This window comes from Neofelis nebulosa, chromosome 17, assembly GCF_028018385.1.
Source record: "Neofelis nebulosa isolate mNeoNeb1 chromosome 17, mNeoNeb1.pri, whole genome shotgun sequence".
In the NCBI taxonomy this organism is placed as follows: Eukaryota; Metazoa; Chordata; class Mammalia; order Carnivora; family Felidae; genus Neofelis; species Neofelis nebulosa.
The window spans coordinates 62,406,194-62,478,282 of record NC_080798.1 but is presented as its reverse complement, the minus strand read 5'-3'; the positions used below and the strand labels follow the sequence as shown (position 1 = coordinate 62,478,282).

The following is a 72,089-nucleotide window of genomic DNA, read 5'->3' as shown; positions in this document are numbered from 1 at the left end:
CTGAGTGGAGTTCACAAGGGAGGGTACCAGTCAGGATTAGTGTTTGGGTTCCAAGACCGACAACTCTATGGGACGTTCTTCAGGGAGGCCTAAGAAATACTCTCTTGTAGGCACACTCACGCTTTGGAAATCACATGGTGATGTTTCAGGTTCCATGCCAAGTGTTTCTGCACCTATTTTCGAACCCGTGTGCGTGTTGTAGTCAGACTTTGGAATTGGGTCCCATGGGGAGAGAGCCATAGCTATGGTTAGGGTTCGGACCAGGGACATCGACAGGGCTGAGACGACACCAGTATCATGAATTCCATGGAGGACTGAGGTGACGGCACATGCACAGCTGTGGGCCTGCTGTAGAGTTAGTGTGATAGATAGGGTTAGGAGCAGGTTGAGGGCTAGGGTTAAGATTACAGTTAGGGTTAGGGTATGTCCCAGGAGACTCCAGGCACTGATCCCACATCAGAGCAACTGTCTCCCCGAAGGGCCGAGTGGAGTACACAAGGGAGGATGCAGGTCAGGATTAGTCTTTGTGTTCCAAGTCCAGACAAAGGTATGGGCCACCCTTCAGGGAGGCCTCAGGAATTCTCTTGGGCAGCTGCAGCCAGGCCTTTGAAAGGACATGGTGATGTCCCAGGTTTTTTGCCGAGTGATTCTGTACCGCTTCATGCACCCAGACTCGTGGTGCTTTCAGACTTTGGTATTGGGTCCCCATGGGGAGAGACCTTAGCTAAATTTAGGGTTCGATTGAGTGACATCACCAGTGCCGAAGCGAATCCAGTCTTGTGTTCTCCATGGAGGGTTGAAGTGAGGGCCCATGTGAAGGTGCAGGTCATGAGTAGGCTTTGAATTGGGATAGGGTTAGGGTTGGTTGAGAGTTCTGGCTAGTGTTAGGGTTAGGGTTAGTTTCCAGGGGGATCCAAGCGCTGACCCCACAGCAGTGCAGTTGTCTCCCTGAAGGGCTGAGTGAGGGTACAGTGGACCGTGCTCGTCAGGATTAATTTTTGGGTTCAAAGGCCAGACAACTGTATGGGCCACTGGTCGGGTAGGCTTCAGGAATTCTCAGGGGCAGCTACAGTTGGGCTTGGAAAAAACATAGTGATGTTCCAGGTTCTATGCCAGGTGATCCTGCACCGCTTCAGGACCCCAAGTGTTGGGGTTGTCAGACTTTGGTATTGGGTACCCATGGGGAAAGAGCCTTAGCTAGGGTTAGGGTTCGATCCAGGGACATCGCCAGTGTTGATGAGACCAGTCTCGTGACCTACCTCGAGGGCTGAAGTGGGGGCCCATGTGAGAGTGCGCTTCAAGTGTAGGGTTAGAGTTCGAGATAGGGTTTGGGTTCACCTGAGGGTTCTGGTTAGGGTTTCTGTTAGGTTTAGGTCTCAGGAGCCTCTAGACACTGACCCCAAGGCAGTGCAGATGTTTCCCCGAAGGGCTGAGTTGAAGACACAAGGGAGGGTGCCGGTCAACATTAGGCTTTGGGTTCCAAGGCCAGAAAAATGTACTGGCCACCCCACTGGTAGGCCTCAGGAATCCTCTCATGCAGCTGCAGTCGCAGTTTGCAAATGACATGGTGAATTTCCATGTTCCATGCCGAGTATTTCTGCACTGATTGTTTATCTCATGTGCGTGCTGTTGTCAGACTTGAAATTTATTCCACATGGGGAGAGAGCCTTAGCTAGGGTTAGGGGTCGGTCCTGGGAAGTCACCAGAGCTGAAGCTACTCCAGTTTCATGATCTTCCTAGAGGGCTGAGTGAGGGCCCATGCGAAGTTTCAGGTGAAGTACAGGGTTAGAGTTAGAGATAGGGTTAAGTGTAGGTTGAGGGATATGGTTTGGGTTTGGGTTTCAGTTAGGGTTAGTTCCCAGGAGGCTCCAAGCACTGATTCCACAACAGTACTGTTGTCTACCTGAGGGGCCGAGTGGTGTCCCCAGGGAGGGTTCAGTCAGGATAAGTCTTTGGGTTCCAATTCCAGACAAATGTATGGGAGACACTTCGGATAGGCCTCAGGAATCCTCTCGTGCAGCTGCAGTCGTGCTTTGGAAATGACGTGGTGATGTTCTAAATTCCGTGTAGAGTATTTCTACACTGATCTCGAAACCGTGTGTTTGCTGTTGTCAGTTTTGGAATTGGTTCCCACGGGGTTAGCGCCTTAACCAGGGTTAGGGTTAGGTCCAGGGAAGTCGGCAGGGCTGAAGCGACTCCAGGTTCGTGATCTCCCTCGTGGGCTGAATTGAGGGCCCAGCAATGATGCGGGTCAAGTGTAGGGTTAGAGTTCAAGATAAGATTAGGTTTCGGTTGAGGGTTCTGTTTAAGATTACGTTTAGGGTTAGGGTTAGAATTAGGTCCCAGGAGGCTCCAGGCAATGAAACCACAGCAGTGCAGTTGTCTGCCCACTGGGCTGAGTGTACAAGGGAGGGTGCTAGTCAGGATTATTCTTTTGGTTCCAAGGCCTGACAACTCTATGGGTCACTGGTGTAGTAGGCGTCAGGAATCCTGTCAGGCAGCTATAGCCAGGCCTTCGAAAGCACATGGGGACCTTCCAGGTTCTGTCCTGAGTGATCCCGCACCACTTCTGGAGCCCAGGCATGTGGTGTTGTCAGACTTTGGTATTGGGTCCACATGGGGAGAGAGCCTTAGCTATGGTTAAGGTTCTGTCCCTGGACGTCGCCAGGTCTGAAGCGACTCTGGTCTCGGGATGTCCCTCCAGGGATGAAGTGAGAGCCCATGCGACGGTGATGGTCAAGTGGAGCGTTAGTGTTTGAGATAGGATTAGGTTTCGGTTGAGGGTTCTGGTTAGGCTTAGGTTTAGGGTAGTGTTAGGACCCAGGATGCTCCAGTCGCTGAACCCACAGCAGTGCAGTTGTCTTCCCGAAGTAATAAGGTGAGGGCACATGGTAGGGTGCTGGTCAGGATTAGTCTTGGGCTTCCAAGACCACACAACTCTTTGGGCCACTGGTCAGTGAGGCCTCTGGAATCTTCTCGGGATGCCGCAGCCGGGTCTTTGAAAGGACGTGGTGTTGTTCCAGGTTCTATGCCGAGTGATCCTGCACCGCTTCTGGACCCCAGGTGCATGGTGTTGTCACACTTGGTTTTGGGTCCCCATGGGGAGAGAGGCTTAGCTAGGGTTAGCTAGGGTTAGGGTTTGGTCCAGTGACATCGCCAGGGCTGAAGCAACTCCAGTCTTGTGATCTCCCTCGAGGGCTGAAGTGAGGGCCCATGCGACGGTGCAGGTCAAGTGTAGGGTTAGGGTTACAGATAGGGTTAGGTGTATTGTGAGGGTTATGTTTAGGGTTAGGGTTAGGTCCCAGGAGTCTCTAGACACCCCACAGCAGAGCAGTGTCTCCCCAAAGGTCTGAGTGGAGTATACAATGGAAGGTGCCTGTCAGGATTAGTTTTTTGGTTCCAAGGCCAGACAATTATATGGGCCACCTTTCGGTTAGGCCTAAGAAGTCCTCTAGTGTAGCTGTCATAGCTCTTTGGAAATGACGTTGTGATGTTACACGTTCCATGGCGAGTATTTCTCCACCGATTCTTGAACGTGTGCGTGTTGTTGTCAGACTTTGGAATTGGGTCCCCATGGGAAGAAAGCCTTACCTAGGGTTAGGGTTCAGTCCAGGGACATTGCCAGGGCCAAAGTGATACCAGTGTTGTTAATCCATGGAGGGTGACATGAGGGCACATTCATGGCTGTGGGTCTGGTATAGAGTTAGTGTGATAGATCGGGTCAGGTGTAGGGTGGGTTATGGTTAGGGTTATGGTTAGGGTCAGGGTTATGTCCCAGGAGCCTCCAGGTACTGAACCCACAGCAGAGGAGTTGTCTCCCTGAAGGTTTCAGTGGAGTACACAAGGTAGGGTGCCGGTCAGGATTAGTCTTTGGGTTCCATGGCCAGTCAAATGTATGGCCCACCCTTCTGGTGGGGCTCAGGAATCCTCTCGTACAGCTGTCTCCCCGAAGAGCTGAGTGGAGTACACAAGGGAGGTTTCCAGTAAGGATTTGTCTTGGGTACAAAGTCCAGACAAGTGTATGGAATGCTCTTCTTGTAGTACTCATAAATCCTCTGTTGTAGCTGCAGTCGTGCTTCAGATATGACATGGTGATGTTCCATGTTATGTTGAGTATTTCTGCACCGATTCTGGAACCCATGTACGTGCTGTTATCAGACTTTGGAATTGGGTCTCCATGGGGAGAGAGCCTTAGCTAGTGTTAGGGTTCAGTACAGGGACGTCGCCAGGGCCGAAACGATACCATTCTCGTGAATTCCATGGAGGGCTGAAATGTGGGCACATGGGCGGGTGTGGGTCTGGTTTAGAGTTAGTGTGAGAGTTCGTGTTAGGTTTAGGTGTAGCGTTAGGGTTACGTTTCTGTTTATGGTTGAGATTAGTTCCCAGGAGGTTCTAGACCCTGAACCTACAGCAGTGCAGTTGTTTCCCCGAATGGCTGACTGGAGTGCAGAAGGAAGGGTACTGGTCAGCATTAGTCTTTGCGTTCCACGGCCCCACACCTATATCCGCACTCTTCGGTAGGCCTCAGGAATCCTCCTGTGCATCTGAAGCCCTGCTTTGGAAATGACATGGTGATGTTCCACGCTTCACACATAATTATCCTGCACCGCTTCTCCACCAATTGTGCCTGCTCTTGTCAGACTGTGGAAATTTGGTCTCCATATGCAGAAAGCCTTAGCTACAGTTAGGGTTTTGGCCAGGGAAATCTCCAGGGCTGAAGTGACACAAGTTCTGTGATCTCCCTGAATCGATGATATGAGGGCACACGCATGGTGCGAGTCAGGTGTAGGGTGAGTGTTAAAGATGAGGTGAGGTTTAGGTTCACGTGTATACTGTGGGTCACTGTTAAGATTAGGGCTTGGTCACAGGAGGCTCCTGGCACTATACCCCCAGTAGGGCCATTGTCACCCCACAAGGCTGAGTAGAGGGGTCTAAGGAGGTTCCCAGTCAGGCTGAGTTTTGGGTGCCAGTGCCACTCCTCGGTTAGACCTCAAGAAGTCCCCTGTGGAGCTCCTTCTGGTCTTTGGAAATGACATTGTGATATTCCAGGTTCCATGCTGAGTAATCCTCCTCCGCTTCTGGGCCCCAAGTCCGTCATGTCCTCAGACTTGGGAATTGGGTCCCCATTAGGAGAAAGCTCTTGCCAAGGTTAAGGTTCGTTCCATGGATGTTGCCAGGGCCAAAGCGACACCAGTGCCATGATCACCCTGAGGGCTGAATGACGGTCCATGCACGGGTGCGGGTCATGTGTAGGGTTAGGTTTAGAGTTGGGTTGAGGTTTAGTTTGAGCGGTATGTGAGTGTCACAGTTAAGGTTAGGGTTAGGTCCCAGGAAGCTCCAAGCGCTGAACCTCCGCTGGGTAGTGGTCTCCCCAGAGGATTGTGTGTGGGCCTCATCAGAACGGGCTGTTCAGGCTTAGTCTTTGTGTTCCAGGAGCAGCCTCGTGTGTGTGCCATCTTCAGTTGGGCCTCATCAGCCCCCTTGTGCTGCTCCATGCGGGCATTGGAAATTTCATGATGATGTTCGAGGTTCCATGTCGAGTAATTCTGTACCGCTTTGGGCCATTTGTTTGTGGTGTTCTCAGAGATAGGAATTGGGTCCCCATCTAGAGAGATTCTTAACTAGGGTTAATGTTCTGACCAGGGACTTCACCAGTGTGTATGTGACACCATTCCTGTGTGTCGTGTGCGTTGGGTTAGGGTTTGGGATTGGGTTTGGTGTTAGGTGTTAGGGTTATGGTTAGGGTTGTTGTTAGGGGTTACTGTTAGGGGTTAGAGTTAGGTTTATGCATTAGGGTTATGTTTAGGGTTATGGTTAGTGTTTAGTGTTATGGTTAAGTGTTAGGTTTAGGCATTAGGTTTGGGCTTGAGTTAGGCTTAGGTTTAGGGTTATGGTTTGGGTTTGAGAGTTAGGGTAATGGTTAGATGGTGGGCTTAGGGTAAGTTGATAGCATTAGTGTTAGGGTTTGCGTTAGGTTTAGGGATAAAGTGAGGTCTAGGTCTAGGACTTGGGTTCGGGTTATGGGTGTGGAGATTCGATTAGCGGTTAGCGTTAGGGTTAGTGTTCGAGTTTTATGGTTAGGGTTAGGGTTAGTGTTAGGTGTTATAATTTTAGGGTTAACGGGTAAAGTAGAGCATTAGGGTTATGGTTTTAGGGTTAGAGTTATATGGTTAGGGTTAGAGGTTTAGGCACAAGATCACAGTTAGTTCAGGGATTGTTTACTTTCTCAGTTCGGTAGGGTTAGGTTTGGGTTTAGGTGTAGGGATAGGGACAGGGTTTAGTATTAGGGTTATGGTTAGGGTTAGCTGTTATGTTTAGGTGTTGGGATTTGGGTTAGTGTTAGGGTTAGGTCAAGGACAAGAATTAAGTTATGTTTGCACTCCCACTTGGAACGGGGAGATGTTTATGCGTAGACATCGACCTGGATCTGGGAGGGAGTGTGTTCAATCTTTTCGCCCCTGTCTCTCTGCACCGGAGGTTTTTTTGCCTTGCCCCATTCTTGCTTGGCTCTGGACTGTTTCACATCGCCACCCTGCCTCTCTAGGTATGATAGGATTTCACGTACTGCCTCATCTGTTTTTGATGCATCAGGTGCATAGTTTTAATCTCTATATCATTTGTTTCTTTTTTGATTTTAATTATTTTCTTTATTCTGTCCTTTGTGAGTTTTGTTTGTTGTCCTTTGTCTGGTTTTTATTTTATAAAGTTATGGAGTTTACTTCAGTGTGTTTTTTTTTTTTGTTTCTTTTTGCCTGAGGCAGACTTGTATTGTTATAAACTTCCCTGTTAGAACCAGTTTTCCTGCTTTACAGAAGTTTGGATTCTTCTGTTTTCATTTTCATTTGTTTCCATGTTTTTTTTTATTTTCTCTTTGATTTGTTGGTTGAGCCATTGTTTGTTTAGTGGCATGTTAACTTCCATGATTTTGTGCCTTTTCCAGATTTTTTTTCTTGTTGTAGAGTTCTAGTTTCATAGCTTTGTGGTCTGAAAAGACACATGGTATGGTGTCAATCGGTTTGATTTTGTTTTGGCTTGTTTTATGACCTAATATCGAGTGTGGAGAATGTTATGTGCACGTGAAAAGAATGTGTATTGTGCTGTTTTAGGATGGAATGTCTAAAATATGTCGGTTAAGTCCATCTGGTCTACTCTATCATTCAAAATCTCTACTTCTTTGCTGATTTTCTGATGGAAATATCTCTCCATTGATGTAATTGGGGTGTTAAAGTGCCCTACTATTATTGGATGACTATCAATTCTTTAGTTTTGGACTGTTTTGTGTATTTGGATGCTCTCAGGTTGAGCGCACATATGTTTACAATTGTTCTATCTTTTTGTTCGATTGTATCTTTTATTATTATAGTGTCCTTTGTCTCTTGTTACAGTTTTATTTTTAAATCTATTTTGTCTGATAAAGGTACTGCTAGTGCAGATTTCTTTTGAAACCTTAGTTCTATAATTAGTCTCTTGTAGGTAGAAGATAGATGGGTCCTATATATTTACTCATTCTATCACCCAGTGCTTTTTATTATGAAGAGAGTGAGCACAGGCATGGGAGAGCGGGGTGGGGGGAATGAGGGAAGAGAGAGACAGAGAGAGAGTGAGAGAGAGAATGAGAATGTGAATGAATCCTCACCAAGTTCCATGTTCAGTGCAGAGCCCAGTTGGGGCTCAATCCCATGATCCTGCAATCATAGCCTGAACCGAAATCAAGAGTCGAAATCTCAAGCGATTGAGCCATCCAGTTGCCCCTATCTGTCACCCAGTGCCTTTGATTTGAGAATTTATTCTGTTTCTATTCAATGTAATTGATAGACATGTACTTGTCCTATTATTACTTGATATTGGTTATTTCTGATTTTTTCTGATCCTTTGTTCTCTTTCTCTTTTTTTGATTTGCTGGGTTTCTTCACAATTTCACAGTTGAAATTGTTTGTCTTTATACTCTGCATATGTATTAGTAGTGTTTGATTTGTGGGTATTATTAGGTTTGTACCTAACCACTTCTGTATATAGGAGTCTAAATTAAGTTGATAGTTGTTTAAGTTTGAACCAGTTGTTTACTCCTCTCCTTCCCGTGTTGTAGCTATGTAGTGTTCCTATTTTGAAACCTTTCATATTGTGAATACCTTGACTGATGTTTTACAGATATACTCATTTTTATTGCTTTTGCGTTTCACACTTTAATATTGTCACTTTCGGTGTTTCTTTTCCACTTAAAGAGTCCCCTTTAACATTTCTTGCAAGGGTGGTTTGTTGATTGTGAACTCGCTTAGTATTTATTTGGGAACCTCTTGATCTCTCCTTCCATCTGAATGATAGTTTGCTGGATAGACTCTTTGGCTGCAGATGTTTTCCATTCGGCACCTTTACCAAACCGTGCTGCTCACTTACGGTTTCAAAGTTTCTTCTGAAATACATCCAGTGATAACTTTATGGGGTTTCCCTTGTAGGTAACTGTCAACTTTTGTTTTCTTGCTGTGAAAATTTTTCTTTATCACGACATTTTGGGTTTTAATTACTATACGACTTGGTGTGGATCTGCTTCTGTTGAATATAATGGGGGTTCTTTTTGCCTCCTGCTCTGTATCTCTTTCCTTCCCCGCATTAGGGAAGTTTTCATTTATTGTGTCTTCAAATAAATTTTTGGATTCTATTTCTCAGAGTTCTGAGAATGAGAAATAGGACAGAAAAGACTTATTGAAGGTTCTCTGATGAGTCACTGGCTTTGCATGCGTGGAGGATAGATTTGAGACTCAAATGAACAACCTACCTTTAACTTCTAAGAACTAGAAGAAAAAAACAATCTGTGCCCAATGTTCTCAAAAGGGAGAAATTAATCCATATGAGAGTGGAAACCAATGAAACAGACCATGAAATCAATAGAAAATATGAAGAAGACCAACAGTGGGTTTTCAGAAGAGTGAAACAAAATTGTCAGGACTATACATAGACTATGCTAAGACATAAAGAGGACCAAATTCAAAAGAATTATAAATAAAAGAGAAGATATTATGCCTTATACCAAAGAAACATAAAGCAGACAAAGTGGCAACTATGTCCAAATTAGATGACAGAAAACTACCTACCTAGAAGAAATGGATAGGTTCTTAGAAACGCACAACCTACCAAGATTGTATCAGGAAGATATGGAAGGTTTGCACAGACCCATTAAAGGAAGACTGTATCAATACAAGAAGATAACCAATGTAAGTAAATTGAATCAGTAATCGATGTTCTGCCAAGGAAGAAAACCCCAGGGCCAGGTGGATTCATTGGTGAATTTAACCAAACTTTGTAGAAGAACTAACAGCAGTCCTCTCATTGATTCAAAAGGAATGAACACCACCAAACTCATTTCATGAGACTGGAATTGCCCTGGTAGGAAGCCAGAAAGGATACTACCTGAACAGAAATCTATAGGCCAGTATCCCCGTGATGAATATAGATGAATCATTCCCAGTAACATACAGGCAAACCAAATTCAGGATCACATGAAAAGGATCATTGACCGTGATGAAGGGTTTTTTCCCTGTAAAGGCAGGATGTTTCAGAAATGCATATCAATAAATGTGACCCCTCACATAATTGAATGAAATAAAAATCAACCAGAAACCAGACTCTTAACTATAAATAGCAAATGGAGGGTTACTATAAGTGAGGTGGGCAGGGGAATGGGTTAAATGGGTGATGGGCTATGGAGGGCGCTAGCAGTGAGGATCACTGGGTGTTGTATGTAAGTGATGGATGACTACATTCTATACCTGAAATTAACATACACTGTATGTTAACCAATTGGAATTTAAATAAAAACTTGAAAAAATAAATACTGAAGAAATGCATACATAAATTTAAACTAAACTAAATAAATACATTTTATTTTATTTTTTTTCAATATATGAAGTTTATTGTCAAATTGGTTTCCATACAACACCCAGTGCTCAATCCAAAACGTTCCCTCCTCAATACCCATCACCCACCCTCCCCTACCTCCCACCCCCCATCAACCCTCAGTTTGTTCTCAGTTTTTAACAGTCTCTTATGCTTTGGCTCTCTTCCACTCTAACCTCTCTTTTTTCCTTCCCCTCCCCCATTGGTTTCTGTTAAGTTTCTCAGGATCTACATAAGCGTGAAACCATATGGTATCTGTCTTTCTCTGTATGGCTTATTTCACTTAGCATAACACTCTCCAGTTCCATCCGTGTTGCTACAAAGGGCCATATTTCATTCTTTCTCATTGCCATGTAGTACTCCATTGTGTATAGAAACCACCGTTTCTTTATCCATTCATCAGTTGATGGACATTTAGGCTCTTTCCATAATTTGGCTATTGTTGAGAGTGCTGCTATAAACATTGGGGTACAAGTGCCCCTATGCATCAGTACTCCTGTATCCCTTGGGTAAATTCCTAGCAGTGCTATTGCTGGGTCATAGGGTAGGCCTATTTTTAATTTTTTGAGGAACCTCCACACTGTTTTCCAGAGCGGCTGCACCAATTTGCATTCCCACCAAGCGTGCAAGAAGGTTCCCGTTTCTCCACATTCTCGCCAGCATCTATAGTCTCCTGATTTGTTCATTTTGACCACTCTGACTGGCCTCAGGTGATATCTGAATGTGTATTTCCCTGATGAGGAGCGACATTGAGCATCTTTTCATGTGCCTGTTGGCCATCTGGATGTCTTCTTTAGAAAAGTGTCTATTCATGTTTTCTGCCCATTTCTTAACTGGATTACTTGTTTTTCGGGTGTGGAGTTTGGTGAGCTCTTTATAGATTTTGGATACTAGCCCTGTGTCCGATATGTCATTTGCAAATATCTTTTCCCATTCCGTTGGATGCCTTTTAGTTTTGTTGGTTGTTTCCTTTGCTGTGGAGAAGCTTTTTATCTTCATAAGGTCCCAGTCGTTCATTTTGCTTTTAATTCCCTTGCCTTTGGGGATGTGTCAAGTAAGAAATTGTTACGGCTGAGGTCAGAGAGGTCTTTTCCTGCTTTCTCCTCTAGGGTTTGGATGGTTTCCTGTCTCACATTCAGATCCTTTATCCATTTTGAGTTTATTTTTGTGAATGGTGTGAGAAAGTGGTCTAGTTTCAATCTTCTGCATGTTGCTGTCCAGTTCTCCCAGCACCATTTGTTAAAGAGACTGTCTTTTTTCCATTGGATAATCTTTCCTGCTTTGTCAAAGATTAGTTGGCCATACGTTTACAATAGCATCCAAAACAATAAAATTTATTGGAATAAATTTAGCCAAGGAGGTGAAAGATCTCTACAGATAACTACAAAACCTGTGTGCAGAAATAGAAGAAATTCAATTTGCATGGAAGAAACAGAACACACAAGTCAGTGAAAAGCCACCCCATGTCCATCTGTAGGAGGAATTAATACAGATACAGCGTCCATACTACTCAAAGCCCTCTAGAGATTCAGTGCTATCTCTATCAAGACTCCGATGCAATTTTTATGCAATTAGAAACACATATCCTCAAATGTATTTGGAACCACAAAAAGACCCTAAGTAGCCAATGCAAGAAAGGACAAAATAGGAGGCATCACACTTCTCGATTTCAAGCTTCATTCTAACACAAAGAAGTCAGTTATGTTACTGGCATAAGCACACACATAAGACAATGGAATGGAAATTGAGAGCCCAATCTAAACCCGTGCATGCACAGTCAACTAGTATTTGACAAGGGAGTCAAAAATACACAGTGGAGAAGAATAGTCTCTTGAATAACTGGTGCTGGGAAAATTGGATATTCACATGTACAAGAATAAAGGTTAGCACTGTATATTACACCACTCCCTAAAGAGTCAAAGGAAGAAACATAGATGTGGTTAGAGAGAAACAGTGACAAAGAGGAAGTACAAAGAGGAAGGTAGACACCTGCTCGAGGTATGTGGATGGCATTAGATGCATCAGGGGAGAGGGGATGTATGAGATGGCTCTGCGTGCTGGGGCAGAAAGGGATTGTATCGTGGGCATCAGAGTTCCATGACCCCAAGACTCCAACATCCCTGGGTCCAAGCTCTGCAGAAGCCATTGGAATTGAACAGAAGAGTATCCCTCATTTCTTCTGGAATTGTGAGGCTCAGCCTCATGTTCTGTCATGGAGAGGGATGTCTTGAGGGAGATTGTGCTGCTCTTTGGCAGGTATACTCCAAGTCTGCCCTGTGGGAAGGTGTCCTGGGGCCATCTCTCTCACTGCCCCAGGCCCTGTTGGATTTCCCCCCTCCCCCACCAGCTGGCCTTCCTCAAGTGCTGAACCCAGGTATCAGGCATCATGTTGCTCCCAGGTCCTGAAGTCTGTACCTGGCAGAGGTGGACTGCTGATATTGATTTTTAAAAATTGACAATAAGGTCCATATCCTCCCTCTGGGACTAGCGGTGTGCCTCCCAATCGTGGGTTGCTATCCTCCTGTCCACAACTAATCTGAGGATTCCAGAAGGTAGGTGAACACTTTAAAACACTCTAGTCTTCTCTTAAATCAAATTCAAAGACACTTTCTTGTCCCAGATTTTTTTTAATGCTGAAGAGATGGCAATTAGTAATTGAAGGCATAACGGTCCTATAGGATATTTACCTATATGACTGGTGGACATTATTTCATCCATCCATGTCCCTAAAGCACATTTCATTGGAAATATTATCCAAGGATACATACTGTAAATTCACAACTGATTCATAGCTCCCTGTAAGTTTCATTCTGACCTTGTCACATATGTGTCATCAAAGATATTATTAGTGACTTTTCAGATAAGCTCTTCACATCAAGATGGTGATGTTAGAAAATCTGGTATAAATGGAATTTCACAAATTCCAAATTAGGAATTATTTTTCATTTTTAATGTTTCTTTTTTCTTTTTTTGAGAGAGCCCGAGCTGGGGAGGGGGGAGAGAGTGGGAGATACTGAAACTAAGGCAGGCTCGAGGCTCTGAGCTCTCAGGACAGAGCCTGACGCAGGGCTCAAACTCATGGACTGCAAGATCACGACTTGCGTCAAAGTCGGACGCTTAACCGACTAAGCCACCCAAACGCCCCAGGAATTATAGTTGATTGGCAAAGAAGGAGAAATTAAAAATAGTGTAAAGGATGTCTATTTTTAATTGAAATATTGTTCACACATTTGTTGTATGAGTTTTAGGCATACATTGTAGTCATTCCATATGTCTATAAATTATATTGTACTTAAGCACAAGTGTAGCTATCCTGTGAAAGCATGCAACAGTATTATTACAGGATTGACTCCATTGCATTGGCTGTCCCTTGTATCCCTAGGACTCATTCATTCCATAGCTGATGCCGGTATCTCTCTCAAAGGTGTTCATTCTTTATCTAACCTAAGTATTTTGGTGGTAAACACAATTACCACTTGCTCAGCAAGTGTAAATTGGCGGTCTATTTTTCTGTGAACATTGCTTAAAACATTACAAATGATGTCATTACGTTAATAAATTCGGTTTCATTCTTCACTCACAGGAAGGAGAAGGAAAAGATTTCTTTGTGTCCCAGGCCCTGTCATTAAAACCTTTCCCAATGTGGAGAACAGGTTTAGTTGCCCAGGCACTTTCAGTGTCTCAGCTGAGTGACCAGGGCCTTCCACATTGCAAAAATGCCCATGATGGCCAACAGAGAGAGCTCGAGCACCGCAGACCCGGAGAGGCGGGTTTCTCTGCCCAGGCAGTGACGGCCAGCAGAGGGCGCAACATCGGCTTTTCTGACCCAGAGCACCTCAGAGCAGGAAGGGCGTTGATTGCTCCCAGAGTACTCAGAGCCTCTGCCGCTGCCTCAGTACAGAGAGCAGAGCTGCATTTCCAGCAGGTTGTGCCGCCCGCCCCAGGGGAGATCTTGGGAGCTTTGTAGCAACTTGGCATCTCCTGAGTCGCCAGAGAGAATTTGCCTTATTGTACTGAGTGCTGAGGAGTGGGCGCTGGGTGGCTTCCCTGGGCAAGCTGGTTGCTGAGCTGCACAGGCCCTTGCATTTTCTGGGCTGTTCCCGTGTTTCATTCCTCCCCTTCCCGGACAGTATTTGAACAAGACATATTTTATTAAAGGTCTCGTGGATTGCGGAGTCCCACGACATCACCTCATCGATGCAGTCGATGGTTTGTTCCAGATTCAGGCTTGTTTCCGGGAAGAAACCCTGACAGAAATTCAGAAGAATGGGAGCTGCATTCCGTTAGGACATGAATACATGAAATGCTCGTCTTGGGAACTCCTAGAAGAATGAGCTGGGACCCACTTTCCGAGTCCTGCTAGAACCAGTGACCGAGGTAAGGGCACAAACTGTCCCCCACATCATACATGCCTTTTAAAAAGTTTCATGGTTATTTTTCCAACCTAATTAAGTGATTGCAAACTACAGAAAACCTGGTAGGTACCTGTCATTAACGTACGTTATCTTTAATTTAAATTGCAGTGAGTAAAGTTACAGTGTAGTATTAGTTTCAGGTGTAAAATATAGAGCAACCCTTCCACACGTCATCCGGTGCTCATCCCAGGTGTACTTCTTAATCCCCAGCAGCTGTTTCACCCATTCCCCACCTTGCTCTGGAAGCCCTGTTTGTTTCCTAGTTAAGAGTCTGTTTGTCACTGTCTCCTCCCCGCCCCCCCCCGCGCTTTGTTTTGTTTTATTTCCATGTGTTAGTGAAATCATCTGGTATTTGTCTTTGTCTGAAAGGCTTATTTCACTCAGGGTAACATTCTGTTGCTCCATCCAGCTCACGGCAAATGGCAAGATTTCATGTTTTTACGGCCTAGTAATATTACATTCCATATACCACATCTCAATTTATTCATCAATTGATGGATACTTGGATAGTTTCTGTAATTTGGCTGTTGTAGGAAATGCTGCTGTAAACATCATGGTGCATGTATCCCTTTGAAGATTTTGTATTCTTTGTGGAAATACCTTGTAGTGAAATTGCTGGATCGTAAGGTACTTCCTTTTCCAGTTTTTTTTTTTTTTTTGAGAAATCTCCATAATGTTTTCCATACTGGCTGCACCAGTTTGCATTCTTACCCACAGCAAGAGGGTTATTCTTTCCCCACATCCTTGGCAACACCTGCTGTTTCATCCTTCATTGATTTTCGTCATTGTGACAGATGTGATGTGTTATCTCATTGTACTTTTGAATTGTATTTCCCTGAAGATCAGTATTGTTGAGCATTTTTTCATGTGTCTCTTGGCCATGTATATGTCTTCCTTCGGGAAATGTCCATTTTTGTCTTCTGCCCATTTTTAATCAGATTTCTCATTTTTTGGGTGCTGTATAACTGTATATATTTTGGGCACTAACCCTTTATCTGATGTCGTTTGCAAATATCATTCTGTAGGTGTTTTAGTTTTGTTGATTATTTCCTAGGTGACGGAAGGTTTTAATTTTTATGAAGTCTCATTATTTTTGCTTGTGTTTCCCTTACCTCTAGAGATATATCTACAAAGACGTTTGTACAGGCAATGTCAAATAAGATACTACCCGTGTTATCCTCTGGGATTTTTATGGTTTCGGGTTTCACATATAGGTCTTTATCCATGTTGGATTTATTTTTGTGTATGTTGTAAGAAAGCGGTCCATTGTTGTTTTTGTTTTGTTTTGCAGGATGCTGTCCAGTTTTTCCAAAACCATGTGTTGAGGAGCCTTTTTTTAAGTTTATTTACTTATTTTTGATAGAGCATGAAGAAGAGGGGCAGAGAGAAATGGAGACAGAGAATCCCACGCATGCTCTGCACTGCCCTGAGATCATAACCTGAGCTGAATTCACAATCACACGCTTTGTTGACTGAGCCACCCCTGTGCCCAAGACTATCTTTTTTTCCATTGGATGTTCTTTCCTGCTTTGTTGAGAATTAATTGACCATATAGGTGTGAGTTCATTTCTGCATTTCTATTCTATTGATCTATGCCTCTGTGTGGTGTTGTTGTTGTTGTTGTTGTTGTTGTTGTTGTTGTTGTTTTGCCAGTTCCATACTGTTTTGATCAGTATAGCTTTGTAATATAACCTAAAGTCTGGAATTGTGATGTCTCCAGCTTTGCTTTTCTTCTTCAAGTTTGTTTTGGCTGTATGGGGACTTTTGTTATTCCATACAAATTTTGAGATTATTTGTTCTTGTTCTGTGACAAATGTTTTTGTTAGTGTGATAGGGATTTCATTATATGTGTAGATTGTTTTGAGGAGTGTAGACATTTTAACAGTATTTTGTACTTCCCATCCATGAACATGAAATGTATGTCCATTTCTTTGTGTCTTCTTCCATTTATTTCATCAATGTTTCATAGACTTTAGAGTACAGGTCTTTCAACTCTTTGGTTAGGTTTATTCCTGGTTTCTTGTGGCATTTGTGAGCCTGTCAATGGGATTGATCCCTTACTTTCTCTCTGTGTTAATTCATGATTTGTGTTAGAAATGCAATACATTTATGTAGCTTGATTTCTGTATATTGTGACTTGTGGAATTCATATATCAATTCTAGCAAGTTTTAAGGGAATCTTTCATGTTTTTTATAGAACACATCATGTCAGTTCCAAATAGCGAAAGTGCTACATCTTCCTTGCCGATTTGGATGGCTCTTATTTCTTTTTGTTGTCTGAGTGCTGTGGTTAGGGTTTCCTGTACTATGTGGAATAACAGTGGTGAGAGGGGTCATCCCTGTTTTGTCCCTGACCTTGGAGGAAAAATTTTCAATTTTTCCCCATTGAGGTGAGATGAGCTGTGGGTTTTTCCTAGATGACCTTTATTATGTGCAGGTAGGTTGAGTCTCAATGTACTTTGCTGAGGGGTTTTATCATGAATGGATGTGACTTTTTGTCAAATAGTTTTCCTGCATCTGTTGAAAGCATCGTATTGTTCTTATCCTTTCTTCTATTACTGTGGTGCATCATGTTGATTGATCTGTGAATGTGGAACCACCCTTGCAGCCCAGGAATATATCCCACTTGATTATGGTAAACGATTCTATTAATGTATTGGCGACTTTAATTTGAAGGTATTTTAATAAGAATTTCTGCATACATAGTCATCAGGCTATCGGGCTGCAGTTTTATTTAAAAATTTTTAAAACATTTTTTAAATGTTTATTTCTTTCCTTTGAGTACATAAAAGTGAGGGAGGGGCTCAGAGATAGGGAGAGAGAGAATCCTGGCCATGCCCTACACTGTCATGGCAGGGTCCAACATGGGACTCAAACCCACGCACCGCAAGATAATGTCCTAATCCGAAATTAAGAGTTGAACAGTAAACAGCCCGAGTCACACAGGCGCCCCACCAGTTTTCGGTTTTAGTGGAGGCTTTATCTGGTTTTGGTATCAGGGTAATGATGGCCTCTTACGATGAAATTATAAGTTTTCCTTCTTTTTTATTTTTCGTAATAATTCGAGGAGAATACATATTACCTCTTTCTTAAATGGATGGTAGAATTCATCAGTTAAACCATCTGGCCCAGAACTCTTGTGTTCTGAGTAATAAAAAACTCTGAGATTTTTTTATTACTGATTTGATTTCTTTCTGTTTTCAGATTTTATGTATCTTCCTGTTTCAGTTTTGGTAGTTTGTGTGTTTATAGGAATTTGTCCATTTTTCTCAGAGTTTCCAATTTGTTGCATATAGTTGTTCATAATATTAACTTCTAACTGTATTTTTGTGGTGTGGACTGTTATTTCTCCTTTCTTATTTGTGATTTTATTTATTTGAGTCCTTTCTCTCTTCTTACTCAAAAGTCTGCCTAGAAGTTTTCATGTTGATTACTGTTTTCAAAGAACCAGCCCCTGGTTTCATTGATTTTGACTAGTGTCTTTTTGGTTTGAATATCCCTTATTTCCCTGTGAATCTCTATTACTTCCTTCCTTCTGCTGTTCTTCTTCTGATATGTGACCTAGAATATGATCAATTCTGGAGAATGTCCCATGTGCGCTTGAAAAGAATATGTACTCTGCCATTTTAGTATGGAGTGTTCTAAATATATCTGTTAAACCCATCAGGTCCAGTGTGTCATTCAAAGCCATTGTTTCCTTGTTGATTTTCTGTTTACAGCTTCTGTCCATTGATGTGAGTGATGTGCTAAAGTCCTCTACTATCGTTATATTATAAAAAATGAGTTCCTTTATGGTGGTTGTTAAATATTTTATATACTTAGTGATCGCATGTTGGGTGCATCAAAATTTACAATCATTGGATCTTCTTGTTTCATTGTCCCCTTTAGTATGAGATAGCGTCCGTCTTCATCTCTTGTTATGGCTTTATTTATTTATTTATTTACTTACTTATTCATTTATTTATTTATTTATTTTAATTTAAGTCATAGTTGACATACAGTGCATTCTCGGATTTGGGAGCAGAATTTGGTGATTCATCCCTTACATACAATACCCAGTGCTCATCACAACAAGTGCTCTCCTTAATACTCATCTGACATCTAGCCCAGCGCTGACCCATTTCCCTCCATCAACCTTCGTTTTTTTTCTCTAACATTAAGAGATTCGTGTGGTTTGTTACCACTCTTCTCGTTTCCTTCCCCCTTCCCATGTTTTCATCTGTTTTGTTTCTTCAATTCCACATGAGTGAAATCCTATATTTGTCTTTCTCTGATTGACATATTTCACTTAGCATAATACATTCTAGCTCCATCCACATCATTGCAAATGGCAAGATTTCATTCTTCTTGAAGTTGAGTTATATTTCTTTGTATATACATATGTTTGTATGTATGAACGTACACATATGCACATATATATATGCGTATACATACACACACACACACACACACACACACACACACACAAACCACTTCTTTATACCTTCATCAGTTGATGGATACTTGGGCTTTCTCTGTAGTTTGGCTACTGTTGATAATGCTGCTATAAATACTGGGTTCATGAAATGTCACTATTAGGTATTTACCCAAAGTGTACCAAAATAGAGTCTCGGTTTTAAAGGTTATTTTGCCTGATATAAGTATTGCTACTGGCTTTCTTTTGACATTATTGGCATAATAAATGTTTCTTTATTCCCTCACTTTAAATCTGAAGGTGGCTTAAGTCCAAATAAATCTTTGTAGACAGCATCTAGATAGGTGTTGTTTTTGTTTGTTTGTTTGTTTTGTCCATTCTGACGCCCTATCCAATGTCTTATGATTGGAGCATTTAGTCCATGTACATTTAGAGTGGTTATCAATAGGTATATATTTAGTGCCATTCTTCTAGTTGTTTTGCCATTGTTTCTTGGTGTTTTCTCTGATCCTTTCTTGTCTGTAACACTTTTAGTCCTAGATTTCCACTCAAAGAGCCCGATTTAAATATTCTTTTCTTTTGACTGGTAGTACATTTCTTTACTTCTTTTTAATATCTCTCTTTTTTTTAATTTAAGCTCAAGTTAGTTACTTTATAGTGGAATACTGTTTCAGCAGTAGAATTTAGTGATCCATCAAGTACAAAATATAACCAATACTCATCCCAAGTGCGCCCGTAATGCCCATCACCCATTTAGCCCATACCCCTATTCAATAACCCTCCTGGAACCCTGAGTTTCTTCTCTGTATTTAAGAGTCTCTTATCGTTTGACTCCCTCTCTGTTTGTATCTTATTTTTGCTTTCCTTTCACTACGTTCATCAGTTGTATTAAATTCCACAGATGAGAGAAATCATATGATGTATGTCTTTCTCTGACATATTTTGTTTAGCATAATCAAGTCAGGTTCCATCCATGTTGTTTCAAAGAGCAAGATTTCATTCTTTTTGATCGCCGAGTAATATTCCATTGTATGAATATACCACATCTTCTTTATCCATTCATCTGTCAATGGTCATTTGGGCTCTTTGCATAATTAGCTATTGTTGATAATGTTGCTATAAATATTGCATTGCATGTGCCACTTCGACTCAGCGTTAGTGTATCCTTTGGATAAACACGTGGTAGTGCAATTGCTGGGGCCTAGTGTAGTTCTATTTTTAGTTTTTCTGACAAATCTCCATACTATTTCCAGAGTGGCTACACCACTTTGCATTTCCACCAGCATTTCAAAAGCGTTCCCTTTCTCTGCATCCTTGCCAAATCTGTCTTTTTCGGAGATGTTAATTTTAGCCATTCTGATAGGTGTGAGGGGATATCTCATTGTGGTTTCGATTTGTATTTCAGTGATGACGAGTGAGATTGAGCATCTTTTCATGTGTGACCAATCTGAATGTCATCTTTCTTAAAGTGTCTCTTCACGTCTTTTGCCCATTTCTTCACCGGATTATTTGGTTTTTGGGCGTTGAGTGTGATGATTTTTTATAGATTTTGGATACTAATCCTTTATCTGATATGTCACCTGCAAATATCTTCTCCCATTTCATTCAGTGGCCTTTCAGTTTTGCTGATTGTGTCCTCTGCTGTGCAGATGCTTTTTATCTTGAGGTCCCAATAGTTCATTTTGGTTTTTATTGCCCTTGCTTTGGAGACATGACAAGCAAGAAGTTGTTGTGGCCAGTATCAAGGAGGTAGATTGCCTGTTTTCTCCTCTAGGATTTTGATGGTCCCTTTCTTACATTTATATCTTTCATCCATTTTGAGGTGTGTGTGTGGGGGGGGGTGGTTAAGAACATAGTCCAGGTCCAATCTTCTCACTGTCCAGTTTTCCCAGTACCATTTGCTGAAGAGACTTTTGTTTTTCCATTGGATATTCTTTCCAGTGTTATCAAAGATTACTCGGCCATATGTTTGTGGGTCTATTTATGGGTTCCCTATTCCATTCCATTGATGTCTGTGTCCGTTTTTGTGCCCGTACCATACTGTCTTGATGATTGCGGTTTTCTAATACACCATAAAGTCCAGATTTTAACGTCTCCAGCTTTGTTTTCTTTTTCAACATGACTTTGGCGATCTGGGGTCTTTTCTGGCTCCCTACAAATTTTAGGGTTGTTTGTTCTAGTTCTGTGAGAAATGCTGTTGTTATTTTGATAGGGATTGCATTGAATGTGTCAATTGCTTTGGGTGGTATTGACATTTTAATAATATTTGTTCTTCTTATCCATGAGCATGGAATGTTTTTCCATTTCTTTGTGTTTCTTCCATTTCTTTCATAGATGTTGTATAGTTTGTTCCTTTATTTTTTTAATGTTTGTTTATTTTTGAGAGAGAGAGAGAAAGTGAGAGCACATGAGCAGGGGAGGGGCAGAAAGAGAGAGAGAGAGGGAGACACAGACTCTGAAGCAGGCTCCAGACTCCGAGCGGTCAGCACAGTGCCCATCACGGGACTCAGACCCACAAATGAGGGATCATGTCCTGAACCGAAGTTGGCACTTAACCGACTGAGCCACCCAGGCGCCCCTCTATTGTTTTAAGTGTACTGATCTTTTACCTCTTTGGTTATGTTTACCCCTGGGTATTTGATGGTTTTCAGTGCAGTTGTAAAGTACATCAATCCTTGATTTCTCTCTGCTGACTCATTATTGGTGTATAGAAATGCAGTCAACTTCTGTATATTGATTTTATATCCTGAGACTTTCCTGAATTCCAGTATCAGTCCTAACAGTTTTTCCATGGAGTCTTTTGGATTTCCTTGGAAAGTATCATGTCTGTGAAGAGGGAAAGTTTGACCCTCCTTGCCAATTTGGACGCCTTGTATTTCTTTTTGTTGTCTGCTTGCTGAGGTTAGGACTTCCAACAGTTTGTGGAATAACAGTGGTGAGAGTGGACATCCCAGTCGTGTTCCTGACCTTAGGGGGAAAGCTCTCAGTTTTTCCTCAATGAAGATGATATTAGCTGTGGGACTTTTGTATCTGGACATACTGATATTCAGACAAGATCTTTCTATCCTTCCTTTCATGAGTACTTTTTTTTTCCATCAAGAAAGGAAGCTGCATTGTGTCAAATGCTCTTTCTGCATCTATTGAGAGGATCATATGGTTGTTATCCTTTCTTTTATCAATGTGATGTATCACATCAGTTGATTTGCAGATATTGAATTCGTGGTGCATCCCAGGAATAAATCCAATTCATTGTGGTGAATAATTATTTGTATGTATTGTTGGATCCGGTTCACTCCTTTTTGTTGAGAATTTTTGCATCCAGGTTCATCAGGGAAATTGGTCTGTAGTTTTCTTTTCTGGTGGGGTCTTTGTCCAGTTTGGACTCAAGGCCAAGCTGGCCTCATAGAATGAGTTTGGAAGTGTTCCTTCCATTTCTCTGGCCATGACCTTATCTTTTTCTTTCATTTGGGATGCATTCCTCCTGTCTTGGCATTTTGGCTGAGTATTTGCCTTCTCTGTGTTACAAAAGCTCATTATGTTAGCTGCCTGTGAGATGAATGGCTTTATGAAAAGGAGGTCATCTAGTGTCCAGGGCCTGACCATCAGGGAGTGTCCGTGGTGTGTGTTGCATACACTGTTTTGTGTTCTGGCTGCACTGTCCTTCAGGCCAGTTGTATGGACAATGTATGGTCCTTGGCCAGAATGTGCTGAGTTTTATCTAGGTCAGCTCCGATCTGCTTCTTAAGTGACACTTGAAATGACTGCCACTCGAAGTGAAGCTCTGCAGAACTGTCTGGTCAAGAGAGGTGATGTGGTCATGGGCTTCCGCTGGTCTCCTGGGGGAAGGGGACACCTCCATTGGGACTGAAGCAAGCCTGATTGACCTAGAAGGCCAGTCTCACCAGAGCACAGGAATGTGGGGTTGATGTAAGCATGTTAGGCAGCCAGTGTGGGGATGACATTGTTTCCAGCAGATGGCTCTGTGTTTATGCTGTGGGGAAGAGGAGGAAAATGGTCCCACACACCTCCTCTGTCCTAGCTCCTTTGTCCCCTTGTTGTGAACACTGCCTCTCAGGGATGCTCTCCATGATGAGTGTATAATCGCCCCACTGCGTGCACCAGGCGATGTACAGGTCACTGTTTCCATACCATCTGCCTGTAAGTAGTTTGCTGCCTTCTCTCAAGGATTAGGCCAGTGCCCTCAGGGCTGTATCCCAGCCAAGCCTGCTAACCTTTGAAACTCCACATTCTCGGGGTCTGGATCGCTTGGTTAAGTGTCCGAGTCTTGATCCTGGCTCAGATCATGACCTCGTGGTCATGGGCTTCTCTCTATTCCTGCCCCTCCCTTGCATGTGCTCTCTTTCTCTCTCTCTCTCTCTCTCTCTCTCTCTCTCTCTCTCTCTCTCAAAATAAATAAACTTAAAACAAATTTAGTGGCATGGAATACCTTATTTAGGCGAGATTTCCTCCCTGAGGGAATGGCGGGGGTCTGTCAGTTAAATTTCCAGCAATGACTAGGAATTTCATTGCTGACTGGTTAAAGGTTACATTCCTACAGGAATGAATTTAGGGATAGTGACATGAGGCCTTAACGTAAGTAACTCCATGATGGTCCTGTGAGTTTTCTTTACATTCCAAACCCATATTTTTGCACATCAATTTTTTTTATTAAAAACATAACCCTAAATCATATTTTAGCCATCTACTGCCAGCCCGATGATCATATCCTGTAAAACTGTGACCATCTCCTAATCATAGATGAAGATCAACTCTGTGGCTCTAAGATTTTTGCGACTCTAAATTACATTGATGTATGTTACTTAGATCTTTGTGAGTCTAGGTTACTGCTGGCCTCCTGAAATCTTTGACCCAGGGACACCCAGCCAGGTTTCTGAGCCATCACTTAGGCACAGAAGCACCCTTTCCAAGTCACCTCTTCCTAAAGTGTGTCTTTCCCTCTGGTACTTCTGGGTCTTACCCTTTTGCAGATCACATGCTGTGATGGACATCCCCTCATGAAAACCTGTCAAAGTGGGTGAGAAAAACCTGCTTGCCTGTGACTGCCACTTCACTGTCACATCTTTTCCTTCTGAAACCCCATGAACACCCTATCATTCTTCCAGACTTTGAACATCTCTTTGATTTGGAAATATTTCATTCTCTTGTATTCCTGCTAAAAATATGCGTGAAAATATTAAAGCAAGGATTCTTTACAATAAGTGAGCCAGTCACAATGATCCATCTGGCCGTGTGTATGTATGTTTTCTTTTTTGGACACTCTTCAGACATGATGTGAAGTACATCCTGTAAAATCTGAGTATCATTCATTATCTAGGATAACCGCCTTTATGGAAAGCCATTTAATGACATGTTCATTCAAGATCCGAAAAACACTTAATTTACATACCACATAATACAGTGGTGTCTACATACGTTATTATCTTAAAATATGTAAAGTGGATGTTTCTATGAAGCGTATATCATGCATTCAGTTTTCTGTACCATGAATGCTATTATTTAAATTACACAATAGTAAGAACAACAAGACTAGGTACATGGCCATCACTAGTAACTAATACTAGAACTAGTCATATAATATTAGGTGTTGAAAACATAAAACCATGATTACTAATAGTATTTTCAATCGTGGTGGGCTTCTATTCTAGTTACCAGAAAAATTGGGAAGATATTATTGAGTCTCCACATACATCAGAGTGTTTTCTGACTATTGATGTCCTCTAAGTCGATACATGATCACAATCAATATCCCAAAGAGATATGGTAGTATTAACTAACTTTATATTTGTATTCAGATTGCTTCAGTTTTAACCTCTTCTGTCCCAGACTCATCCCAGCTGGCACATTACAGTCATCCTGTCTCCTTCGGCTCCACTTGGCCATGACAATTTTTAGATTTTTCCATATTTTTCATGATCTGCAAAGTTTTGAGGGTATGTTTGTAGAATGTATTTTGTAGAATGATCTTTGGTTGGGATATGTCTAAATGTTTGTTCAAATGCTTAGGCTGACTACTGTGTTTTGGAGCAGAAGATCCAGAGGCATAGTTCCATCCATAATTATCACTTCACATAAAGGTTGTTTACTCTGAAGATTTGGGTCTTTTGTGGTTCTGTACAAATTTTAGGACTGTTCTAGTTCTATGAAAAATGTTGTTGCTATTTTGATGGCGATTGCATTAATTGTGTCAGTTGCTTTGGGAAGTATAGACATTTCCATGAAATTTGTACTTCCGATCCATGAGTATGGAATATCCTTCCACTTTTTTGTGTCATCTTGTATTTCTTTCATCACTTTTTTATAATTTTCAGAGTATAGGTCTCTCACCACCTTGGATAGATTTATTCATAGATACCTTATTATTTGGTGTACAACTGTAAATGGGACTGTTTTCTTAATTTCTCTCTCTACTGATTCGTTATTGTCTAGAAATGCAACAGATTTCTGTACAATGATTTTGTATCCGGTGACATTGCTGTATTCATTTATCACTTCTAGCAGTTATTGGGTGGACTCTTTGGGGTTTTCTATATATAGTGTCATGTAATCGGCAAAGTGTGAAAGATTCACTTCTTCCAGATTTGGATTAGTTTTTCTTTTCTTTTCTTTTCTTTTCTTTTGTCTTTTCTTTTCTTTTTTTCTTTTCTTTTCTTTTACTTTAATTTACGTTGTTTTGTTTCGTTTCGTTTTGTTTAGTTTCATTTCATTTGATTTATCTGCTGGCTGTAGCTTGGACTTCCAGTGCTATGTTTATTAAAAGTGGTAAGAGTAAACATCCTTGTGTTTTCCCTGACCTTATAGGAAAAGCTCTCAGATTTTCTCCATTAAGGTTGATTATAGCTTCAGGTTTTTCATAGAAAACATTTATTGCATTGATGTATGTTCCCTGTAAACCTACTTTAGGGGGTTATAATCATGAATGGATGTTGTAGTATGTCAAATGCTTTTTCTTCATGTATTGAAATGACCGTATGGTTCTTTTCTTTTAACGTTTATTAATTTTGAGAGAGACAGAGTGTGAGCAGGGAAGGGGCAGAAAGAGAGTGGGAGACATAGAGTTCGATGGAGGCTCTTGGCTCTGAGCTTTCAGCACAGAGTCTGATGTGGGACTTGAACTCCCGAATCATGGGGTCATGACCTGAGCTGATGTCAGACTGCTAAAGGATTGAGCCACCCAGGTGCCCCGATCATATGGTTCTTATCCTTTCTCCTGTTGATATATTGTATCACATTGATTTGCAAATACTGAACCACCCTTGCAGCTTGGGAATAAATCTCACTTAATTGTGGGATATATTTACAGTTGTTATATCTCCTTTTGGACTGTACCCTTTACTGTTATATAACGTCCTCCTCTGTCTCTTGTTATGTACTTTGTTTTAAGTGTATTTTTTCTGATACAAGTATTGCTACTCTAATTTTTTTTTTCATCCGTTCTCACACCCTATGTCTCTAGATTGGAGCATTCATTCCATTTACCTTCAAAGAAATGATTGCTATGTATGTATGTATGTATTGCCATTATATTACCTGTTTTCTTGTGGTTTCTAATGATTTTCTCCGATCCTTTCTTGTCTGTCTTTCATGTTTTGCTTATTTTCTTTAGTGAAGTATTTTAATTTATTTATCTTTATTCTTAGCATATTTGTGACTGGTTTTTGATATATGGTTACTGCTGGGTTATTTACATAACCTCTTCTGCGTTTAGCAGTTTGTACTAAGCTGATGGTCATTTACCTTGGAACCCATTATATTCTTCTCCCTAGGTTTTTGGTAGATGTTATTATATTTCAAATCCATATCTCTGAGTTCCTTAACAATTTTTTACAAAAATATTCATGTTTTACTTGATTTGTGTCTTTTACCTCTATAGTGTCACTTTTGGTCTCTCCTTTCCACTCGAAGAGTCCCTCTTCATATTTCTTGCAGGACTGATTTAGTGGTACAAACACCTTTAGTTTTTGTTTGGGAAAGTCTGTGTCTCCTTCCATTCTGAATGATAGACTTGCTGGATAGAGTATTCTTGGCTGCTGATTTTTCCATTCAGCACTTTGAATATGTGATGTCACTTGCTTCTCGCTTGCCAAGTATCTGTTCAGAAATCTGGTAGCTAGCCTTCTAAGTGAAGGTCTCTTTGTGTTGCTGCATTTAAGAGTTTTTCTTTATTGTCACTGTAATTTGCAAGTTTGCTTACAATATGTCTGGATGTTGGCCTGATTTTGTTCATTTCGATGTGAATTCTCTAGCCTCCCGCATGGGGATGTTTGTTTCCTCCTCCAATTAGGGCATTTTTCAGCTATTGTTTCCACAAATAAATTTTCTGCCACCTTTTCTCTTTCTTCTGAGACTCCTACAATATCAATATTGTTATCTTTGCTGTAGTCACTGAGTTCCCTTAGTCTCATCTCACGTTGCAGAATTCTGTTCTCTCTCTTTGGTTCTATGTGATTAATTTCCATTACTCAGTCTTCGAGGACACTGGTTTGCTCCTCTGCTTCTTCCATCCCTTTGTTAGTTCCAGCAAGCATGTCTCTCCTTTATCGTGTCCTCAATGTCTACTGTACTATTTCTTATCTCTAGTCAGTCTCACTCTTCTACTCATTTCACAACTCTAATGAGTACCCTTATGATCATTGCTTTCAAATCTGTATCAGGTATGTTACCTACATGTCTTTGGCTTAGATCTCTGGCTGTGACTTTGACTAGGTCTTTCATTGTGGATAAACATCTCTGTGTGTCCATTTTGTCTGTCTCTCTGTCTCTATTTGTCTGTGTTAAGAAAGTCAGCTGTACCTTCTGCTCTTGAAACTAATAACGTTATGAAGAAGAGGTCCTGGAGAACTCAGCAGTGCACATCTCCGTTTATAGGACCTGGACCTTCAGGAGGCTATCGTATAGGTACTGTTCACAGCCTGCTGCTGTGTCTGGGTTACTTTTCCTGTTAGTGCAGGTGTCTGCACTGACTGCGTGCTGTTTTGGGCTGTGCTTTGTCTCAGTGGTGTTAGTGGGACCCAGGCAGGCCAGCTGTGGGGTGGTATGTCCGCTGGATAACTTGGGCACAGGGCAGGAGTGTTAGGAATATATCACACGGCTACAAGTCCTAATCCAGATTTCCCGATGTCCTTTGGTGGCTGGGGGCTGTGGCCCAGCGGTGGAAGCTAGGGGCTTGAGGATATGCACAGAGCATGTCTGTGCCTGGGGACATGTGGCTTAGTGAGACAGATGAGGGTGCCTGGATATGTACAGCTGGGTGAGGTGCAGATGCGCACAGCATGTTGTGGCAGCTATGCATGCAGCTTGTCAGACAGGGTGCCCTTGTGGTTTGAAAAATGTTTGCCCTGAGACCAGCAGGCTTGGTTTGGTGAGTCCCCTAGTGAACCCTTGGGCCTGGTGCACTGCTAATGGGTTAGTTAGCAAGTGTCTGTGCAGCCTTACCCTCTTGTGGGTGCTTCTATGCTTATTCTGGGAGGCTGGGGGAGAAGAGTGGTGCCTGTGAGCTCCTTCATTGTTGGAGAAGTCCTCCAACACACTCAGGAATCAGCATGAATACATCTGTCTCCTGTTTCCTCGGCATTGTGTAAAATGCCATGTTTACATTGCCTCTCTACACATGCAGGGATATGGCTATCACTCATCCTCCTGGATCTCCAAGTGCTGGGTCAGCTGACCTCCAAACCTCCTGTATCTGAACACAAAGGCATTCAGCCCCTCTAAGTTTTAATGCCCAATGTTATGGAGATTAGTCTTCCCTGTATGACCTCCCTGGTGTGAGGGCTCACTTTTTCTGCCCCTTCTGCAGGCAGACAGCCTCCGCCTTTCTGACATTCCTAACCTTTCTGATGCAGCTTCTCTCTACTTCGGTGTGGAGTTTGTTCTGCCAGTCTTTGGGTCGCTCTTTGGTTCATGGACTTGAATGTGGATGTTATGCAGTTGAAAATATGGGACAGGGTGAGCTCAGGGTCCTCTTACTTTGCTATTATTAATTTTTTAAATGTCTTATTATTTTGGATTTTTGAGACATGGGAAGACAAACTCATATCACACATGCACTTCAGGATTGGAAAGGAACTTTCCCACATTTGCTTCTATTATTTTATGTTTTGAAACTCTCTTTGGGGCGCCTGGGTGGCGCAGTCGGTTAAGCGTCCGACTTCAGCCAGGTCACGATCTCGCGGTCCGTGAGTTCGAGCCCCGCGTCAGGCTCTGGGCTGATGGCTCGGAGCCTGGAGCCTGTTTCCGATTCTGTGTCTCCCTCTCTCTCTGCCCCTCCCCCGTTCATGCTCTGTCTCTCTCTGTCCCAAAAATAAAAATAAAAAAAAAAAAAAAGAAAAAGAAACTCTCTTTAATGAGATATGATTACATATAACGAACCTCAAGTTAAAGGGTATACTTTGATGAGATTGAGGGTACAGGACCATGGGTACAGCACCATGAAATCATATGGTTTCTCCCTAAACCTTCCATCATGATCCCTTTGTGTCTAATGCTAATGTTGCTTTTGAAGTAAGGACTACTTTTTTTCCCACGTTTTCACATATTGCCCAGGTGTCTGAAAGCTGGCATTGGGGTATCTCCTTTTCTGATAGTCTATATTCCCATAAGTTTTGAAGTCGGTTTACCTTTGGACTTTTGCTTCTATTGTATCTCTCTGTATGTTCACATGCTCTCGTTGCAATACTTTAATGATGAGGTCTTCATCATCGCTTTAATTTTCACTAAATGGTATGAGCTGCAGTTCCACTTATGGCAGAAGGCACAGGCTTCCTGTGATATGTATTCAAGAGAAAGGCAGATATCCTGAGCACTTGAGCTGAGAATGTCACCCTGTCTTTTTGCCAGCCCTCTTCCCTTCCCTGCGAGACATGAATCTCCTTTTGTTCACACAGAAACGTGGGTGAAGTCAGTAGAAAACGTTGCCTTCTCTCCACTTCCCTTTATATCTCAAAATCCTTGCCACTATCTTCTGCCTTTCCCTTTCTCTGACTCATTCTCTCAGGCCCACTGTTCCACTCCAGCCATGATCAGGGTGTCCTCCAGCTGCTGGCCTCTGCCCTGTCCATCCCTCAGTGAGAAATCTGGAGTAGGATTATGCATTTCACAGGACTGATCAAGAAATATGTGATCCTCAGAGCCCTCCTGCACAAGGTTGCTGTCGTGGAGACATGGCATCCTGGGTGAGGATCTGACGCCATGTGTGGCCCCCTCACTCATCTCCCACAGTCACTGCTGGTCCCTGATCCTTACCCACCATTAGAAATCAGCCATATGCTAGGGTCAGGTACCTGTCTATCTGACCCCAAGCACCAGGAGTCAGTGAATATTTCTAAAATAAATGAGCACAAGCACCCCATGCATCTAGATATAGGAAGTTACCATCACCCCAGAAAACTCTCTCGGGCTCCTCTGCAAAAAGGGCGATCTTGCTACTATCCTCCATCACTGCAATTTCTGCTAGTTTGTTACCTGTGTGTATAGGAACCGCACTGTGTGCATTCGAAGGGGGATGAGAGTAGGTCCTCCTAGAAGCAAACACTGAAACAGAGACAGAACAGTAAAAGTACTATTAAGGGATACTAAGAAAAACAAAGTGGAGAGCGCAGGGTGAGCAGAGAAAGCATGCGGGCAGATCTGACACATTTTTAAGATATATAATCACCATACTCTGTCACCTCACACAGTCCTCTTCAAATTTCAAAATAGTTGTCGTATCAGACAGTGAGATTTACGAGATTTGGGGTTATTTCCCTATGGTCTTATGTTTTCCTATATGCATTCCCTCTTCGGTACTTAATCTGTGGCCTCAGATGAACACTTTAGTGTGTGGATGCATCTGCAAGTCTATATGTAATGGAATATGATTGTCTTCAGATCTCAGATGTAGAGCTCTGATATACACATTCTCGTAATTATCTTTTTCTTTCTTTGCCTGGTAAGGCCTGAATCTTAATAGAATAAGTGTGCCGTTGTCTTCTTTAAACTGGCGATCCCCAATCCCTGGGCTGAGGCATTAACCGTCTTAGTTTAATGAACTTCTGTGACCATCTTTTTTTGATGATCATTTGTGTGGAGATATCTTAATTGAAACTGTGAGAAGGTTGAGTGGACATTTCCCAGACATTTTGCAGATGCATTCTGTATTCAATGTCTTCTTTTCATTGTGTCCTTAGAAACAAATATTACCCCTCTTTCACAGATAACCCATCTCAGGCTCTGTGTAGGTCCCACTGATAATTGGTGTTCTGGCTGAGATAACAGGAACACAGGGAAACCCTCGGGATATTGTGAAAGAAGTTTAAGGAGATAGATGCAAAGCCATAGTCAGGTTATGTCAGGGGTCCAGCAGGGGTGGCATCTGGGCATCCCTGAATTGTAGGTTTACCCAGGCTAAAGGCCAATGCAGGCACTCAGCTGATCTAGATCCTGTCTTCACTTTTAGTCTCACTGAAGGATATGAACTTAGGCACACAAGCATTTCCTTAAGACCAAGTTAAATTTCCTATATATCCAGGGCATTTTTTCACCCATAAATATCCAGAACCTTCAGACAACGCAGGGAGACAACAACCTTTTTAGATGATCACCTGGGTGCACTTTGACAAATATGACATTTTGGAGAGGAATCTTGCATTGTGCACTGAGAGTGATCCCACATAGTAGCTCCGTGTGGAACTCATGCTCCCTGCTCAGGCTGTGGTCAGGAATGGCCTGCAACTGCATCTCACTGAACCCAGTACCCTCACCTCTGCACTTCCTCAAACTCTGCTTACTGTCCTCTAATTTCTCAATTTTCTATTCCTGTGTGATTCAAGTTTCTCCCACTCCTTCACTGGTGCTTCCATTATGGTGACCACAAGGTCTGTGTCATATAATGCATGTGCCCCATTTCACACAGGACACCTAAGGCACCTACACTTAGTGGTGCATCTCATTATTCACAGAACTCAAAACATTGTGTCTGTAAAATATGCACCAGTACGCCCGATACATCTGTCTTTGTGTAAAAATCCTCTTTCTTTTTGACAGGAGAAACCTAAAGCTGACCTCATTATGGGGAAATGATACAGTCCATTGAACATATGTCCTGAGAAACTTGAGATATGTTACAAAGTCCTCAGGCAGTTTTGCAGTTGAATTGCCAAGCCCTAACAACCATCTCTACATTTTTCCCACAAAGTGTTTCACGAAGTAGATGAATATGCTTTAGAAATCCCTAACCACTTCAGTTTATCTACCCAAATAGAGGAGGCAGAGGATGGGGGGGGGGGTAGTTCATAGCCCATGACTGGTGATGAAGGACTTTCCATGGGGTTAGGGTTAGGGGTTAGGGTTAGCGGTTCGGGGTTAGGGTTAGGATTAGGATTAGATGGTTAGATTTAAATGTTAGGATTAGGGTGAAGGTTAGGTTTAGGGTTTAGGGGCTAGGGTTGGGATGATGGTTAGTGTTAGGGTAGGGCTTAGGTGTTAGTGTTAGTATCAGCATTAGCTTCAGGGTTAGGGTCAAGGTCAGGGTAGTGTCAGGGTCAGGGGATAGGGGTTAGGATTTAGGTTTTATTGTTTAGAGTTTAGGTTTTAGGTTTTGGGGTAGGTTTTAGGTATTCGTGGTTATGTGTTAGTGGTTAGGTTTTAGGGTTATGGTCAGGGTCAGTGTTTGGTTTAGGGTTAGTGTTTAGGATTTATGGTTTACGGATTAGGGTTAGAGTTTAGTGTTCAGGTCTAGGGTTTAAGTTTATGGTTACAGTTAGGATTTGGATTAGGATTTGGGGTTTAGGGTTCAGCGTTTCGGTGTAGGGTTTAGGGTTAGTATCATTGTTGCGGTTCGGGTTCGGGTAGGTCAGTGCCATGGTTTGTGTTAGGGATAGGATTTAGGGCTATGATTCAGGTTAGGGTTTGTGTTTGGGTCAGGGTTAAGAATAGTAGTTAGGATTAGGTCCTCGCACATTGCAGGGACTGATCCCACAGCATTGCAGTTGTCTCCCCAAAGGGCTGAGTAGAGGTTCCAAGGTCAGTTTCCTGTCAGGATTAGTCTTTTGGTTCCAATCCAGACAACTGTATGGGAGAATGTTCTATCAGGCCTCAGGAATATTCTCAGGCAGCTGCAGCCAGCTTTTGGAAACGACATGGTGATGTTCCAGGTTCTAAGCCAAGTGATCCTGCACCACTCCTGTACCTAGGGCGTGGTTTTGTCATACTTTGTTATTGGGTCTGCATGGGTAGAGAGCCTTAACTAGGGTTATGGTTTGTTACACGGACGCCGCCAGGGCGTAAGCGACTCTAGTTTCGTGATCTCCCTCTAGGGCTGAATTGCGGACCCATGTGACATTGCCTCTCAACTGTAGGGTTAGGGTTGAGATAGTGTTAGGATTCGGTTGAGGGTTCTGTTAGGTTTAGGCATAGGTTTAGGGTTATGTTCCAGGAGATCTAGTCGCTGAAACCAGAGCAGTGCAGTTGTTTCCCTGAAAGTCTAATTTGAAGGAACAATGGAGGGTGCCGATTAGGATTAGTGTTTGAGTTCCAAGGCTAGACAACTGTATGGGCCACCAGTCAGGTAGGCCTCTGGAAATCTCTCTGGAGCTCCAACCGGTCCTTCAAAAGGACATAATATATTATGTGTCCTATGCGGAGTGATGCTGCACCGCTTGTGTTCCCCAGGCATGTGGTGTTGTCATACGTTGTTATTGGGTCTAATAGTGAGAGAGCCTTATCTAGGGTTAGGGTTCGGACCAGTGACGTTTCCAGCTCCAAGTGAAACCAGTCTTGTCATCTCCCTCGAGGTCTGAAGTGAGGGCCAATATGACGATGCAGAGCAATTGTAGGGTTTGGGTTCGAGTTAGGTTCGGTTTCAGTTGAGGTTTCTGATTAGGGTTAGAAGTAGGGTTCGGGGTTTGTTCCCAGGAGGTTCAAGGCGCTAAACACATAGCAGTGCACTTGTCTCCCTGAAGGGCTGAGTTGAGGGCACAAGGGAGGGTGCCGGTCAGGATTTGTCTTTGGGTTCCAAGGCCAGACAATTCTATGGGCCACTGGTCGGTTAGGCCTCAGGAATACTTTCGAGCACCTGAATCCCAGCCTTGGAAATGACATGGTGATGTTCCAGGTTCTATGTGGAGTGATCCTGCACCGCTTCTGGACCCCAGGCGCGTGGTGTTGTCAGATTTTGGTATTCGGTCCCCATGGGAAGAGAGCCTTAGCTAGGGCTAGGGTTTGGTCCAGGGACATCACCAGAGCTGAAGCAACTCCCGTCTCATGATCTTCCTCGAGGGCTGAAGTGAGAGCCTAGGTGATGGTACGGGTCAAGTGTACGGTTAGGGTTCGAGACTAGGTTAGGTTTTGGTTGGCGGTTCTGGTTGGGGTTAGGGTTATGGTTAGGTCCCAAGAGGCTCCAGGCACTGAACCTACAGCAGTGTGGTTGTCTACCCAATGGGCTGAGTTGAGGGCTCAAGGGAGGGTGCTGGTCAGGATTAGTCTTTGGGTTCCTATTCCAGATATCTCTATGGGCCACTTGTTGGGTAGGCGTCAGGATTCCTCTCAGATAGCTGAAGCCGGGTTTTGGAAACGACATGGTGATGATCCAGAGTATATGTTGAGTGATCCTGCACCATTTCTGCACCCCAGGCGCTTGGTGTTGTCAGACTTTGGTATGAGGTCCCCACTGGGAAAGAATCTTAGCTTGTGATAGGGTTCGGTCTAGGGACGTCGCCAAGGCCAAAGCCACTCCAGTCTTGTGATCTCCCTCGAGGGCTGAAGTGAGAGCCCATGTGACGGTGTGCTCAATGTAGGGTTAGTTTTCGAGTTAGGGTTAGGTTTTGATTGAGAGTTCTGGTTAGCATTAGGTCCCAACAGGCTCCAGGCGCTGAAGCCACAGCAGTGCAATTGACTCCCCGAAGGGCTGAATTGAGTGCACAAGAGAGGGTGCCCTCAGGGTGAGTCTTTGGATTCCAAGGCCAGACAACACTGTGTGCCAGTGTTCGGGTAGGCCTCAGGAATACTCTTGGACAGCTGCCACCGGGCCTTGGAAATGACATGGTGATGTTCCAGATTCTATGCTGAGTGATCCTGCACCGCTTCTGGACCATAGGCGCGTGGTGTTGTCACTTTGGTATTGGGTCCTTATGGGAAGAGAGCCTTAACTAGTGTTAAGGTTCGGTCCAGAGACAACACCAGGGCCAAAGCGATTCCAGTCTCGTGATCTCCCTCAATGGCTGAATTGAGGGTCCATGCAACAGTGTGAGTGAGTCATGGGTTTGGGTCGAGATACCATTAGGTTTCTTTTGAGGGTTCTGGTTAGGGTTAGGGTTAGGTCCCAGGATTCTCCCTACACTGAACCCACAGCAGAGCAGTTGTCTCCCTGAAAGGCTGAGTTGAGGGCACAAGGGAGGGTGCCGCTCAGGATTAGTCTTTGGTCCCAGACCATACAATTCTATGGACCACTCATCAGTTAGGACTCAGGAATGCTCTTGTGCACCTGTACTCAGGCCTTGGAAATGACTCGGTGATGTTCCAGTTTCTATGCCAAATGATCCTACATCGCTTTGGCCCCCAAGCACATGCTGTTGCGAGACGTTGGTGGGTCCCCATGGGGAGAGAGCCCTAGCTAGGGTTAGGGTTCGGTCCAGGGATGTCCCCAGATGCAAAGCGACTCAAGTCACGTGATCTCCCTCGAGGGCTGAAGTGAGGGCCCATGTGACGGTGCGGGTCAAGTGTAGCATTAGGTTTCGGTTGAGGGTTCTGGTTAGAAATACTGTTAGGTCCCAGGAAGCTCCTGGTACTGAGTCCACAGCAGTGCAGTTGTCTCCCCGAAGGGCTGGGTTGAGGGCACATGGGAGGATGCTGGTCATTTTTAGTATTTCCGTTCCAATTCCAGACAACTGTATGGACCATTGGTCGTGTAGGCCTCAGCAATCCTTTCAGAAAGCTGCAGCCGGGCCTGAGAAACAACATGCTGAGGTTCCAGGTTCTATCCGGAATGATCCTGCACTGCTTCTGGACCCCAGGCATGTGGTGTTGTCAGACTTTGGTTTTGGGTGCCCATGGGTAAGAGCCTTAGCTATGGTATGGTTCCATCCAGGGTTGTCGCCAGGCTGAAACAACACCACTGTTGTGAATTCAATGGAGGGCTGATGTGTGGCTGTGAGTCTGCTGCAGAGTTAGTGTGCTAGATACAGTTAGGTTTAGGGTGAGGGTTATGTTTCGGTTCACCGTTAGGGTTAGGTCCCAGGTGAGTGAATGCAGTGACTCTACAGCAAAGCAGTTGTCTTCCTGAAGGCCTGAGTGCAGTACAGAAGGGAGGGTTTTCGTTAGCATTAATCTTTGGGTTCCAAAGCCAGACAAACATATGGCCCACCCTTCGGTTAGGCCTCAGGATTCTTCTCGTGCATCTGCTGTCGTGCTTTGCATATGACATGGTGATGTTCCATGTTTCATGCCTAGTATTTATGCACCGATTCTCGATCCCATGTATGTGCTGATGTCAGACTTTGTAAATGAGTCCCCATGGGGATAGACACTTAGCTAGGGTCAGGGTTCAGTATAGGGAAGTCGCCAAGTCCGAAGTGACACCAGTGTTTTGAATTCCATGGAGGGCTGAAGTGAGGGCACATACGCGGCTGTGAATCTGGTTTAGAGTTAGTGTGCTAGATAGGGTTAGGTGTAGGGTGAAGGTTGTGTTTCGGGTTATGATTAGGGTTAGGGTTAGGTCTCAGGAGGCTCTAGGCACTGAACCCACAACAGTGGTGTTGTCTCCACGAAGGGGTGAGTGGTGTCCCCAAGGGAGGGTGTCAGTCAGGACTAGTCTTTGGGTTCCAAGGCCAGACAAATGTAAGGGTCACCCTTCAGGTAGGCCTCAGGATTCGTCTCGTGCACCTGCAGTCGCGCTTGAAATGAGATAGTGATGTTCCACATTCCATGTCGAGTATTTGTGTACAGATTCTTGAAACCGTGTGCATACTGTTGTCAGACTTGGAATTGGGTTCTGACGGGGAGAGAGCCTTACCTAGGGTTTGTGTTAGGTCCAGGGAAGTCAGCAGGAGTGAATCGACTCCAGTTTCGTGATCTTCCTCGAGGACTGAATTGAGGGCCCATGCGACAGTTCGGGTCAAGTGTAAGATTTGGGTTAATGTTAGGGTTAGGTGTAGGGTGAAGGTTATGGTTAGGGTTACATTAGGGCTAGGGTTAGGTCCCAGGAGTCTCTAGGCACTGTCCCCACCGCAGAGCAGTTGTCTCCCCGATGGGCTGGGTGGAGTACACAAAGGAAGGTGTCAGTCAGGATTAGTCTTTGGTTTCCAATGCCAAACAAATATTTGTCAAGCTTCATATAGGCCTCAGGAATCCTCTCGTTCAGCTGCAGTTCCGCCTTGAAAATGACATAGTGATGTTCCACGTTCCATGTCAAGTATTTCTGCACTGATACTCGAACCTATGTGCGTGCTCCTGTCAGACTTTGGAATTGGGTCCCCATGGGGACAGAGCCTCAGTTAGGGTTAGGTTTCGGTCCAGGGACGTCACCATGGCAGAAGCCATAGCAGTTTTGTGAATTCCATGGGGGGCTGAAGTGAGGGTACGTGCGTGACTATGGGTCTGGTGTAGCTTATTGAGGTTGATAGGGTTAGGTGTTGGGTAAGGATTATGTTTAGGATTAGGGTTAGTTTTAGGTCCCAGAAGACACCAGACACTGATCCCATAGCAGAGCTGGTGTTAACTCGAAGGGCTGAGTGGAGTACACAAGGGAGGGTGCCGGTCAGGATTAGCCTTTGTCTTCCAAAGCCAGAGAAATGTATGTGTCACCCTTCGTGTAGGACTCAGGAAGCTTCTCGTGCAGCTGCAGTCGCGCTTTGGAAATGACATGGTGATGTTCCACGTTCCATGCCAAGGATTTCTGCACTGATTCTCGAGCCCATTTGTGTACTGTTGTCAGACTTTGGAATTGGGTCCCCGAGCCTTAGCTAGCATTAGGGTTTGGTCCAGGGAAGTTGCCAGTCCTGAAGCAACTCCATTTTCGTGATCTCCCTCGAGGGCTGAATTGAGGGCACATGCGAGGGTGTGGTTCAATGTAGGGTAGGGTTAGATATAGGGGAAGGTGTAGGGTGAGGGTAATTGTTAGGGGTACAGTTAGGGTTATGGTTTGGAAATAACATGGTGATGGCATATATTCCATGCCAAGTATTTCTACACCTGTTTTCGAACCTTGTGTGTGCTATTGTCAGATTTTGGACTTGTTTCCCCATGGGAGAGACACTTATATAGGTTTAGGGTTTGGTCCAGGAATGTCACCAGGGCCAAAGCAACTCCAGTGTTGTGAATTCCATGGAGCTCTGAAGTCAGGGCACATGCGCAGCTGTGGGTCTGGTGTAGACTTAATGAGATAGATAGGGTTCGGTGTAGGGTGATATTTATGGTTAGGGGTACTGTTAGGTTTAAGTTTAGGTCCCACGAGACTCCAGACACTGACCCCAAACAGAGCAGGTGTCAACCTGAAGAGCTCAGTGTAGTACACAAGGGAGGGTGCCCGTCAGTCTTCGTATTTGGGTTCCAAGACCAAACAAATGTATGGGCCACCCTTTGGGTAGGCCTCAGGATTCCTCCCGTGCAGCTGCAGTTGCACTTTGGAAGTGACATGGTGATGTTCCAAGTTCCATGCCAACTATTTCTGGACCAATTCTTGAACCAGTGTGAGAGCTGTTGTCAGACATTGGAATTGGGTCCCAATGCATACAGAGCCAGAGCTAGGGTTAGAGTTCGTTCCAGCGGTGTGGCCATGGCCGAAGAGACTCCAGTGTCGTGATCTCGCTGGAGGGCTGAATTGAGTGTCCATGCAAGTGTGCAGGTCAAGTGTAGTGTTTGGGTTAGAGATAGGGTTAGGTGTAGGTTGAAGTTTACGATTAGGGTTATGATTAGGGTTAGGGTTAGGTCCTAACCCAGCAAGCTCCAGGCACTGAACGCACAGCAGAACAATTGTCTCCCCGAAGGGCTGAGTGTAGGACACAAGGGAGGGTGCCTGTCAGGATTAGTCTTTGGGTTCCAAGGCCAGGCATATGTATGGGCCACCCTTCGGGTAGGCCTCAGGAATCCTCTTGTGCAACTGCAGTCGTGCTTTTGAAATGACATGGTTATGTTCCATGTTCCATGCTGAGTATTTTTGCACCGATTCTCGAATCCTTGTGGGTGCTGTTGTCAGATTTTAGAATTGCGTCCCCATGGGGAGAAAGCCTTAGCTAGGGTTAGGGTTCAGTCCAAGGAAGTCGACAGGGCTGAAGCGACTCCAGTCTAATGATCTCCCTCAAGGGCTGTGTTGAGGGCCCTAGAGAAGGTGGGGGTCAAGTATAGGGTTCAATTAGAGATAGGGTTAGGTGTAAGTTGAGGGTTATGTTTAGGGTTATGGGTAGGGTTAGTTTTAGGTCCCAGGAGGCTCCAGGCACTGAACCCACAACAGTGCAGTTGTCTCCCCGAAGGGCTGAGTGGAGTACATAAGGGAGCGTGCCGGTCAGTATCAGTTCATAAGATCCAAGACCAGAGAGATGTTTGGGCCACCCTTGGAATAGGCCTCAGGAATCCTGTCGTGCAGCTGCAATCACACCTTGCAAAAGAAATGGTGGTGATGTTCCATGTTCAATTCCGGGTATTGTTGCACCGATTCTCGAACCCGTGTGCGTGCTGTTGTCAGACTTTGGAATTGGGTCTCCATGGGGATAGACACTTAGCTAGGGTAAGTGTTCGGTACAGGGAAGTTGCTAAGGCTGAAGCGACACCAATGTTGTTAATTCCATGGAGGTCTGAAATGAGGGCACATGTGCGGCTGTGGATCCGGTTTACTTTTCATGTGCTAGATAGGGTTAAGTGTAGGGTGAAGGTTATGGTTAGGGTTATGTTTACGGTTAGTGTTAGGTCCCAGGAGGCTCTCCATCCATGTAGTTTCAAATGGCAAGATTTTATTCTTTTTGATGGCTAAGTAATATTCCAGGGTGTGTGTATGTATGTATGTGTATACACACACACACGCACACACACACATATACATACCGTGTGTGTGTGTGTATGTACGTCTGTATCCATTCATCCATCGATGGACATTTGGGCTTTTTCCATACTTTGGCTATTGTTGATAGTGGTGCTATAATCATGGGGGTGCATGTGTCCCTTCAAAACAGCACACCTGTGTCCCTTAGATAAATGCCTAGTATTGCAATTGCTGTGTCGTAGGATAGTTCTCTTTTTAGGTTTTTGAGGAGCCTCCGTACTGTTTTCCAGAGTGGCTGCAGCAGCTTGCATTCCACTATTCATTGTTCAGTAGGATGTTCTTTATTCTACAAGTATTTGTTATCTTTCCAAATTTTTTCTGGTGGTTGATTTCGAGTTTCATAGCATTGGGGTCTGAAACTGTGCACGGTATGATCTCTATCTTTTTGTACTTGTTGAGTACAAGTAAACATAAAATTATTTATGTTTACTTATTTTAGAGAGAGAGACAGAGCATGAGCGGGGGAGGGGCAGAGAGAGAGGGAGACAAAGAATCCGAAGCAGGCCTCAGGCTCTGAGCTGTCAGCACAGAGTCCGACACAGGGCTCAACTCACAAACCATGAGATGACGACCTGAGCTGAAGTCAGATGCTTAACTGAATGAGCCTCCCAGGCACCCACTTTAATGAAATTTTAAATGACTCCATTCAAAGTGCACTTGCTACCTTGCAAACTCAGAGAGAGAGAAAGAAATGTGAAGAATCAGGAAGTGGTTAAGAGTTGGCTGCTGAGTTTTACCGTAATTTGGCTTTGGAGGGTTTTTGTTCATTGGGTGAAGTGAGCACAGCATATTTGCCTGCCATTTACCACAGTAGACAATGGGCCTCTGGGAGCCAAAACTCTTTCTGACCAATGAGTTGGAATTTTACTAGGACCGCCAAGATGAGATTTGCTATTTCAAGGACTAGGAGTTATCTTTTATTTTCACAACTAGGTAATTATCACATCATTCAACTTTGCCCTCCAAGATGTAGAAAATACCCAAATATAGTTGAGAGAGAAAGCGTGATAGCCAAAGTGTATAATCCTTTCCCTTTAAAAAAATATGTTTAAATTATGCTTTATGATTTTTTTTTAATTTTAGTGAGGGGCATGCAAGTGGGGGAGAGGGGCAGAGGGAAAGAGAGAGAATCTTAAGCAGGATTCACACTCAGTGTGGAGCCCAACACAGGTCTGGGTCACATGATCCTACAATCATGACCTGACCAAAATCAAGAATCTGATGCTCAACTGACTGAGCCACCCAGGTGCTCAATAGTCTCTTTCTCTCTGAATGCTGAATAGTAAATTTTCAACGTGAATGGGGGATAAACATGCATACATACATACATACATACATACATACATACATACATACATACGTATACCACTAAGAAAGCCATGAGTTGTTAGACATGAACTATTTTCCATCATCTTTGTCTTCTAGTTATATTCATGCCTCAAGGTGTTTTTTTATTGCAATGCACGATCTTGCTGTGTGAGGTACATATTGTTGTGTGATCAGTTTTCCGTGAAAGTCTTTCCTCATATCTGTCTTAACCACAAGATGCAAATGTTGAATTCAAGGATGTAGAGCTAAGAGCCTTCAGGTCCAATAACTGTCAACTAGAAGTTATATTTTCTGTTGGGGAGAAATCCCCATATGATGGCAATGACTTCGCATTGGTAAGGGAAAGAATACTTTCATGCCTTCGTGGTTCTTGCCTTTTTTCTGTCTCACCAAAATCAAGACTCAGGTCATGTGCACGTTTATCAAGAAAACACCTTTTTTTTTCCAGAAAATAAAAATGCCCTGGAAGACAAGTGTGATGCATTGAGGTCTGTGAAAGCCACAAAGGAAGCAAAAGTCAAACAGCTGAAGGAGAAAGCACATAACCTGGAAGAATTCTATGAACAAAGAAAAGTGCCTACAAAAAAGTAACATGGGGGCGCTTGGGTGGCTCAGTCGGTTGAACGTCCAAATTCGGCTCAGGTCATGATCTCACGGTCCATGAGTTCAAACCCCATGTCGGGCTCTGTGTTGACAGTTCAGAGCCTGGAGCTTGCTTTGGATTCTATATCTTCCTCTGGCCCTACCCAACTCGCACTCTGTCTCTATCAAAAAATGAATAAACGTTAAAAAAAATTTAGAAAAGTAAGATGTTCATATGAGAACTGTCACAAGGACCAGATTGTGTGGGAGAACATGGCAGCCAGTAGAGATAATTGTATTTCTTTTGGAACTGGGTCCAGAGTATTTTTGCCCAATGCATTCAGTAGTATTGGACCTTCCCTTCCTATCTTGCTTTCTGTAATGTAACCTGCATTTTCCTTTCTGTCCTAAGTGCTTGCCACACATTGTGTCATGTTTTGGGGGTGGAAGAGGGAAGGTACCATCATTAATAACTTTAATACCTGGATCCACTCTGGATCCACCTACACTGTCCTACAGGTTTCAATCGCATCACACTGTTTTGTCACCCAGCAATTAGGTCATTTTTCTTCAGGACCAGACATGGGTCAAAAATGTGTGGGGAAAAAATGAATTATCTTGCTGCAGAAACAATGGAAGTTGCTTTCTGGAAAGTGGGTAGGGGTACCAGCAGTACTGGATCCCTGCATCCATTCTGCCAGTGAGATTGCTCACTGCAGGCCCAATCCCTAAGAAAGTCAAGTTGTTTCCTGTCCCCTGATTTTTTAAGTGTATCTCTTCTGAGTCTTGGCCAAAGCCCGCAGCTTCACTAGGGCTCATCTTTGCTGGCCGCCCCTGAACTACACTTGTTTACTTCTAAGTCTGTGCCCATAAAGTTGTTCAGCTTCTTTGCCATTCAAATGTATGCCCCCCACCTCAATGATGAGTCCTAGGGAGTTTGGGTCCAACTGCCAGCCTGGCTTTGTCCTGGGCTTCCTTCTTCTCCATCTTGGTCTTGTGTGTCTTTGTGGGGTTGTCAGACACTTCGTGCATTCAGTAACATGTTTCCTCCTTTGTACAGTATTTCCTTTTGTTCTCAGGAGGAGATGCGGGACTTTAGAGTCCCTCACTCGTGTTGGAAAATGAAGTCTTCTCTTCCCTGGAGACTCACCTTATATTTGTCCTTCCCACAGCTGGGGTTAGGGCTTGCTCTGTCTCACTGGCATCTTGGTTTTGTTAACTCGTAAGCACTTTCTGTGAGTGGGTGCAGCACCCTGACCACCTGTCTATCTTCAACCCCTTACAACAGAGCCACTACATTACAACCACTCCAGCAAGCATTTGCCGAAGGACTGCCTGAGAGGCCAGAAGGAAATGCATGTGCCTTTCTCTGTCTAGTGCTTTTGTGTCATTTTCTAAGAGATTTTCAATTTTGCATGTGATTCTTGAGTACATCAAGTGTCAAGTTGAAACCATCTCAATCAACACCACAAAGAAAATAGTCTGAGGGTAACACAGCAACCCAGCCTTGCCAAGCATTGCCTTTTGCTGCCTTCATTATCAATGGAATGAGTCTTGTTAAAGTAGATTTGGCTCCATGAAGCTGAGAGTTTTCCACCTGAAATCTCTTTCCTGGAAGTAATCCCAGACTGTGTGACAGTTCATATCATGTTGTACGTCAGGAGATGATGTTGTTCTAAGATTGGCCTTTTGAAGGTGGAGGCAGGGGTTGCAGTCCTGAACTCTAGCGATGTCTGGGAGTGAGCTGCAATGTTAGTGAAACCATATTCTGGAAGGTCGTCTTTCAGGTGATTGCCTGTGTCATGGTACAACTTTTGGACTGAGAATCAGGGCTCCCCATGGAGGTGTAAGACTAGTGATGATCCCCTGCTTCATCCTAATGGGTACAGTTGGTCAGGTATGGTTTTTCACTCACTGATGAAATGAGTCTTCACCATCTCAAACAAAAGACCAACTCTGGGAAGGCACAAAGTACAATGTTATTTGATGACTTTATGATAAAGGAGAGGAAACGAGAACTAGAAAGACAGTTCCAATAGTAGAGACGTGGCAGCAGACAGAAGTTGAATTTTCTTGAACTTAAATGGGGTGTTCACTTCATTTCTCTGATTGGGTTGTCAGTCTGTGCATTTATGGGAGAAGTGGGGGAAGGGATATTTGCATAGGACTTCAAGAGTGCTGGGAGGTAAAAAGGGAGAACTTCTGGACCTTGTTCCTGACTGTGTATGTATCTTTCCCATCTTAGGAAGCTGAAAATGACACTGTGAACTGGTGGCAAAGAAGAATCAGCTGGCAGCTGCAGGTAAAATTTGAAAATAGCTACAGAAGGGGCGCCCGGGTGGCTCAGTCGTTTAAGCGTCCAACTTCAGCTCAGGTCATAATTTCACAGTCCGGGAGTTCGAGCCCCGTGTCAGGCTCTGTGCTGACAGATCAGAGCCTGGAGCCTGTTTCAGATTCTGTTACATCTCTCTCTGTCCCTCCCCCGCTCATGCATGTGCTCACTCTCTCTCTGTCTCAAAAATAAACATTAGGAAAAAAAAGAAAATAGCTACAGAAGAAATAAACAAGTACAAGTGAGTTCAGCTAGTAATTACCAGCGGCTCATGAAACCGCTGTTCATTTTTTGGTTTTTAATCTTTGTGCAGTGTTTAAAGTCAACATATGCATAGAGTATTAACAGATAAAAAAGGTAAGTTTAGAAAGAATAAAACAATTAAGTTTCTCAACATTTGCAGATCTCAAGTAGTGGCCAGACTGTGTGGAAACTTTGTCCATGCTAACATTCCTCGGAGGTGGTGTCAATTGTCATCATATGTAGGAAAGCAGTGTGTCATACAATGAATCATACCCATCAACGTGGTAGTGCCATTTCATGGCCCTCATCTTTGCAACCCTGGGAAACATGGTGAGGATATAAGTTATAGAAGAATAGATCTTTATGATAAAAGACACTTGTCACATGATGAGTTAGAGAAAGATTGAAAATGGGAAGGAATTCTATGAACTCTGAACCCTACAGGCATGGAATAATGAGTAAGGAAAAGATGTAACAATAGCTTTGATCCTACTGGTCATTGATAATCATGTGCAAAGTGTTTCATGTGTAAGAATAAATTGTATCCTGGGACAAATATGAGGTTGTTGGGAATGTGGGCAGCTTATTTAAAATCATACCCAATATCGGGCCTTATCTGACAAGAGCAATTGTAACTCACAGGCAACAAATTGAACAAACACGGGAACAGCTGCAGCAGGCAGAGCTCCCCTTTAGATACCAGGTAACCTGAGTTCTGCCTGACATACCGAACCCTTAGCACCTCACGCGGGTGAGTGTAGTGGCCCTTGGAATCCCTGACCACGGGCTTTTCATTGTTGGCTTTTTCAGCTTGCAGTTCATGAGAAGAATGCTCAGGACAACTAGGTAAGTGTTTTCTTGTTTCCTCCTCTTTCTTTGGTGCACAGTGTGGCACCACCTTCCGACTGAAGGTGGATGTGTTTTTTCTCCCCCAGATCAAGACTCAGATCTGGGACAGGGAGATGGCGGAGCAGGGCAGGGAGGTCGCTTACTTGAAATACAGGTGTGGTCATTTGACTTGCGTTTTTATGGGTGTTTCCAGGGATGACGCCTGCACTGTTTGTTGTCTAGTAGACGACGCGGTGTTGCAACTCTTATAGAAGTCCATTATTTTTCTGTATCCAAGACTGGACGGGATGGAAGCAAAGAGGCTGCCTGAGGGATACATGAGGCAGAAACCAATCACTGCAAGAACCCTCCACGGAGAGGTAAGGAGCACGTTGTGATGTGCCGCAGTCTAATTTCTGCTGTGCAGCCTGTTCCTGTGTGTGATCATCGTGTGGTCTGGAAAGAATCACAAGCAGTAAGGACGGCAGGTGGTCTGAAGGGGTGACAGAAGGGTGTTCTCCTCTGGTGCCGCAGACAGTGAGGCACTTGTCCCTGTGACTGGTGGAGCTCATGCCCCTCCTCTGACGGTGACCCTCCCACCTCCTCTAACATCCCGGTGTCTGAAGAGCCTGGGAACCTTCTTCCCACCCGGACACAATACGAAGACTTTAGTTTATTTGAGGAGAAGGTCATTTATTCACTAGTTTTAACAGTCTTTCTTTTTGTTTGTTTTGGGAACTGTAGCCCTACATCCCTCATTTCAAGTTCCATAAAGCTTAGCTTAGTCCTCTGATGGTATCAGTGCAACTCTGCAGCTTCACTGCTAACTTCTGACAGTTTTCCTTTTCTCGATAGTGTCAAATTAGTCTTTCCTTATATACTAACTGCTCTCATGTGGAAGGCAGCTTGTAGATAAGCTGGGAGATTGAACAATTTGCCTGAAGCCTGAAGAAATGCACCCTTCTTGAGGACTCATTGAGGATATACACCAAACCAGTATTCTCAATGTTATTCTTTTTTGTTAATTTTATTTATTTTGAGAGACGCATAGACAGAATGCCAAGCAGGCGCCACACTGTCAGTGAGGAACCCAATGCTGGGCTTGAATTCACAAGCTGTGAGATCGTGACCTGAGCCAAAATTAAGAGTTGGATGCTGAATCCAAGCATCCTCGGATTAATTCTTGATCTGTCATGGAATCGTGATTTCCCATGATGTATACTGAGAAAACTGTTTTACTGGTGAATTCTAAATTGCTAGTTTGCCTGGCCTGTCCACAGTTATGTGATTAATTATGAAAAACATGAACTAGGGCACCATGAGGTCTTTATCAAGGTGAGGGGACTGTTCTCCCCCTTATCCTTGGGGACCTGACCATAGGGAAAAGTTTAAGATATTTGAGCGCACAGTCCTCTAAAAGCAGAATAAACCTCTGTCCCTTCTAGGGTCTTTAGTAGATCGAGAAACTGCTGAAACCTTTGTGGGTTACAGCGGCTCTGACTGTACCAAGAATGCATACAAGGACAAGGTAAATGCCAGGGCCATTCTCAGTTGTAACTCTTTTGGGAAACCCTCATCTTTATGTACAGCATGCTCCCCCGGCCTTGTCTCATTTTGCGTGTTGTGTGATATGTCTGTTTGTTCTTTCTTTTCCAAATGCACACTCATAACCCAGGAGCCCACAGGCTTCTCAATTTTTAGTCTGTCAGCTTTCTGTGGTAAGTTTAGAAGCCAAAAGCGCTCAGAGACTGAGTACCTTAAGGTTTTTCCATGAGTTTCAGGAAATAATGAGAGGAGGATGACTGCACACTCCAAAAAGAGGTCTCCCGGCCTGGGTGATCCCTTCCAGACCTCACCTCTGTGGGAACAGTGTGGCTGCTGTGTCTTCCTTTCTTGATTCTGGCTAGGAGATGAACCTGTTAGAAATGACATCATGACTCCAACTTTTTATTATGTGCCCTGTGCCATTTAGAGTGGTCACAGAGAAAGCCAATGTCATCACCTTTCTGTCTTTGTTGGTAAATGACTTGTCTGGAATCCTCCAGCTATACCTTAGGTAAAAAACAATTTGCACACTGTGTCCTTCAGTTGTGTTTCTATGAGCAGTTTCTGGTTGTGTCCCCAGTCACTGTTAGAGCTGATATAATCTCATGACACATACCAGTTTTATACCAAAACACTTGCATGAAATCTGTTATGTGAATTTCTCCCTCTTTTTTCCTTTGCACATAACTACTCTGTGTCCTTTAGTATGCTTAAAGTCAGAATTCCCTATGAATTAAGATGAACACATCTGAACTTTGTAGACATTCACCACAAGTAACTCGTTCTTCACAGAAGACTCTCATTCCCCTGCAAGGTTCCAGGCATCCTCCACTCCCCAGAGGTCTCCGAGGCCTTTGACAACACTTCAAGAGGGAAGACTCCTTTCTCAGGGAGAGGACCAGAGGAGGCACAGTGAGGGTCCGGCTGCAGAACGTTTTGCCAGGAGTGGCTGTGATTCCATGAGCAGAATATGAGTCGTTTATTCCCAATCATTTTTTTTTGTGTTCTTAATATAGCAAAAGCAGAGCATCTGGAGTCACCGTAGAGGAGGGATGCAGGGTGAACCTGGACATCGATGGCTGCCTGTCGGGAGAATCCTACTTCATTAATCTGTAATTACTTCTGTTAACCCTCTAGGACAGGACCCTTGTCATTTTACTTCCGCAGACATGGGCAATGATGTGTGGTGGCAATAGGTTAACCTCTTGCATCTACTACCCCAAGCTGTAGGTGGCATCCAGTGGCAGGGACAGACTTTTCAGGTACTGATGCTACTCTCTTGGATCCTGGTGGTAGAGAGATGGCAGGTGCTGACACCTTCTTCTCTGGGTTACAGCTGCTTTTGGTATTGGTTCTCTTGTCTGGCATATGGATGTAGCTGTCACTTCTGTTCTGCAGGGCAGTCTGGATCCTGGGGACCTCCTCCGTTAACTGGATGATTCTGCATGCCCTACCCTATACATGCCCCGCCCCCATGGACTATTAGGCACGTCCACCTCCTGAACCTTAGTGGCCCTGAGGCCACCCGGAACCCCTCCACCTGCAACACTTGGTAAGATGATCTAAGCACTAGGATTTGACTCTAAAACACGCTCACCTTATTTTGTTGCTGTTAGGTCTTGGGCCAAGGTGCAGAGGCGGTACCACAGACCATTGTGATGCAAGGGGAATGTGTCTGCTGCCATTACCATATTCCTCAAGTTGCTCAGGATCTCATCTTTGTCCTTTCCCCCACCATGGGTTGGTACAGGCATCTCTTGTGGAAAAGGAATGGGGCCGTATGCAGAAAAGCAGACATAGCGCTTTAGCAGAAATGCCCTGTACACTTGCTGGGATCTGTGAGGCATGAGGCACAATGTAACGTACGTCCATCTAGTTGTGCTCACAGCCATCCATAGTTGTTCTATGAGTGATGAATACATCTGAATCAGGGCTTTTAGGAGTCTTCATCAAGTTATAAGGGATGGTTCTTCAAGTTCTTTTTGGGTATCACCGGAGGCATGTGGGACACCCTGTGCATGTAATTTGGGATCTCACTGGGACAAAGAGTTTAAGTTGATGGAAGTATGAGGGGAGGGTTTTTTGTTTTGTTTTTGACCTCCAAACAGTCTACTCAAGTCAGAATAAACCTCCATCCCTTCTAGAGCTTTTTGCAGGTCCAGAAGTAGGTGTCACAACCAAGAGTGACATCGACACTGGCTCTGCCAAAACTACCAAGAAGCACAAAGTAAATACTGTGGCCATTTTCAGTTCTAAGTCTTTACGGACAGCCACATCTTTCTGTACAGGACACTCTCCTGCCATTGTCTCTGGTTTGGTTTGTGTGAAGTATGGCCTGTCTACTGTTTTTGTTTTTTTTTTTCCCAAATGCAAAACCTTTACCACCGAGTCTATGGGATTCCCTATTTTCCAGCTGGCATCTCTTTGTGGTAACTTTAGAAGCTAAGCGTGCTTAAGGGTGAGAACCATAGGGCTTTTCCAATGTGTTCCTGGAATAAATCAAGGAGGATGACACCACACTCCACTTGGAAGTCTCCTACCTTGCCTCATTCTTTGTGGATCTCCTCAATGCGGAATCATTGCTCTTGCTGTTTCTTCCTCTCCTGTTTCCTTCTATTGAGGGTTTTAACGTGCTCAGAAAAATCTGTGGGTATCCTTACAATTTGAAAATGCAAACTGCCTTCACTCCAACTTATATTTTTGTATGTGTCATTTACAGTGGTCTTAGATAAAGTAAATTTCATACCCATCAGCATTTTGGTAAACATGCTGTCCAGAGTCCCTTCAGGTGTGCCCTGGGCACAAATATCTGAACTATAAGAGGTGGCATATTTGCCATAGAAAACATGCACTGAAACTTAAGTTGTGAAGAGAAAAAATCCAAAATTACCTGTGTGTCAAGTCCCCACGGTGTCCTTCACTTGTGCTCACATGAGCACATTCTCTCGTGTCCTGTGTCACAGGTACAGCTAAAACATGGAAACTTACACCAGACATCAAAGTGCATTTGTGTTTTGTCTTTTAGAATTTCAGCTCATTTTTCCAGAGGACACAATTACCCTGCAGAGTTTACTGCACTTAAGCTGAGAAGTACCTCTGAATTCAAATAAATTAGCTGAACCCAACTAACATGTATAGGCTACCTGTTTCTCTAAGAGCATGCTTTCCCAGGTCCTCTACAGGCCCTCACTGTGCCCATGGATAGCACTTCCAGAGAGGAGGAGATCCCATTGTCGGGACAGTAGTTTGGACACAGGCAGGGGCTTAGAGGCAGAACTTTGAGCCACGAGGGCTATGATTCCATGTGTGGACACTGGCTTTGTCATTCCTTCTCATTCTGTAGTTCTTCACATACACAATAAACAGCCTCTGTGGTGGAGGGGATGAAGGGTGGAGTGTGATCCTGGACATAGTTGACTTCCTATCTGGAATATGCTACTTTGTTAATTTAGTATTCAGCCTATAAATCTTCTAGGAAAAGGACGCTTGCTGTTTCTATGTTTCCAGACACGTGGGGACATTAGTTTACCCCAATCACATCCTCTTCCCACCCCAAAGCTGTAAGTGGAACCCGAAGTATGGGTAGAGATTTTGGCACTGATGCTGCCCTCTTGGAACCTGGTGGTGGGGAAGCTAGTAGGATATGAGCACTGCTGCTTTGGGTTTCTGCTTTTTGCTGGTGTTGGTGCTCTGTTCTGTCCTATGAACATACCTCTCATTTCTTTTCCGCAGGCTATTTTGTATGCAAGAGTCCTGGTCCTTTCCCAGGATTGCCTTGCAGGCTGTACCCTGTGGACCACCCTTCACCACCAGTCATGGGCTATAGGCCACATCCCCCTCCTCCACCTACTCTCTTTGTTAAGATGACCTGAACTGGATGAGTGGGTGGTAAAGTATATTCATCTTCTTCATGATTGACTTTGTGGCAACGATGTAGAGATGGTTGTGAGTCTTGGCAATCCAACTACAAACTGCCTGAGGACACTGTAGCATATCTCAAGTTTCTCAGGACATACATACAATGGGCAGTGTCATGTCCCTGTAATACAGTGAGCTATACGTTTCTCTTGTCAAATGAAAGAGGTTTTTTACACAAAAGCAGACGTATCAGCAGTACTGGGGCGTATGTTGGAGACACAATGTGTTGGGTTCTCTAACTTTTAGAGCATCAGGTGTCCTGTGTGAAAGAGGGACATTCATTAGACGATGCAGACCTTGTGATCACCATGATGGAAACACCAGTGAAGGATCCAGTGCAAAACCGGGGGAGCCTTGAATCATACAGGAATAGAAGGGAAGTTGAGCACAATAAGCAGAGTTTGAGGAGGTGCAGAGGGGAGGGTGTTGGGGGTCAGTGAGATGCAGCTGGAGGTCATTCCTGGCCACAGCCTGAGCAGGGAGTGTGAGGTCCATACGGAGCTGCTATGTGGGACCGCTCTCAGTGCACAATGCACTGTTCATCTCCAAAATGTCAGTGTGTTGCCAAAGTGCACGCAGGTAATCACCTAAAAAGATTCTTGTCTCCCTGGATTTTCCTGAAGGTTCTACATGTTTGTGTGTGTGTGGGGGAAAGAGCCCTGGAGATATGGGGAATTTAACTTGTTCTTATGAAAATGCTGTATGCCCAAGTTCATATCCCTCAGTGAGACTAAAAGTGGAGACAGGTTCTAGATCAGCTGAGTCATCCTACAATTCAGGGCTGGCCAGATGCCACCCCTGCTGGACCCCTGTCATCACCCTGACTACAGCTTTGCATCTCCTCAAACTTCTCTCACAATATCCTGAGGCTTTGCCTGTGTTCCTGCTGTCTCAGCCCTAATAACAGTTCTCAGTGGGACCTACACAGAGCCTCAGCTGTGTTATCTGTGAAAACAGGGGTAATATTTGTTTCTAAGAACAAGAGAAAAAGAAGACATTCAGTGTAAAAGCATCTGCAAAATCTCTGGGAACACGCTTCTCACAGTTTCAGTTAAGATATCTCCACACAATGATCCTCCAAAAAAGATGGTCACAGGAGTTCATTAAACTAGGACTGTTAACAACTCAGCCCAGGGAGGGGGAATCACGGTTTTTAAAAATAAGACAATGTCCCTCGTTTTTCTATTAGAATTCGGGCCCTGCCACACAGTGAAAGAAAAGCTAATTATGAGAATGCGTGCATTCAGAGACCTAGATCTGAAGACAATCATTTTCTATTACACATAATCTCACAGATGCAGCCACACACTACAGTGTTCATCTGAGGCCACAGCCACAGATAAACTACAGAGGACAGAATGCATGTAGGAAAACATAAGATCACAGGGAAATAAACCAAAATCTCTTTGCCTTGTAGGACAACTCTTTTGAAATTTGAAGAGGACTGTGCATGGTGACAGACTATCATGTTTGTATATACATTTTAAGAATGTGCCAGATCTACCTGAATGCTTTCCATGCCCATCCTGTCCCCTCCACTTTGTCCTTCCTACTGTCCCCTAATCCACCTTTCATCGTTATGTCTCTGTGTCAGCGTCTGCTTCTAGGACCATCTACTCTCACTCCCCATTGTTGCACACAGTGGGGTTCCTGTACACACAGGTAACAAAGTACCGGAAATGGTGGAGGGAGTTTTCTGTGGTGATGGGACCTTCCTATATCTAGGTGCTTATGCTCATTTATTTTGGAAATATTCCCTGAGTCCATGATGCCTTAGGGTCAGATAGGTATCTGTCCTTAGGAAATGGCCGAGTTCTAATGGTGGAGAAGGATGAGGGACCAGCAGTGACTGTGGAGAGGAGTGAGGGTCAGACCCATGCCCAGGATGCCAGGTGTTCACAGACAGCACCACGTGTAGGAGGACTCTGAGGAGCAGAGATTTCTTGATCAGACCCATGGACTACATAATCATTCTGCAGTTTCCTCACTGAGCGATGGCCAGAGCAGAAGGACAGCAGCTGGAGGACACCCTGATCATGGCTGGAGTGGAGCAGTGGGCCTGGGGGATTGAGTCAGGGAAAGGGACAGGCAGAAGGCAGCAACAGGGAGTTTGAGAGACAAAGGAAAGAGAAGAGAAGGGACCCTTCTCTGCTGACTTCACCTACATTTCTGTGTGACCAAAATGAGACGCTTGTCTCCCAGGGAAGGGAAGAGGGCTGGCAAAAAGACAGAATGACATACTCAGCTCAAGTGCCCAAGGTATCTGCCTTGCTCTTGAGTACCTAACACAAGAAGCACGTGCTTTCTGTCATGATTGGAACTGCAGCTCGTACCATTTAGTGAAAATCAATCCAATTATGCATCCCTCAGCATTAAAGTACTGCAACAAAATTAAGTGAACAGACTGAAAGATACAACACAGGATAAAGTCCAAAGGTAGAATGATTGCAATACTTTCGGGAATACAGTCTATCAGAAAAGGAGGTAGCTACCCTAGTGCAGGCCTTCAGACACCTGGGCAATATCTGAAAATGTAAAAAAAGAAAAAAAAAGTCCTTACTCCAAAAGCAACATTAGCTCTAGACACAAAGGGATCATGATTTAAGGTTTAGAGAGAAAGCATGTGACTTCATGGTGCTGTATCCATGAGATCAATTCTCATCAAATTATACCCTTTAATTTGAGGCTCTTTGTTATATGTAAATTATACCTCATTAAAGAGAGTTTCAAAGCACAAAATACTAGAAGCAAATGTGGGAACGTTCCTTTCAAATCCTGAAGTGCATGGGTGAGATGAGTCTGTCTGCCCATGTCTCAAAAGTCCAAAATAATAAGACACTTAAAAAATTAATAGACTAAGCAGACCCTGAGCTCACACTGTCCCATGTTTTCAACTGCATAACATCCACATCCAAGTCCATGAACCAGAGAACGATCCAAAGACTGGCAGAACAAACTCCACACCTAAATAGAAGCTGCATCAGAAAGGTGGAGTCTGGCTGCCTGCAGAAGGGGCAGAAAAAGTGAGCCCTCACACCAGGGAAGACTAATCTCCATAACATTGGGCATTAAAACCCAGGGGGGCTGAATTCCCTTGAGTTTAGATCCTGGGCTTTGGAGGTCAGCTGACCCAGCACTGGGTGATCCAGGAGGATGAGTGATAGCCAGGTCCCTGCCTGTGTAGAGAGGCAACGTAAACATGGCATTTCACACAATGCTTAGGCCACAGGAAACACATGTATTCATGCTGATTCTTGATTCTTGACTCAGCTGGCCTGCCTGGGTCCCACTGACACCACTGACAGCAAGCACAGCCCACAACAGGCACGCATTCAGTGCAGACCTCCGCACTGAAAGGAAAAGTAACCCAGACACAACAGCAGGGAGTGAGCAATACACATACAATATCCTCCTGAAGGTCCAGGTCCTATAAACGGAGATGTGCACTGCTGAGGGCTCCAGGACCTCTTCTTCATAACGGCATTAATTTCAAGATCAGAAGGCACAGCTGACTTTCCTAACACAGAGAAATAGAGCCAGAGAGACAGACAAAATGGACACACAGAGATGTTTATCCACAGTGAAAGACCTAGTCAAAGTCACAGCCAGAGATCTAAGCCAAAGACATATAAGTAACATACCTGATACAGAATTTAAAGCAATGATCATAAGGATACTCACTGGAGTTGTGGAATGAGTAGGAGAGTGAGACCCCTGACAGAGGTAAGATATAACATAGTTACACACTGAGGACACAATCAAGGAGAAACATGCTTGCTGGAATGAACGGAGGGATGGAAGAAGCAGCCGAACAAACTAGTGACCTCGAAGATTAAGTGATGGAAATTAATCACACTGAACCAAAGAGAGAGAACAGAATTCTGCAACGTGAGACGAGACTAAGGGAACTCAGTAACTACAGGAAAGATAATAGTATTCATATTGTAGGAGTCCCAGAAGGAAGAGAAAATGGGGAAGAAAATTTATTTGAGGAAACAATAGCTGAAAACTTCCCTAATTGGGGGAGGAAAACAAACATCCACATCCAGGAGACTAGAGAACTCCCATCAAAATCAGGCCAACACACAAACCTATTGTAAGGAAACTTACAAATTAGGGTGAGAGTAAAGAAAAACTCATAAAAGCAGCTAAACAGTCCTTAACTTAGAAGGGAAGACCCATGAGGCTAACTACATATAACAGTAAATGGTACAATCCCAAAAGAAGATATAACAACTGTAAATATATCCCACAATTAAATGGGATTTATTCCCAAGCTACAAAGGTGGTTCAATATTCGCAAATCAATCAATATGATACAATACATCAACAGAAAAAAGGATAAGAACCAGATGATCAGGAAATCTGGGTGGCTGATCCTTTAACAGTCTGAAATCAGCTCAGGTCATGACTTCATGATTCCTGAGTTCAAGTCCTGCGTCAGACTCTGTGCTGAAAGCTCCGATCCAAGAGCCTCCTTCGACTTCTATGTCTCCCTCTCTCTCTGCCCCTCCCTGCTCACGCTCTCTCTCAAAATTAGTAAACGTTAAAAGAAAAGAAGCGTACAGTCATTTCAATACATGCAGAAAGGAACATTTGACAAAGTACAACATCCGTTCATGCATGTAACCCCCTAAAGTAGGTTTACAGGAAACATACATTAACATCATAAAGGTTATCTATGAAAACCCTGCAGTTATAATCAAGCTTAATGGGGGAAATCTGAGAGCTTTTCCTGTAAGGTCAGGAAGAAGACAAGGATGTTTACTCATACCACTTTTAGTAAACAAATTACTGGAAGTCCTAGCCACAGCCAGCAGACAAACAAAATGAAACTATTTGCAGATTACATGACACTATATATAGAAAACCCTAAAGAGTCCACCTAATAACTGCTAGAACTGATAAATGAATTCAGCAATGTCACAGGATGCAAAATCATTGTACAGAAATCTGTTGCATTTGTAGATCATACAGAAGCAGTAGAAAGAGACATTAAGAAAACAGTCCCATTTACAGTCATACAACAAAAATAAGATATCTATAAATCTAACCAAAGTGGTGAGCGACCTATACTCAGAAAAGTATAAAACAGTGATGAAAGAAATTCAAGATGACACAAAGAAATGGAAGGACATTCCATACCCACGGATCAGAAGTACAACTATAGTGAAAATGTCTATGCTTCCCAAAGCAATTGACAGAATTAGTGCAATTTCCATCAAATTACCGACAGCAGTTTTCACAGAACGACAACAGTCCTAAAATTTGTATGGAACCAAAAAAGACCCCAATCTTCAGAGTAAACAATCTTTATGTGAAGTGATAATTATGGATGGCACTATGCCTCTGGATCTTCTGCTCCAAAACACAATAACTCTGGCTTAAGCATTTGAACAAACGTTAGACATATCCCAACCAAGGATCATTCTACAAAATACATTCTACAAACGTACCCTCAAAACTTTGCACCTTATGAAAAATATGGAAAAATCTAAAAATTGTCATGGCCAAGTGGAGCCTAAGGAGACAGGATGACTGTAATGTGCCAGCTGGGATGAGTCTGGGCTAGGAGAGGTTAAAACCGAAGCAATCTGAATAGAAATATAAACTTTACTTCATACTACCATATCTCTTTGATACATTGATTGTGATCATGTACCAACCATTATGACATCAATAGTGAGAAAACAGTCTGATGTATGTGGATACTCAGTATTATGCTCCCAATTTTTTTTTTGTAACTAGAAACCCATCATGAAAGAATAGATTATTAGTAATCATGGTTTTTCTACACGTAAGATTACATAACCAGTTCCAGTATTAGTTACTAGTGATGTACATGTACCTATTCTTGTTCTTACTATTGTTTAATTTAAATAATAGCTTTCATGGTACAGAAAACTGAATGCATGATAAACACTTCATAGAAACATCTACTTTACATATTTTAAGATAATAACGTATGTATATACCACTCTATTATGTGGTATGTAAATGTTTTTCTGATCTTGAACGAGCATGTCATTGAATGGCTTTCCATAAAGGTGGTTATGCTAGATAATGAATGATACTCAGATTTTACAGGATGTACGTCACATCATGCCTGAACATTGTCAAAAATAAAAACATACACGCGGCCAGATGAAGCATTGTGACTGGCTCACTTATTGTAAAGAACCCTTGCTTTACTATTTTCACGTATATTTTTAGCAGGAATACAAGAGAATCAAATATTTCCAAATCGAAGAGATATTCAAAGACTGGAAGAACGATAGGGAGTTCTAAGGGTTTCAGAAGGATAAGATGTGACCATGAAGGGGGAGTCACAGGCAAGCAGCTTTCTCTGGTCCACGCTGACATGTTTGCATGAGGATATGTGACTTGCCAAAGGGTAAGTCCCAGAAGTACAAGAGGGAAAGACAACGCTTTAGGGCGGGGTGACTTGGAAAGGGTGCTTCTGTGCCTAAGTGATGGGTCAGCAACCTGGCTGGGGGTCCCTGCGTCAAAGACTTCAAAAGGTCAGCAGTAACCTATACTCACAAAGATCTTAGTAACATAGATCAAAGTAACTTAGAGCCACAAAGATCTTAGAACCACAGAGTCGATCTTCACCTATGATTAGGAGATGGTCACAGTTTCACAGGATATGATCTTTGGGCCGGCAGTAGATGCCTAAAATATTATTTAGGGCTATACATTTAATGAAAAAAATGTATGTGTAAAAATTTGGGTTTGGAATGTTAAGAAAAATCACAGGCCCATCATGGAGTTACTTACATTAAGGCCACATGTCACTAAACCTAATTTCATTCCTGCAGGAATGTAACCTTTAACCAGTCAGCAAAGAATTTCCTAGTCAGTGCTGGAAATTTAACTGATAGATCCCTGCCATTCCCCTCAGAGAGGCAGTCTTGCCTAAATAAGGAATTCCATGCCACTATTTTTTTTTTTAAGTTTATTCAAGTTAGAGACAGGGAGCACATGCAAAAGAGGGGCAAGACAACAGGGAAAGAGAGAATCCCACAACCAAGAGGTCATGATCTGAGCCAGGATCAAGAGTCAGACACTTAACCAAGCCATCCAGGCACCCTGAGAATGTGGAGTTTCAAAGGTTAGCAGTCTTGGCTGGGATACAGCCATGAGGGCACTGGCCTACTCCTGAATAGAAAGCGCAAACAACTTGCAGGCAGATGGCATTGAAACAGTGATCTGTACAACACCTGGTGCACACACTGGGGGAGATTATACACTCATCGTGGAGAGCATCCCTGTGAAGCAGTGTTCACAATGAGGGGACAAAGAGCTAGGACAGAGGAGCTTCGTGGCGCCATTACCCTGCTCTGCACACCCCCCCAGCAAAAAAAACACAGAGCCATCTGCTGGAATCAAGGCAATCCCCACACTGGGTGCCTAAGCTGCTTACGACAACCCCAACTTCCTGTGTTCTGCCGAGACTGGCCTTCAAGGTCATTCAATCTTGCTTCAGTCCCAATGGAGCTGGCCCCTTCCCCAGAAGACCAGGGGAAGCCCATGACCATACCACCTCTCTTGACCAGACAGTTATGCAGGGCTTCACTTCTAGTGGCAATCATTTCAAGTCTCACTTAACAAGCAGATTGGAGCAGACCTAGATAAGTCTCACAACATTCTGGCCAAGGACCATACATTGCTCATACAACTGGCTTGAAGGATGGTGCAGCCAGAACACAAAACAGTGCGTGCAACACACACCACAGACACTCCGTGATGTGCCAGTCCCTGGACACTAGATGATCTCCTCTTCATAAAGCCATTCATCCCAGAGGCAGGTAACATAATGAACTTTGGTAACAGAGAAGGTAAATACTCAACCAAAATGCCAAGATAAGAGGAATGCATCCCAAATGAAAGAACAAGATAAGGTCATGGCCAGAGACATGGAAGGAACATTTCCAAACTCATTCTATGAGGCCGGCATGGCCTTGAGTCCAACCTGGACAAAGACCCCACCGGAAAGGAAAACTACAGACCAATTTCCCTGATGAACCTGGATGCAAAAATTCTCAACAAAAAGTAGCAAACCGGATCCAACAATACATAAAAAGGATTATTCAGGACAATGAGGTGGATTTTATTCCTGGAATGCACAATAGATTCAATATCTGCAAATCAACTGATGTGATACATCACATTGATAAAAGAAAGGATAACAACCACATGATCCTCTCAATAGATGCAGAATAAACGTTTGACAAAATGCAGCAGCATCCTTTCTTGGTGAAAAAAAAAAAACCTCATGAAAGGAGGGATAGAAGTATCATTCCTCAACATGAGAATATCCAGATATGAAAGTCCCACAGCTAATATAATCTTCAGTGGTGAAAAACTGAGCTTTCCCCCTAAGGTCAGGAACACGACGGGGATGTCCACTCTCAGCACTGTTATTCACCATGCTGTTGGAAGTCTTAGCCTCATCAATTAGACATCAAAAAGAATACAAGGTGTCCAAGTTGGCTAGGTGGAATCAATCTTTCCCTGCTCACAGACACGATACTCTCCGTGGAAAATCTGAACGACTCCACCAAAAAACTTCTTGGATTGATACAGGAATTCAGGAAAGTATCAGAATATACAATCAATATGCAGAAGTTGATTGCATTTCTATACACCAGTAATGAATCAACAGAGAAATCAAGGAATTGATGCCATTTACAACTGCACTGAAAACCATAAAATACCCAGGGATAAACCCAACCAAAGAGGGAAAAGATCAGTACAGTTAAAACAATAGAGGGTCTCCTGGGTGGCTCAGTCGGTTAAGTGCCGTCTTCGGTTCTGGGCATGATCCTGCATTTGTGGGATTGAGTCCCTTGATGGGCTCTGTGCTGACAGCTCAGAGTCTGGAGCCTGCCTCAGAGTCTGTGTCTCCCTCTCTCTCTCTCTGCCCTCCCCCCCCCACCGCTCATGCGCTCTCACTTGCTCTCTCACTCTCTCAAATATAAATAAACATTAAAAAATTAAAAGAACAAACCATACAGCGTCTATAAAAGAAGTTGAAGAAGACACAAAGAAATGAAAAAAAATCCCATGTACATGGATTAGAAGAACAAATATTGTTAAAATGTCAATACTATCCAAAGCAATCAACAAATTCAATGTAATTCCTATCAAAATAACACCAGCATTTTTCACAGAGCTAGAGACAACAATCCTAAAATTGTATGGAACCAGAAAAGATCCCAAAGAGCCAAAGTAATGTTGAAAAAGAAAAACAAAGATGGAGACATTACAAATCTGGACTTTATGGTGCATTAGAAAGCCGCAATCATCAAGACAGTATGGTACGGGCACAAGAACAGACACATAGATCAAAGGACCAGAATATGGAACCCAGAAATGGAGCCTCAAACATATGGCTGAATAATCTTTCACAAAGCAGGAAAGAATATCCAAAGGAAAAAGAAGAGTCTCTTCAGCAAATGGTACTGGGAAACCTGGACAGTGACAAGTATGAACCTGGACTATGTTCTTACACTTCTCTCTCTCTCTCTCTCTCTCTCTCTCTCTCTCTCTCTCTCTCTCTCTCTCTCTCACACACACACACACACACACACACACACACACACCCCTCAAAATGGATGAAACATCTAAATGTAAGACAGGAAACCATCAAAATCCTAGAGGAGAAGACAGGCAACCTACCTCTTTGATCCTGACCGCAACAACTTCTTGCTTGTCATTTCTCCAGAAGCAAGGGCAATAAAACCAAAATAAACTATTGGGACCTCAAGATAAAAAGCTTCTGCACAGCAGAGGAAACAATCAGGAAAACTAAAAGGAAACTTAATGGAATGGGAGAAGATATTTACAGGTGACATATCAGATAAAGGGTTAGTATCCAAAATCTATCAAGAACTTATCACACTCAACACCCAAAAACCAAATAATCCAGAGAAGAAATGGGCAAAAGACATGAAGAGACACTTTAACAGGACATCCAGATTGGTCACACGTGAAAAGATGCTCAACCTCATTCCTCATAAGTGAAATACACATCAAAACCACAATGAGATATCCCCTCACGCCGATCAGAATAGCTAAAATTAACATCTCAGGAAACGACAGATGTTGGCAAGGATGCAAAGGGAAAGCTTTTGCAATGCTGTTGGGAATGCAAAATGGTGTAGCCTCTCTGGAAAATAGTATGGATATTCGCTACAAAAACCAAAACTAGAACTGCACTAGGACCCAGCAATTGCACTACTAGGTTTTTACACAAAGGATACATTAATGCTGACTCCAAGTGGCACATGCACTCTAATGTTTATAGCAGCATTATCAACAATAGCTACATTATGCAAAGAGGCCAAATGACCATTGACAGATGAATGGATAAAGAAGATGTATATTCATACAATGGAATATTACACGGTGATCAAAAGGAGTGAAATCTTGCTATTTTCAACAAGGTTTAGTGAACTGGACTTTATTATGATAAGCAAAATATGTCAGAGAAAGACACACATCATATTAAATTCCACAGATGAGAGAATTCATAACACTGAAGAACGTAGTGAAAGGAAAGCAAAAATAAGATACAAACAGAGATGGAGTCAAACGATAAGACACCGTTAAATAGAGGGAAGAAGCTCAGGGTTCCTGGAGGGTTACTGAATAGGGGTATGGGCTAAATGGGTGATGGGCATTAGAGACAGCACTTAGGATGAGTACTGGATATATTTTGTAATTGACGGATCACTAAATTCTAATCCTCAAACTATTCCACTATAAGGTAACTAACTTGGGCTTAAATTTTAAAAAAGAAAAAAAATATTAAAAATAAGTAAAGAAATATACTACCAGTCAAAAGTAAAGAATATATAAATCGGGCTCTTTTAGTGGAAATGAAAGACCAAAATTGTTACAGACAAGAAAGGATCAGAGAAAACATCAAGATACAATGGTAAAACAACTAGTAGGGCAGTAAATATATACCTATCAATAATTACTCTAATGTAAATCGATAAATGCTCCAATCAAAAGACATTGGATAGGGAGACAGAATGGACACACACAAAAAAAAAAAAAGAAAAGAAAAGAAAAAGAAAAGAAACAAACAAACAAACAAAAAAACCAAGGCCTATCTAGGTGCTGCCTACAAAGCCTTATTTGGACTTAAGTCACCTGCAGATTTAAATTGAGGGAATGAAAAAACATTTATCATGCCAATAATATCAAAAGAAACCCAGTACCAATACTTATATCGGGCAAAAAAACTTTAAAATTGAGACTGTAGTTTGGTACCCTTTAGGTCAATACCTAGTAGAAAATTGCATGCACCCAATATTTATAGCAGCTTTATCAACAGTAGCTAAATTATGGAGAAAGCCCAAGTATCCAACAAGTGATGAAGGTATAAAGAAGTTGTGGGGTCTGTGTATGTGTGTGTCTGTGTATTCATGTATATGCACGTGTGTGTGTGTGTACGTGTATATATTCATACATACATACATACATACATACATACATACATACGTATATACAATCAAATATGTCTCGGCTTCAAAAAGAATGAAATCCTGTCATTTGCAGCGATGTGGATGGATCTAGAATGTGTTATGCTAAGTGAAATATGTCAATCAGAGAAAGACAAATATATCATTTCACTCATGTGTAATTGAAGAAACAAAACAGATGAAAACATGGGAAGGGGGCAGGAAAAGAGAAGAGTGGTAACAAGCCACATGTGTCTCTTAATGATAGAGAAAAAAAAGTGAAGATTCATGGAGGGAGATGGGCCAGCTCTGGGCTAGATGGGGGACCTGTATTAAGAAGAGCACTTGTTGTGATGAGCACTGGGTGTTGTATGTAAGGGATGAATCACTGAATTCTACTCACGAATCCGAGAATGCACTGTATGTCAACTAAGACTTAAATTTAAAAAATAAAGCTGTAACAAGAGATGAAGACGAACACTATCTCATACTAAAGGGGACAACCAAACAAGAAGATCCAATGATTGTAAATTTTGATGCCCCCAACATGCAACCACCAAGTATATAAAACATTTAACAACAACAAAAGAACTCATTTATAATAATATAACGATATTAGAGGACTTTAACACATAACTCACATCGATGGACAGAACCTGTAAACAGAAAACCAACAAGGAAACAATGGCTTTGAATGACACACTGGACCAGATGGGTTTAACAGATATATTCAGAACACTCCATACTAAAATGACAGAGTACACATTCTTTTCAAGTGCACATGGGGCATTCTCCATAATTGATCACATTCTAGGTCACAAATCAGGCCTCAACAGGTACCCAAAGGCAGAGATCAGACCAAGCATTTTTTCTGACCATAAAGCTAAGAAACTTGAAGTTAACCACGTGTGCGCACGCGCACACGCGCACACACACACACACACACACACTAAGGGGGAAAGGCCACAATTAAAGGGAGGTTAAATAACATGCTACCAAATGAATGGGTCAAACAGGAAATCAATGAGAAAATACACCGAAACTAATGAAAATGAAAATACACTGGTAAAAGTATTTGGAATGCGGCAGAAGCAGTCTATGATGGAAGTATATAGCAGTACAAGCCTACCATAAAGAGCAAGAAAAATCCCAAACAATCCTAACTTATAACTAAAGGAATGAGAAGAACAGCCGAAGGAAGGAAATAATAGAGATTAAGGCAGAAATAAGGAATATAGAAACCAAAAAGACACTAGAGCAAATCAATGAAACCAGGGGCTGGTTCCTTGAAAACAGTAATCAACATGAAAACCTCCTAGGCATACTTTTCACAAAGAAGAAGGAAAGGACTCAAATAAAATCACAAATAACACAGGAGAAATAACAGTCAACACCACAAAAATACAGTTAGAAGATAATATTATGAAAATCTATATGCAACAAATTGGACACTCTGAGAAAAATGGAACAATTCCTAGAAACACACAAACTACCAAAACTGAAACGGAAAGATACATAAAATCTGAAAACAGAAAGAAATCAAATCAGTAATAAAAAATTTCCCCCCAACACAAGAGTTCAGGGCCAGATGGCTTCACTAATGAATTCCACCATCCATTTAAGGAAGAGATAATACGTATTCTTCTCGAATTATTACAAAAAATAAAAAAAGAAGGAAAACTTACAAATTCATCTTATGAGGCCATCATTACCTTGATACCAAAACCAGTTAAAGCCTCCACTAAAAATGAAAACTGCCGGGGCTCCTGTGTGGCTCGGTGGGTTTGGTGTCCAAATCTTAATTTTGGATTAGGACATTATCTTGCAGCGCATGGATTCGAGTCCCACGTTGGACCCTGTGCTGACAGTGTGGAGCATGGCCAGGATTCTCCCTCTCCCTGTCTCTCTGCCCCTCCCTCACTTTTATGTACCCTATGTCTCTAAGTAAATAAATACTTTAAATATGTTTTTAAAAATTTAAATAAAACTACAGACCAATATCCCGATGAATATATATGCATAAATTCACATCAAGATACCTTCAAATTAAAGTCAATAATACATTAATAGAATCATTTACCATAATCAAGTGGGATATATTCCCGGACTGCAAGGGTGGTTCCACATTCACAGATCAATCAACATGATGCACCACAGTAATAGAAGAAAGGATAAGAACAATATGATGCTTTCAAGACATGCAGGAAAACGATTTGACAAAATGTCACGTCCATTCACGATAAAACCCCCTAGCAAGTATATTGGTACTCAACCTACCTGCACATAATAAAGGCCATCTATGAAAAACCCACAGCTCATCTCATCCTCAATGGGGAAAAATTGAAATTTTTCTTCCAAGGTCAGGGACAAGACGGGGATGATCCCTCTCACCACTGTTATTCCACACAGTACTGTAAGTTATAGCCACAGCAATCAGACAACAAAAAGAAATAAGAAGCATCCAAACTGGCAAGGAAGAAATAGAACTTTCACTATTTGGAAATGACATGATGCTCTCTATAGAAAACATGAAAGATTCCCCTCAAAATTGTTAGAATTGATACATGAATTCAACAAATCAAAATATACAGAAATCAATGTACATAAATCTATTGCATTTCTGTAGACAAATAATGAATTAACAGAAAGAGAAAGTAAGGGGTCAATCCCATTGACAGGTGCACCAAATACCCCAATATACCTGGAATAAACCTAACCAAAGAGGTAAAAGATCTGTACTCTAAAGGCTTTGAAACACTGATGAAAGAAATGGAAGAGGACGCAAAGAAAAGGAAATACATTTCATGTTCACGGATAGGAAGAACAAAATACTGTTAAAAGGTCTACACTCCACAAAACAATCGACACATGTAAGGAAATCCCTATCACACAAACAAAACATTTGTCACAGAACTAGAACAAATAGTCCCAAAATATGTATGGAGTGACAAAGACCCCAAACAGCCAAAAGAAATTGAAGACCAAAACTAAAGCTGGAGACATCACGCTTCTAGACTTTAGGTTATATTACAAAGCTGTACTGAACAGAACAGTATGGTACTGGCAACCAACAACAACAACAAAAACATAGACGCAGAGACCAATAGAATGGAAACCCAGGCATGAACTCATACATATATGGTCAATTAATTCTCAACAAAGCAGGAAAGGATATCCAATGGGTAAAAAAAGATACTCTTGGGACACATGTGTGTCTCCACAGCGTGTGACTGTGGATTCAGCTCCAACCATGATCTCAGGGCAGTGCAGAGCATGCGTGGGATTCTCTCTCTCCATTTCTCTCTGACCCTCTTCTGCATGTTCTCTCTCTCTCTCTCTCTCTCTCTCTCTCTCTCTCAAAAATAAATACATAAACTTAAAAAAAAGTCTCCTCAACATGTGGTTTTGGAAAACTAGACAGCAACCTGCAAAACAAAACAAAAACACAACCGGACCACTTTCTTACAACATACACAAAAATAAATCCAACATGAATAAAGAACTATGTGTGAAACCTGAAACCATAAAAATCCCAGAGGATACCTAACACAGGCAGTATCTTATTTGACATTGGCTGTACAAACATCTTTGTAGATATATCTCCTGAGGTAAGGGAAACACAAGCAAAAATAATGGGACTTCATAAAAATAAAAAGCTTCTGTCACAAAGGAAATAATCAACAAAACTAAAACACCTACAGAATACTATTTGTAAACGATATCTGATAAAGGTTTACTGTCCAAAATATATAAAGTTATACAGCACCCAAAAAATGAGAAATCCAATTAAAAATGGGCAGATGACATGAATGGACATTTTCCCAAGGTGACATAAACATAGCCAAGAGACACATGAAAAGATGCTCAGCATTACTCGTCTTCAGGGAAATACAATTCAAAAGTACAATGAGATAACACGTCACATCTGTGAAAATGACTAAAATCAATGAATGATGAGACAGCAGGTGTTGGCAAGGATGTGGGGAAAGAGGAACCCTCTTGCATTGTGGGAAGGAATGCAAACTGGTGCAGCCACTCTGGAAAACAACATGGAGATTCGTCAAAAAAAAAATGGAAATAGAACTATGTTACGATCCAGCAATTTCACTACGAGGTATTTACAGAAAGAATACAAAAATAATTCTTCAAAGGGATACATGCACCATGAGTTTACAGCAGCATTTTCTACAAAAGCCAAATTACGGAAACTGACCAAGCATCCATCAACTGATGAATAAACTGAGATGTAGTATATGGAATGTAATATTATTTAGCCATAAAAACATGAAATCTTGTCATTTTCCAAGAGGTGGATGGAGAGAATGTTATGCTGGGTGAAATAAGCCTGTCAGAGAAACACAAATACCAGATGATTTCACTAACACATGGAAATAAAACAAAACAAAGTTGGGGGGGGGGGGAGGAGACAGTGACAAACACTCTTAACTAGAAAACAAACTGAGGGGTTCCACAATGAGGTGGGGGAATGGATGAAACAGCTTCTGGGGATTACGAAGTGCACCTGGGATGAGCACCAGGTGACGCATGGAAGTGTTGCGCTATATTGTACACCTGAAACTAATATTACACTGTATGTTTACTAAGTGCAATTTAAAGTAATAGATATCAGAAGGTTAAGACACCTACCTACGGGGTTTTCTGTAGTTTTCAATCACTTCATTAGGTTGGAAAAATAACCATAAATTTTTTTAAAAGCATGTATGTTGTGGGGGACAGTTTGTGCCCTTACCTCGGTCACTGGTTCCAGCAGGACTCGGAAAGTGGGTCACAGCTCATTCTTCTAGAAGGTCCTGAGACAAACGTTTCGTGTATTCAAGTCCTAATGCAGTGCAGCTCCCATTCTTCTGAATTTCTGTCAGGGTTTCTTCCCGGAAACAAGCCTGAATCTGGAACAAACCATCGACTGTATCTATGAGGTGATGTCGTGGAACCCTGCAATCCACAAGTCCTTTAGTAAAATACGACTTGTTCAAATACTGTCCAGGAAGTTGAGGAATGAAACACGGGAACAACCCAGAAAATGCAAGGGCCTATGCTGTTTTGCAACCATCATGCCCAGGGAAGCCACCCAGCGCCCCCTCCTCAGCACTCAGTACAACAAGGCAGCTTCTCTCTGGCGACTCAGGAGATGCCAAGTTGCTGCAAAGCTCCCAAGGTCTCCCCTGGGGCGGGCGGCAGAACCCGCTGGAGACACAGCTCTGCTCTCTGTCCTGAGACAGTGGTAGAGGCCCTGTGTCCTCTGGGAGCAGCAGCAGCCCTTCCTGCTCTGAAGTGCCCTGGGTCAGAAAAGCTGATGGTGCGCCCTCTGCTGGCCATCACTGCCTAGGCAGAGGAGGCCGCCCCTCCGGGTCTGTGGTGCTTGAGCTCTCTCTGCTGGCTACCATGGGAATTCCTGCAAAGTTGAAGGCCTTGGTCGCTCAGCTGAGGGACTGAAGGTGCTCTGGGCAACTCCGCCTGTTCTCCACAATGGGAAGGGTCTTAGTGACAGGGCCTGGGACACAAAGAAACCTTTTCCTTCTCCTTTTTTTTGAGTGAAGAATGAAACAGAATTTATTAACATAATGACATCATTTGTAATGTTTTAAGCAATGTCCACAGAAAAATAGACGGCCAATTTACACATGCTGAGCAAGTAATTGTGTTTACCACCAGAGTATTTAGGTTAGATAAAGAATTGACACCTTTGAGAGAGAGATAACTGCTTCCAGCTATGGAACGAATGAGTCCTAGGGATACAAGAGATAGCCAATTGAATAGAGTTAATCCTGTAATAATACTGTTGCATGCTTTCACTTGTGCTGAAGGACAACATAATTTATAGACATATGGAATGACTACAATGTATGCCTAAAACTAATACAACAAATGTGTGAAGAATATTTCAATGAAAAGTTGACATCCTTTTACATTTAAAAATAAAACTCTAAGAAGGGGGAAAGAAGGAAATTATAATGATAAAAGGTATAATCCAACGAAAGATACAACAATTGTAAACATACATGTGCTCAACCTGAGAGAATCCAATACACAAAACACTGAAAACCTAAAGGAAAGAATTGATACTCATACATACATAGAAGGGCACTTTAACACTGCAAAGACATCAAGGGAGATATCATTCCACCAGAAAATATACATTTGTACATTTTCTAATAACAGCATGCACATGGGTTCCAGAATTGATGAAGAAATACTCGACATGGAACGTGGAATATCACCATGTCATTTCCAAAGCGAGACGGCAGCTGTACGAGAGGATTCCTGAAGCCTACAGTAAGGGTGGCACATACGTATGTCTAGCCTTGGAACCCATAGAATAATCTTGACTGGCACACACCCTTGTGACTCCACTCAGCCCTTTGGGGATACACCTGCTCTGCTTTGGGGTAACAACCCGGAGCCTCCAGGGAGCTAACCCTAAACCTAATGGTAACCCTAACCAGAATACTCACCCTACACCTAACCCTATATATCACACTAACTTTACAACAGATCCATGTCGGAACATGTGCCCTCATTTCAGCCTTCCATGGAATTCAAAACACTGATGTTGCTTCGACCCTGGCGACTTTCCTGGACCGAACCATAAACCTCTGACAACATCACGTGGCTGGGGTCCAGAAGCAGTAAAGGGTCACTCGGAATAGAAGGTGGAACCTCACCATATCATTTCCCAGGCCCGGCTGCAGCTGCCCGAGAGGATTCCTGAGGCTTAACCTACAGGGGGCCATATATTTGTGTGAAATTGGAAGCCAAACACTGGTCTTGATTGGCATCCTCCCTGTACCCTCTACTCAGACCTTCGGGGAGACCACTGCACAACTGTGGGTTCAACGCCTGGAGAATCCTGGGACCTAACCCTAAGCCTAATGCAACCCCTAAGCGGAAAGCTCCACCAAAGTCTAAGCCGACCTCGAATCCTGACCCTATACTTGAGACCCACCGTCACATAGGCCCTCACTTCAGACCTCGAGGGAGATCATGAGTCTCGGGTCGCATCGGTCCTGGTGACGTCCCTGGAACGAAACCTAAACCTACCTAACGCTCTCTCACCATGGGGACCCAATACTGCAGTCTGACAACACCATGCAACCGGGGTCCAGAAGCGGTGCAGGCTAACTCGGCATGGAATCTGGAACCTCAACATGTCATTTCCCAACCCGGCTACAACAGCCCGAGAGGATTCCCAGGGGTACTGAGGCCTCCCAGAACATCGCACAGAGAGGTTGTGGCCTTGGAAGCCAAAGAGTGATCCTGACCGTCACCCAACCTTCTGCCCTAAACTCAGACCTCCGTGGAGACAACTGGCTTCTGAGGGTTTGGCACCTGGAGACACCAGGTACATAACGCTAACCCTAACCCCACTCCAAAAGGGGACCCTCCAACGAAAATAAAGGGGACCTAGAACCCTACCCTACACTTGAGCAGCCCCATGTAATGGGCCCTCACTTCAGCCCTCGAGGGAGATCACGACCAGAGTCGCTTTGGCCCTGGCAACGTCCCTGGACCAAACCCTAACCCTAGCTAAGGCTCTCTCCCCATGGGGAACCAAATCCACCGTCTGAACAACACCACGCACCTAGGGTCCAGAGCGGTGCAGGCTCACTTGTCATGGAACATAGAAGATCAAGATGTCGTTTCCCAGGCCGGTCTGCAGGTGACCGAGAGGATTCGGAGGGGTCCTTGACCAGGGGCCCTTGACGTGTGTGGCCTTGGCAGCCAAAGACGGATCCTGACCAGCACCGTCCCTTGTACCCTCAACTTAGCCCTTCGGGGAGACCACTGCCCTGGTAGGGTTCGGCACCTGGAGCCTTTTAGGACCTACCCTAACCCTAACCGTACCCCTAACCGGGACCCTACACCTAAACCTAAGCCTGTCTCGAACGTAACCCTGCACTTGAGCCGCCTTGTGGCATGGGCGCTCACTTCAGCCCTCAAAGGAGATCACGAGACCAGAGTCGCTTCGGCTCTGGCAACATCCCTCGACCAAAGCCTAACCGTAGCTAAGGCTCTTTCCCCCTTGGGACCCAATTGCAACATCTGTCAACACCATGGGCCAGGGGTCCAGAAGCGGTGCAGGCTCACTCGTCATGGAACCTGGAAGCTCATCATGTCGTTTCCCAGGCCAGGCTGTAGCTGCCTGAGAGGATTCCGAGGCCTCCTTGACCAAGGGCCCATCGACGTGTGTGGCCTTGGCAGCCAAAGACTGATCTTGACCGTCACCGTCCCTTGTGTGCTCAACTCAGGACTGCGAGGAGACCACTGCCCTGCTGTGGATTTGGTGCCTGGAGCCTCCAGTGACCTAACACTATACCTAACCCTACCCTGAACCGGGCCCCTCGACCGAAACCTAAGCCTGCCTCGAACCCTAACCCTGCCCTTGAGGCGCCTTGTCGCATGGGCCCTCACTTCATCCCTCGAGGGAGATCACGAGAGCGGAGTCGCTTCGGTCCTGGCGACGTCCCTGGACCGAACCCTAACCCTAGCTAAGGCTCTCTCCCCATGGGGAACCAAATCCATCGTCTCACATCACCACGCGCCTGGGGCCCAGAGGCGGCGTAGGCTGACTTGGCATGGAACATGGAAGCTCAAGATGTTGTTTCCCACTCTGGTCTGCAGCTGACCGAGAGGATTCGGAGGCGTCCTCGATCAGGGGCCCATTCACGTGTGTGGGCTTGACAGCGAAAGATGGACCATGACAGTCACCGTCCCTTGTGCCCTCAATTCAGCCCTGTGGGGAGACCACTGCCCTGTTGTGGGTTTGGGGCCTGGAGACTGCTGGGACCTAACCCTAGCCCTACAACTAAACAGGACCCTCCACCGAAACTTAAGCCTACATCGAACGCTAACCCTGCACATGAGCCGAACTGTCGCATGGGCCCTCACTTCAGCACTCGAGGGAGATCACGAGACCAGAGTCGCTTCGGCCCTGGCGACGTCCCTGGAACGAACCCTAACCATAGCTAAGACTACCTCCCATGGGGACCCAAATCTAACGTCTGAGACCACCAGGCGGCTGGGGTGCAGAAGTGGTGCAGGCTGACTCAGCATGGAACCTGGAAGCTCACCATGTCATTTCCCAAGCCCGGTTGCAGTTGCCCGAGAGGATTCAGGAGGCCTCCTAGAACAGGGGTTGATCGACGTATGTAGCCTTGGCAGCCAAAGACGGATGCTGACAGGCACCGTCCCTTGTGCCCTCAACTCAGCCCATCAGGGATACCACTGCCCTGCTGTGTGTTGGGCGCCTGGAGCCTCCTGGGACCTAACCCTATCCCTAACCCAACCCCGAAAAAGGGACCCATCACTGCAACCTAAGCCTGCCTCGAACCCTAACCGTGCAATTGAGCCTACTTGCTGCATGTGCCCTCACTTCAGCCCTCAGGGAAGATCATGGGACCGGAGTCGCTTCGGCCCTGGCGACGACCCTGGACCAAACCCTAACCCTTACTAAAGCTCCCACCCCATGGTGACCCAATTTAACGTCTGAGAACACCAGGCGCCTGGGGTCCAGAAGCGGTGCAGAATGACTCGGCATGGATCCTGTCAGCTCACCATGTCATTTCACAGGCCCGGCTGCAGCTGTCTGAGAGGATTCCGGAGGTCTCCTGGACCAGGGGCCCAATCACGTGTGTGGCCCTGGCAGCCAAAGACGGATACTGACCAGCAGCCTCCCATGTGCCCTCAACTCAGTCCTTCAGGGAAACCACTGCCCTGCTGTGGGTTCGGCGCCTGGATCCTCCTGGGACCTAACACTAACCCTAACCATACCCCGAACCGGGACCCACTCCCGAAACCTAAGACTGCCTTGAACCCTAATCCTGCAAATGCGCTGACTTCTGGCATTGGGCCTCACTTCAGCCCTCGAGGGAGATCACGACGGGTCGATGCGGCCCAGGTGACGTCCCTGCACCAAACCCTAACCCTAGCTAAGGCTACCTCCACAAGTGGACCCAATTCCAACGACTGACCACACCAGGCGCCAGGGGTCCAGAAGCGAAGCAGGCTGACTCGGCATGGAACCTGGAAGCTTACCATGTCGTTTCCCAGGCCTGGCTGCAGCGGCCCGAGG

General features: G+C 43.7%; 1 long non-coding RNA gene across 1 annotated transcript; it reads left to right on the top strand.

Annotated features, from left to right (window-relative positions):
- The first annotated feature begins 14,029 nt into the window (after positions 1 to 14,029).
- Positions 14,030 to 45,104, top strand: LOC131499451 (uncharacterized). The gene is made up of 4 exons (XR_009255883.1): positions 14,030 to 14,268; positions 41,523 to 41,661; positions 43,902 to 43,958; positions 44,874 to 45,104. It is a non-coding gene; the product is annotated as an uncharacterized LOC131499451 (long non-coding RNA).
- The last annotated feature ends 26,985 nt before the right edge of the window (positions 45,105 to 72,089 follow it).